Source organism: Tachypleus tridentatus, chromosome 11 (genome assembly GCF_004210375.1).
Source record: "Tachypleus tridentatus isolate NWPU-2018 chromosome 11, ASM421037v1, whole genome shotgun sequence".
Classification (NCBI taxonomy): domain Eukaryota; kingdom Metazoa; phylum Arthropoda; class Merostomata; order Xiphosura; family Limulidae; genus Tachypleus; species Tachypleus tridentatus.
Genome location: NC_134835.1, coordinates 37,669,039 through 37,734,500, shown reverse-complemented (window position 1 = coordinate 37,734,500; position 65,462 = coordinate 37,669,039). Strand labels below are relative to the sequence as shown.

Here is a 65,462-nt window from a genome sequence, read left to right as displayed (position 1 = left end):
ATTTTCATACTACATATACTCAACGTAATGTATCGCTTTACAAAAAGTTTTAATACATAAATTCTCACCGTGTAAGAGTGTACAAGCCATGGTCTGCTGGATACCGATATTTTCAATTGATGGGTATTCTATGCTCACAAGGGCTAAATGGCAAGTCAGAATCACTTAACATTCCTATTTCTAAACAACTGACCAACCACTCATTGCATTAAGAAACTTTAGCCATTTCGTAAAGCCGAATAATGGGACTGACTGTCATTACTATAACGCGAGCACGACCGAAATTACTGACTGTATTTAGTTGCATTGTGGCTCGTATTTTAGACACAGAGAATTGCAATCCTGCACTCTGAAGATCGTTCACTGTTGGCCCGTCTACGTAGAATATAATAAGTATAAATTAATGCTAACTTTTAATCTCTGTGAGGATCTGTTTGAAGAAAGAGTGAATTTTAGATGTGTAAAATGCAACAGTTTTTACATGATTTTGGGGTAATCGATGATTTCTAACTTAAAATACATTTTACAGAAAACATTAAATTGTATTGAGTTTCTTTATCATTCAACTTTGTTGGACTTCTATTTAAAACCATGTCGTGGTTTTTGTTTCTTACTAACATCCGTGGGGCATGACATTAATTAAATGTCTTATCTTTTTAATGCATGCTGGAATAAAAGTAAAACAACAAATGTGCTTTAACATCATTTTTTTTCTCCAAACCATACTCCAGTTGTAACAATACTGAACAGGGAGAAATGGAGAGCTTACCCCTTTCGGATTGCGCGTGTGGTCGTGTCATTGGAATTGACTCGAATGACACACGTGTTGTAAGCGTCCTAAAACCAAAGAACAAGCCCTACGGATTCTTCGTAACAAAGTGGAGATTGAAGAACTGTAAAGGTAAGCAGCTTCTTGTTTGTATCAGAACAGCGTTTCTTTTGTTATTATTATTACAGTAAAAGATGACCTGGAGAGATCACCTGCTTTAACCATTTCCACCACTTTATAGTAGCATGTTGTCTGTCTATAACTTAGTTATAAGACACTGAAATGTTGTCACTTAATGGACGCTTAACATTGCATTTTGTATCACGAGAATAATTATACAATCTATAGGATACAACACAGCATGACGTATGAACTTGAAAAACAAGAAATAAAAATATTTGTTACTATTCATTTTGTTTTTACTTGCTCTTGATACAAATCACGTCAGAGGTCCCTTCGCTAAACATCTAGATTATTAATGTATTTCGTGAGCGCAAACTTAAACAAAGATGAAAGGACTATGTGCTCAATATATTATTTTTAGGTTAATTAGTTATAGGAGAAACAAAATTATCATGGCATAATCCGGTAGAAAATAAAGTGACGGTTAATTTAAAATTACAATAACAACAATTTTGAACTAGTGATGATGATGCATAGTAAAGGTCGATATGATGTAGTTATTAAAGTCATGATTTTCCTACTGTAGAATTTGTTATTGTATTTTGAATTTAATTATTCAGTCTAGCAAGTTTTGCATCGTAACTGAAACAATTTTATCTTAACGTTTTTGAATTTCACTTCAATAGTTTGAGCCCGACATGGCCTGGTGGTTAACGCACTCGACTCGTAATGCCAGGGTCACTAGTTCGAATCCCCGTCACACCAAACTTGTTTGCCCTTTCAACGGTTGGGGCGTTACAACTAACTACCAATCCAACTATTCGTTGGTAAACGACTAGCTCAAGAGTTGGCTGTGGGTGGTGATAACTAGCTGCCTTACCTCTTGTCTTACACTGCTAAATTAGGGTCACCGAGCTTAGATTGCCCTCGTGTAGCTTTGCGCGAATTTCAAAAACAAACAAACTTTATTAGTTTTACATTTTGCGCTGAAAAGGTTTGAAAAATAAAGTTTATAAATAGTTAGGGTGAACATAGTGCAGATAGACCTTTGATAAGATTAAACGCGCACACACACAAATTTACACAGAAGTGTCATGACAGATTGAATAATTTATGTTTTAGCATATTCTTCACTCAAAGCCACCCATGGAATAACTGCGCATAGCAGTTCTAGGTTTTAAACTGATGAATAAGATGGAACTTAATTACTGAATAAGACCATTGTCCTTTTCAGCCTGCTACAGTCCCACAAACTACCCACTTAACAGTTTCAACAAGGAAAAACATAGAAATTATTCAATATGACCTAATATGTTGTCTCCCCACCTGTAGTTAACAGCCAAGAACAAGTTTATAATTTGAGGGACAAGTCAGGTAATAAACATACGAATTGAGCGCAGTCAATAAGGGCCAATTTGTTCAGGGTACGTAGTATTACCAACAGTTACATAACAAAGCCTGGAAACAGAATTGTGTAATTATGTCTACATAGTTGTAAGTCGCCGTTCAGCGAGTCTTTCACCGATTTCTTGTTACTTTAAAGATCGTGTATGTTGTGAAAAGAGAAGAAGAAAACAAAAGCCGTAATGCGTTGTTATTTTTTGTGCCAAAAATAGTTAAACAATATTCAATATAACTGTTGTAATTAATTGTTAGAAACATTGAACTGCCAGTTTAGGAAATACTTACCTATAGAAAATGATAAAGAGTAATAAGAAAAAAAGCAGTTTCACCAATCGCAACTGTCGGATCATCAACGAGAAAAAGATAATTTAATGGAAGAAGGATTTTAATTGGTTAACGCGATCTAAGCCTTCAAGCATTTTGTTTCCTTATATGGACAATATTTTTATCAAGATATTTTGTATTCGTGTCTAACTTCGCTAACATCGTTGAACACAGCAACTTAGCTATTCACAGATGAATTTTATTTTAAGGACAGACGCACTAACATGTAGAAATCACTACAAAGTGTATATTGTATATATATATTGTTTTAATAGGTTCAGAAGTGTTCATGACCAGGATGAAAGATTATGAAGCATTGATTTCGTTCAGAGGTATTCTTGATCCTGGTGAAGAAATCTTAGAAATTAACAACGTTAGTGTGAGCGAGGAAAGCATCGGACAAATCAAGAATTTAAGAGTTGTTACGAAGAATATACGTTTAACAACCGTGTGTCTTTCGAATCCGAAAGACAACTGAATATACAGTCATGTGAAAAAGTTAGGACACCCTATGAAAGCCTGTGGATATTTGTAATATTTTTGGATATATAGATATTTAATCTCAATTTTAACAATACTGAGAGATGATTGGAATATAACTAAACAATTAAAACTGAAGAAAAGACCTTTCAAGATCTTCTGTAAATGTCATGCTACAAATATGCATATTCGAACTGAGGAAAAAGTTAGGACACCCTACCCCCTAATAGCTAGTGTTACCCCCTTTGGCTCAAATAACTGCAGTGAGACGCTTCTTGTAGCCATTTACTCGTTTCTGACATCAGTCTGAAGAAAATTTGCCCCACTTCTCAATGCAGAATTCTGTCAGCTGTAAGATATTTGAGGGGTTTCTTGCATGTACAGCCCGTTTCAAGTCACCCCACAGCATCTCAATGGGATTAAGATCTGGGCTTTGACTCGACCATTCCTGGGCTCTCCATTTCTTAGTTTTCTGTCAGTTCTTGGTGGATTTACTGGTATGTTTTGGTTCATTGTCGTGTTGCAGGGTCCAGTTCCGTTTCAGCTTTAATTTTCTTACACATGGTCTCACATGATCCCCAAGCGCCCTCTGATACACAGTAGAATTCATAGTAGATTCTGTTATTGTGAGCTGTTCAGGTCCTGCTGTAGCAAAGCAGCCCCAAACCATGACACTTCCACCTCCATGCTTTACAGTGGGCATGAGGTTCTTTTCCTGGAACGCTGTATTTGGTTTACGTCAAACATGTCCTCTGTTATGGTGTCAAAATAATTCAATTTTGGACTAATCTGTCCAAAGAACATTATTCTGGAAGTCCTGGTCTTTGTCTACATTCTCTCTGGCATACTTCAGTCTGGCCTTGATGTTTCTCTTAGAGAGCCAAAGGTTTCTTCCTTGCACACCTCCCATGCAAGTTACACTTCTGCAGTCTCTTTGTGATTGTAGAGGCACGCATCTTTACATGAACAGTAGCCAGAGCCTGCTGTAGGTCCCGTGATGACATGTTAGGGTGTTTGAAGACCTCTTTTAGCATCTTGCAGTTACTCTCATGTTGAACTTGCTTGGACGACCGGACCTGGGGATGTTGGCAGTTGTTTTGAAAGCCTTCCACTTGTTGACTATTTTCCGGACAGTTGAATGGCTGATTTCAAACTCTTTTGATATCTTTTTAAATCGGACACTGGTAGATGGCGACAAGAAGTTTCTCACTGCAGTTATTTCAGCCAAAGAGGGTAACACTAACTATTAATGGGTAGGGTTTCCTAACTTTATATGCATTTTTGTAGCATGACATTTACAGAAGGTCTTTTCTTCAGTTTTGTTTAGTTATCTTCCTATAATCTCTCAGTATTGTTAAAATTGAGATTCAATGTCTATATATCCAAAAATGTTACAAATATACACAGGCTTTCATTGAGTGTCCTAACTTTTTCACATTACTGTATGCAAAATACTTCAAATGACATTTATGACATTTTCATTGTGAATAGTAAATTATAAAAAAATTGTAAAAAAATTATCTGTGTACTTATTTATATTACTTTTAATGTTTAGTATTGTAAAATAATAAATTAAGAAAAGTTTAAATTGTATTCGTCATTGTATTAAATGTATTGAAAAAAAATGTGTATTGGATTTTATTAGTAAAAAGGTGAAATAACACCAATAGAATTCAAGACAGACTTGCTATAGAGGAATTAATCTGGATAGAGGTATAATTTATGAGCAAAACTTTACTGAATATAACAGTTTTTCAGACCTGACGGACGGTTTGATTAAAAATGTAACTGTCTTCATGTATGTAAAAACGTCTGGTATGGGAAGAGAAAGCACAATGTAGCGAAATGAACATAGTGTTTTCTCTACCCAAACCAGCCGTTTTTACATATATATTTTTCTCTACACGTGGGTTTTCTCGTCATCACGGATTGTAACTGTCTTTAGATACTCGGTTCAGGTGTCACTAGAATGCATTCATATCGTTGTACAGTTACATCCTTTCCTATCTAGCATCATTATGTCCTAAATTTATATGTCTTGCTTCTGTCACCAGAGGAAGTGTTACCAGATTGCTATGACTGGTGACAAAAATGTCATTGTTCCTCAAATATAAATATACTTAATAAAATCAGTTTAAATTAGTAATCTACCAGTTAATTAACTTTCCTTACCGTTCAATTAAACCATCCTAGAAAAGCATGATACTCTAGAATAATTAAAACGAGCTCTTAGATATTAAATTAACTCAATAATGATTTTCGGTAACATGAATACAATGAAATAATCAGGACATATTTCTTTTTAACAATTTCTTAATTTTCTCACAACATAGATTTTGCAATATGACATGCACACAATGACACGTCTTGTAACATAACATTTTCGAAAAGCATTAGTCAATCTCGGTTGTGCCATCGTCTAAACTAAATTATAATAATTTAAAAAGAATTACAACCAGTTGTTGTCATTCATATACTTATCAAACGTTTTGTCTGAACTCACATTTACTTCTTCTACAACGTCTGAAGATAACCCATCCCAAAGGCAAACCAACCTCTTAAATAATTGAAACTGCTTTAGCTAAAAATGACCCCTACCCTTTCATAAGTTATACCTATGTCCACTAGTTCTACTATTTTCATTGGCAAATATGGAAAAAAAACTATTATGCATCAGCACAATAACAACCCTAATTTGAATCTGAAACAGTTTCATCAGACCAATACAACTCTTCTTTTATGTAGAGAAAACAATTTGATAGATGTCAGCATCTCCACGTATGACAAAACAACATTTTCTTTACTTGTAATGAACTTTTAAAAAGTCATTACTGGTAATTTTTAAATCTACAGCAAACCTTTTCTCATATATCCCTTTTGATATTTTGATTTATTGTTTCACCAAGTTTTTGATCTTATGAATCTGGTGTCATACCAGTCAATTCAAATTTCTTAAATTTATGATGATTTTAATAAATCTTATATCTTAAACTCTGTGTGAACCAACCTGTTTATTGTTTCCTTTCAGCTACCCTTTTCATTGAATACTGAAGAATTTACCTTTAAAAAGTTTACACGTCTGATCAGTTTCACCAAATAACTCAGATGACCAATTCAGAACAGATTATTCTTGTTACATCCTTTCAATTTTTATTTTAAATTATGACTCAAATATCGTTGTTATTTATCTCTATTTGCAACAAAACATTGCACCTAATAGAGCACTTGTCATATCCATCCAGATGTTCTACAATTTTATAATCATTTCTGTATTTGAAATTAGGAATATATTTTATATAGCATTGTTTTAATAGGTTCATTGAGGAATTGCCTACGAAGCTCAACAGTTTCCAAAAGCATTTCTCCCTCATGGTTTGACTTTAATATTACCCAATATATATGTTCCATCATGATTTCATTAAGAGCTGAAATCTTAATCTGATTATATAGATTCTCACTAATTTCATCAGTACTATTGTGGTTTTTAAGAAATTCCCACTAAAAGACCTTTCCATTTATATCCACTAATAAAGACCCAAATGAATTTTATCTCCAAACTAATATCTTTAATTTGAACAGAATGTAACCCATACTTTACATACAAATCCATTCTTCTCTTCTCGCTTTAATATTTCATTCACTTTAAATAGCCAAAAACTCTCTATTTTAGAAAAATTCTATATCAAAAACATTTACGTTCAACCATGTTTCAGTTATTCCAATTATATCAAAATCCTCTATTCCTACCAGTGGCATAAAGTCATCTATTTTATTTGTTTTATCTTTCGAGTATTATAATAATAACAGTTAAGCTTATTAGTAATTATAATTCCTATTTCCTATAATAAACATGTCTCTTGCTTTTAGTTTCTTTCAATTTAATTTCTCCTGGTCCTCATTACTATCTAGATCATTTTTAAATATTCTATTAAAGCCGAGTAAGTAGCCTTTGAAAAAAAGTCAGCTCCTATTCTATTGAAATGTAAACATCTAGTCAATGTGTTCATCCTTACGTACAGATTTCAGCCTAGCACTTAGCCCTAATGACCTATTTATAACTTCATCTTACAGTTAGTTTAGCACAATATCCCTGACAAAATTACTTCATGGCTTTTTTTTCTTTAAATTATTTTATGAACTCACAACGCTTCAGCTAATTCTCTATATTAAATTTTCTGCTTTGTCAGTTACATCCTCCATCATTGATGTAATATAATCTTTTTCCTCCCTATTCACAACATTGATTATTGTCCCCCCTCTTTGGAGTAATCACCTATAGCTGATAACCTACTTATCGTCCACGTCTTTCTCTGACTGTTTGGTTTTCCTTCCATCCAACATTTCCTATTACTAAAACAATACAAACAGTTGTAATGTACACACCTGATTTAACCATTCTTCCTTCCTTCATGAACTGCTGCAATGACAGAAAAGGAAGAATTTATATAAGACATTAAAACAAAGAAAAACAAACCACAACTAAAACTTTCAGTAAACGTGCAACAATTACATTCACATCAGAATATGTAACTCAGTAACGTGTGTAACCCCCACATGCTTCAATAATGTCCGCTAGGTGGCGTAGCATACTCTTCAATAAAAATGAGATAAACCTGGTATGTATTTCAGTTTTATTCAGGAAATATAAACGATACATTAACAGATCATTAGTTTAAAAGTTCTATTCCATTCTTCTTATATAAACACAATTACAGTGTTGTTCCACAGTCTTTACCAATAAAACATTGATTGGTTGGTTGATTTAGTGTTTAATGGCACAAAGCAACTAGGCTATCTGTGCCAAACATCCGGTTAAAAGCTTAAAGTAAATGCAATAAAATTCATAAGAGGAAATGAAGGTAAAACAAAACAGAGTTTAAAAACATAAATATCATAAAACCAATGTTAACATCTAGTCTACAACGTTAAAAGAGAAACTACAGTAAGTGAAGTCATAAAGGACTTTCTGTAGCATAATGGTAATTATAATAACTCACCAGGAAGACTAACAGGTAAGTACAAAAACCACTGTCAATCACCTGAAGTTGGCCTTTCCAATCCTGGTTCGGAGCTATGAGTAGGAAGGGTGAGAGCCATTGCCATTGACACAATGTGGATCTGTTTCACACTCATATGCATCCCGGTCCTTGCCACTACAATGAGCCTTGTCAGGGAACGACGACATGACATCTTCAAGTGACCAAACCTCTGACACTGGAAATATCGGGGAGGGTTTGGAATGTAAGGCTGTACCCTGCAATTAAGATAACCTGCCTTGATGGTGGCAGGTGCAGGTGGTGATGTAAATTTCAGAATGAGGATACTGGTCAGCAGTATAACTCCATCTTTGCGAGTGGAAATATGTCTCACTGCAGAAAACCCCTTGAGTTTTGAAACCAGCGAGAATTTCTGATGTTTCCACCAGTATGTCACCAGATCAAAGTTTCCTTACCGACTTTGGAGAGCCAGCAAGTCCCTCCAGTCCCTTCTGAATAAAAAAAGGGGGACGTTTGCCCTAAAGGTTTCTCTGAAAGATAACGTAGGATAAGAAAGTGAGGTACAGCAGGTGGAACAGATGTAAAAGATTGCTCCTCAGAAACGTCAAGACAGGGTCGTTTACCTATTGGCTGTTTTTTCACTAATTTATTTGAATTTTTGTTTGGAGGATCCATAAGAAAAAAGGAAATTTCGATGCCCTCTGACCCCATCCACCATAGAGCCCTATGAGGAGACGCACTACACTGTCAACCAAGGACACTGCAGAAACACCAGCATCAGACACAATGTACACAACACCTTTTGAGAACTTCCAAAAGCTGGTACTTGGTTGACCCTAGCCCAAGAAGGCCAACCAACTGACCCAAAGGGGACCACCCCAAGGCCACCCATCTACAGGAATTCAAGGCTAAAGTGGTGGTTAGGGTTGGATCCCTCAACCACCAAGATCCTCTCCTCCCCTTCATGGGTTGCCACGCATGGCAAACACGTGAGTAGATGTTTAGATCTCAGAGAAGGTAAACTGAAAGAACAGAAACTTCCCTCGGATGTCCCCTCACCAAGTACAGGTACTGAGGGGTACAAAACATTGACTACAAGTTAAAAACAAACAAACAATGGAGCAGGAAGGCCAATCATGAATATGAATACAGGATACCTGTTGTTTTCATTCCAAAATATATAGAAAAAAGAGACTTGTATGTAAAAAAGAACAAAAATTTACTTAACAATATTTTTGCTAACAGTATTGTTGGTTATAATTAATTTATGTATATTTTGTCTCTACATAAATTAAAACTTCTTTTATTTATTTGTGTTACTTGAATATGATACATTTAACAATAATGTTCAATACTTACAGATTTGAGTTGCATTTGGACCAATTTGATATTTTACTATTACTACTGTCCACTCTTAAAACATAAAAAAGCTTGTATAATGTCTTCTCAAACACTAAAAAATTGTCGTAATTTGTGACCAAATACAATGCTCATGTGAAAAATAAGGTTTCTTTTTTGTCATTGTATAATCTGCATATTGTATTTGAACAGTCTTTGAAACGCATACCTAAAGTTTATGTAAATACTATCACATATATTGCATCTGTTACTTACTTTCACCTACCACAAAATGTTTCTAAATCAGTAATAAAGTATAAAATAAACACATATTTAATAACTGACATCAAATACATAATACTATGTTGAATGGTTCTCTCTAAAATGTCAAAAAACATGATATTTGACATCTACACATACAAATAGGCCTAACATGAAAACATTTACAGGGATGAAGACAATATCTAAAAATACTATAATAAACTTCTAAGACTGTGACCTATGTCGATGTCTTTTAAACTTTCCACTAAATTATGTTGTTCATATGTACAGAAGTTACATTTCAATTACATTATCACAGAAGTATAAATTATTCCTCATTATAACTAAACTTTGCTTTTATTCATTTCCAAAGCTGTTCTCTATTAATAGCTCTTACCCTTTTATGGTCTTGCACCACATGATGAGACTTGAAATGTGTAATAATGAGTCTTCAAATACAAAAACAAACCACAAAAGAAACAAGAGTTGGTCAATTGTATTCTTAATGGATGACAGTTTCTTAACAAAAAAGGACCTATACTTTGGCATAAGCAGAACATTCCTAACATATTGCTAAGTGTAAAATTTTATTGATAAAGGTGCTTTATTCTGTGGAGCTATTATACTCCCAACAAGTTTACTTATGGAATAATATACAACTTAATACTTTAGGAACAGTAAAAAGAGATAAACAGAATTACAGATTTTGAATGTTTAATGTATTCTAATTACATATACCAAAAGTGGAGATTTATAACAAATTACTTGCACTGAGAAAATTAAATGTCAACAGGAAGTCATTGCATAAAACACATTACGTGTATATTTTATCTCCAAATTTTTGGATCACTGCAGTAAGTACTTCAAAGTGAAGGTGATAGAAAAAGTTCATTGCTCATTCAACACAAGACCACCTTGCTTATTTATACTTTAGTAATGTTTTTCTTAGAGAGTGCAAATCACAGTCCAGTCATGATAGAAATGTTTTTTTTAACAAGGTATAACAAATTAGAAATACATAAAATGGAAATCTTCAGTAAAATTGCTCAATATTCAAAATTGTGACAGCAATGTAATACTGTAGTTTGACGTAACAATAAGTACAGATATAATCCTGAAAGATCTTATCTAGTTAATACAATTTTTTGTCATATTTTGTGTGTTAGAGCTTGTTGAGGAGAACAAGATTCAACATGAAGATACCACAGAAAGGAAGCTGCATAAATCTGGATATCGTGTATGGAAACAGAAAAATGTCAGGATGTTTGAGACAAATGTAACAAGTTTAAGGTGATGAAGTCTGAAAATACAGTCATCTGATCCTCATCTGAATAACAAGTAAAAGCAAACTGTTTTAAATGCTGAACAAAATCATCCAAGTTGACAAAATAAGTTACAAAAGCAAGAGGCCACAAGTTCTGGCTCTAAGGTAGAAAATGTAGAACAGAGCCAACCACTTCATGCACAATAACAGTAACACTGCATATAATAAAATAACACAAATCAGGAAACTAATCTTGCATTATATTATTTAAAGCCACAATACCAGATTAACTGCATTAACTTCATGTACCCCCAACCTTCTAAGAACAAACATTAAAAATGTTAAAATTACTTCAGTAAAGACAAAGTTAACACTTCTTTTAGCCATTTTGTATGAAATATTAAGGCATATCATAACACAAACAAGAAACTAATATTCTAATATATGATTTGCAACACTAATATAAGATCAACTGACAGCTATGATCAGGAAATAGTGAAAGCAAAACAAATTTGAAAAATAATTTCACATTATAAAAATATTTAGCTAAGATCTTATTTATATACACACACATATATTTTTCTTCTTTTAACTGTGAAAGAGGTCTTAAGACAGACTTTATATTAGTTTTAGCACTCAATTTTTATTAATTTTATGGGGTTATGAGTAGATGTTAGATATTTTAATAAGTGTCTTTCATAATAATTTTGAAATACTAATATCTGATTCAAAACATCAACAAAATCAACAACTAATAAAACTACTGTAATAGCAGCTAATATAATGCAATTTAACAACCATGTATATACATATAACAAGAGAAAAGAATCATAACCTTCATAAGTAACAAACTTCTAAGTCTTAAAATAAATATGAACCAAGGTGTTATTCAATTTACAACTTGTAATTAAATTATAATAGTTCATGGAATTTTGCCTTTCACTTGTAATGCTGGTCAAGGATAAATACTAAAGAAACAAAGCTAAATATTTTTATCCTTAACTATACATCATACATATGACAATTTTAGTTGTCTCTTTTTCAACCATAGCAAACATGTATTTGTATAAAATTTAAGAAAAATAAGTTTTATCAGAATGATTAGATTTTGATTTTAAAATCTACCTTAGTTTTCATTTTTAATTATAAGGTCTATAACAATTCCTTTCACAGGTTTTCTCTACACTTTTCTGCAAGTTGACCTCCTCATAATGTCAGCATATGTACAAAGACATATTCATTCCACCCCACTCCTACATCACTGACATATATCTTAATCAGCTGACACAAATTTTTATTTCTGTGAAGGTTTACTCAACCATTTTCTACACTGCCAGAAAACCCAAACTATTTCCACAATACTAAACTAAAGAGCATCAAATGCCTTCACATTTGATGTACTGGAATCTCATTTTAACGTAAGCATTTTCCAAGTTAGTTAAATACACTGAAATTGTATCAGTGACAAATAAGTGACTATTCACACACAATTTTCTCATTCAAAAGAATATTGTGACTGTAAGTGTTATGATATGGAATGCTGAATCAGCTTAAACGATCCTTGATCTTCCTTCAAATTCACTTTTGCGTATTCTAAAGTAAATGCTACAGAAGGGGACATAAAGCAGGTATGCTGCCCTCTTTATACATATGTTTTCACTTCCCACTAGCTTCAAGACTTTCACCTAAGCTGATGTTTATACATGACATTGCTGCATGCTAATAAGTACATGAAAATCCTCCACTATACGAAGTGTGACTCATTAATAGCACAGCTCACTTCCTCTGTATTCAACCATCATTATGAAAGCAAGAAATGATGCACTGAAGGAAGGGTGAGAAGTGTGAAAAAAAGTATCTACAAGAAACACATTTCAGTTCATGAAAATGTTACATATTAAATTCTATTCACATACAGATATAATCCAGTGCTGAAGCTGTGAATCGATCACAAAAGCAAAACTTAATTATGTAAATCCCCTTCAGGAAGCACTCAAAATGAACCAATAGCATGAGACATTGTATACAATGGAATAGTATACAGACATACTCGTGGAAGACCACACCTGTTTATAAAGAGTTCCCAGAAAGAGTGAAAATAAGCACAGTTCAGAATCTGAACTGGCTCACACAAGTGCTACATGCATAGTGTAGATAGGTATGTCACACTACACATGGTTGATAAACTCCACTAAAACACAAAGCAACATTGGGAATGTGTCATTCAGGCCACAGTAAAGGGTCCTCATGATCTTCACTTGAAAATCAATGAGGCAGAATGAAAGTCCATCAAACTAAGTGCAACTTAATGTTACACTCTACACTACATATATCTATTGCCTATCAGCATATACCCTGTGCAATTTACACTCAACTATCATATTTTGGAATGAAACCTTTCATTTTATGACTTATAGATAAACTGCTATCGGAGGTTAAAATTTAAAATATATTTTACAATATTCATAGGTGTATTATGTATCACTTTATAAAATGTTATAATATATCACATTTCTATACATTATTATATCCCTAATAAGAGAGTGTATTAATTCTCAGTTGGTAACACTTAATCATACATCCTTTTTTCTGGTCCTTGATTCTACATCCTTTGGCTTTGGTGGTCCATTCCTTCATTCATGATTGAATGAACCACTATCTTTATGCATACCCACCCATCTGTTTCTTTTCCAGAGTTTTGTTTATTATCCAAACCACTCTATCTCTGGTCCTTCTCATTTTCCCATTCTGGCCTGCTCAACTGTAGTTTGTGGTACTTGATTTGTTTCACTCAACACCTCTTTTACCTCCTCTTCTATCCACACCCTTCCTCTGCCAACTTCACACTTGTGTTTCACCCTATCATTCTCACACACTAGCTTCATGTATGGCTTTTGTACAGTCCCTTGTGATGTAGTTTGGACCTTTCACACATGTAGCATCCTTTAATTTCAGTTTGGTCTGTTCTTCTTCCTTGTTGATTTATCAGAGGAAATTGTGAATATTTTGCTATTGATCTCCACAATGAAGTTTCTTTTTTTCCCATCTCAGTATACCTCATCTCTTTGACAGTTTGGCAATGGCTTTGACTGTTAAGGGCCATAGGGCAGCTTTGTTCTCTACCTGCTTTTGCTGGGTGTTTCCATATCTCATTTCCTCCCTCTTCTTTTGATCCTTTTGTCTCCTCAGCCATCTTCTTCCCACACTCTTACAGGATTAAAATGTTAAATGTTGTTCTGTATGTTCTTACTTTTCCATTAGTTGAACCCTTGTTTCCATTTCCCTATACCAACCTCACTTGAAGACTTTTTATCTTTTTCTTAAAGTGTGGTGATTATTAGTCCATGTGTTTGCCCTCAATGTATCTCATGTCCTATAATATAGTACATTTATTTTTGTTTATCCTGATTGCTCCTTCCTCTCCAAGATTCCAAACATATGTGAGGATTATTTTACTTTCAGACTCATTTCCCTACCTTCCATTTTTCCTTTATATTTGCACTGCTATCTATTACATACATAATTCAGTTGTCTCTTAATCAACCAAATTGTGTCTGCCTCTTGTTACAGTTTTGCACTCCTCAGTTTGACTGTGAGTGGATAAGTTTCCTTTTCATTTCTATTTATCTTATAGTCACCATATACTTCAGTTTGGATCCTATCCCATTCTGTAGAAAGTGATGTCTGGCCAAGCATACCCTTTGGTTGATGGCCCCAATCATGCCTACTTCTGGATGTAGACTCCAAGGGATCTTGTTCTAGATTGAGCTGGACCAGCCATCAAATGTGCATTATATCGACTTTCAGGTCCATAATGCCAACCTTGGAGGTGCAGTGTTTTGCAAGACTGCTAGTAGATTCATCCTCACAGTACACTGCATTATAAATATGCACATCCCAGACAACACAGACTCATGGGCTATCATGTATAAAGGAAGAAGGGTATCCCTCTGTTTCTGTTTAATATTTTAGTTTGGGCCTACTTTTCAAAACAGGATTCCAAGGTAACCCATTGCACTTTCTACAATGATGCATCTTTCTTGAATTGTTAATGTACTATTTCTTCTATTCTTGTATTGGAGAAAGGAAATTCTTAACATCTACCAGCTCTTAGCTACTGGGGTGACATATCAAGGAGGATTCCTCAGTTGTAAGTCAGGTGTTTGGGTTCTACCAGTGTATTTGTTATGTACTCTCCTCTTACTGTGGACTTATGTACAATTCCAGATATCATTTGGTTATGGAGTGGATGAATCCACCACATACAGTTTTCGTCTCTGACAAAAACAAGCCCAAAGGAAGAAAAAAAAATTAAATTAAAAATGCTGTATAAATTAAAAGAAGATCCAGGGTAGAGGCCACAATGTGAAATATAAAGTGGCACTTGGTTTTGGAGGTGACTGTAGAATGAACCACACTCTGCTGGAAATACACCATCTATTAGTCTTAACATCCATTTCCCAGTCTCACATGAAGAAATTCATTTAAATGTTCTTTATCATATGTTTTAATCTGTTGTTTTTAATGCAGTCCTTACTGTTTTTGTGTTACTTGGCTATTGAATATTAATATTCTGTACATATATTCCATGAATGTGATTTGTTGCTGACTATGTCACAATTCTCCAGTACATTGTTCAGTCTTTATGCAGGTATGTGTCATTGCCTTAACTAGTAGACAACTGTGTCAACTGTGATTTAGCCCAGCAAGCTGATTATAATAATTATATTTCTTCTAAGATTATAAGTGGTAATGGCAAGTGATATCTCACATGTTGTCCTGGTCCAAATACTTTTCATCCTATTATTGACACAAATCCATTCTGCAAAATAAATAATGTAATTTATCTATTAGCCTGTACTGAATTTAACATGAAATATGTGAATAAAACTTAAAATCCATTACATATATGTATAACCTTAAACAGATTTCAAGTTAAAACCAATTTAATGAAATTCATATAATTAAAGTATTTTAAAATTCATCCTTTTCCTTCTGTTAAACTAACTATATTAAAAATTGTTAATGAATAAACCAATGGACTACAGTGAGAGAACTTCTATTAGTTTGAAATTAAAAACATATTTTTATCGATTGAACTAAGATTTTAATAATTCTCATTTTGTTTGTGCTTAATTTGTTCATATATGTGTGTTTTTCTTCCTCAGATTTATACTAAACGTCTGTAAGCTTCATTACCCACACCAGGTGTAATTATTGTTTCATACTCCCCATATTTTGTTCCCACCTCATCATTTGTCTTCTCATAGGCATTGTTTTGGTTAACAACAATGCCATTTATTTCTTTTGGTTAACAACAATGCCATTTATTTCTTTTCATCCATCTGCCTGACATGCACGTACAGTAATGAACGCAATCATAAAAACTGTTAACTATGCTGAAAAGCTACACCCAATTCCACATCTTACTTTCTGTGAGTTATTAGGAAAGAAAGAGGATTTCAATTTTAGATGTGTATAACAGGCAACACACAATCTCCACAGTCTCCTTTAACAACACCCCCTTCCCCAGAAAAATCATGCTTGTCTTATAATGCATGAACAGTGCTCTTGAACTTTCAATGTTTTCTGCAAGTGGGGATGAAAGTATATGATTTTCAGAATTAGTTATACTTTTCATAAAATATCAGCACTAGGCCTAGCAAACATTTTGCAACACTGCATTCTTTATTCTGACTTTGTGAATTTTATCAAGTAAAATAAGAGTTTATAACAACAACTTAGTATTTTACCCAAACTATAACTGTCATATACATTCCCAACAACATGTTTCATTCATTACAGGACTTATCAGATAACAGTTTATGCCTATCATATTTTTAACATTAAATTCCTTATCCAGTCTCTTGGAAATTTCAAGAATCAGACCACAGGCTGACTGGGACACAAAACATAGAAGTGATGTTTTATGACAATTATAATCATGCTTTACCAGCTTATTGAAGGCATTATAACCATAAGTACATCACATTTTTACACAAACAAAATCCCAATTTTCTCAAAAGGAATGTAACACATACCAGTTAAACACAATTTATGTATTTAATTGAAACTGTACAATTCTGAAACAAGGTTACCAATTATATAAAAGTTACTATCTACGTAAGTTAATTACATAGTCATAAAAAACATTAACTGTGTATTCTTAATATATGATGGGTTAGCATATATACTTGTTCATGTAATTACAATAAATGAAATATAAGGGGCAAGTTATCAAAGTTTCTTTATTTTAGAAACTACAAAACATTTGAAAATTAACTACCTGTCCCATGTTGTGCTGACTTCACATACCAATACCGTACAGTGTAAAACTGATAAGTAAAGACTTGTAAGTCACACACACATACATTTACTGTTTATCATTATAGAATATAACTTTGCAACTAAAATAAACTGTACATCCACTATACATTAACTCTGACAATGCCTTTGCATTGAAATAGGATGCCAGTGGCACAACAGCATGTGTGCAGATTCACACCACAAGAAACCAGGTTAAGATACCTGTGGCAGGCAGAGCACAGATATGCCATTATGTAATTTTATGCTGAATTTCAAAAATGAATTTCATTTAAATATAACACACCATCATATATATAGTCTAACTTCTTGAAGGTGTTATCATTTAGGCAAGTATAGAAATATCTGTATCATCCATCTTACAACTTGGGAAATTTTTATCTAAGGGTCAATGTCCTCTGACAGCATAATAATCTTTGATCTTTACAAATAACACAACTGAAATAAGTTTTTATATTAAATAAAATAATGTGACTAGCAGAGAAGGGAAGCACCTTTACAATATTTTTGTGATGGTTGATATCTTTTGATGGTAAACTAGTGTATTTTTTGCTGATGAAAGAAAAAAAGTTAGGTTTTAGACTAGACAAAAGTAAGAAACAAATACTGAGGTAATTGGATTTTCCCTTCACAGAAACCTAGAAAAGATTTAAATTAAATCTAAACATATGATGACTTTCATAAATTATGACCAAACAAAGTTTATCACTACCAATGGAAGACAATGTCCAATACTTTAGTTCCTTAGTAAAAGTGTCATTCCACTATAAACGTTTTATTCACAATGTATATTGTTCTATAAAGTAAAATTAAAAATGTTGCTTATTGTATGATATTTAACATGATTTAAACATATAGTCATGTACTGTATGCATCAGATTCAGTAATATATGACCCTTTTAGAACAAAGAAATGTAATAATTTCATACTGAAAAATCTTTAATAATTTTATTAAGTACATTTTAATTCTTTTGCAGTCCTTGTAAACCTATACATAGTGAGGAGATTTAATGTTATTTTTAAGAACTCCACCTTCAGGAAACATGAAATAGAGTAATGTGTAAATTGTTTTGTCACAAACCAGTGAAACTTTGTATGATATTACCCTTTTAGGGCTATTAGAACATGCAATCATATGCATCAGATTGATATGGTCCTTTTAGAACAGGAAATGTAACAATTTTAGAACTGAAAATCTTTAATCACTTGATTGAGTAGGTTTTGATTACTGTACTGTCCTTTCATGACTAATTAATGATAAGGAAATGTAATGTCATTTTTAAGACTCCATCTTACAGAAAGTTCAGATAAAGTAACATGTAAATTAATTTATTGTATAAAGCCAAATTAGTAAAACCATTATTGCATAGATACATTTTATTGACAATGTTAAAATGTTGTATTAAAAAAATTGGTAAAAGTATGTTTTAATTATGTTATGACATTGTTATTTTTAGGGTGATTTAAACCTATGTATTTTATGCATTGTAAAAATGTATTTAATTGTGATCATGTTACATTAAATATCAAAATACTTGGTATCTAATTAAAAAATTAAGTTTTAATTGAGATCTCATCCTTTTAGGACTTTACAATTATACGGAAATTTAACTAAATGATAAATTAATGTTAAGCATACTTTTTAGGTTGAATTAATTGTAAGAAATTTAATGAATTAATAATAATTCATTTAATGATTTGATGTTAAATGCCCTTTTAAGGATGATTTAATTATTGACATAATGAGATATGTATTCTTTGAGTCATGGTTGCTTGTCATGGAGGCCTGGAAAACATTCTCTACTTTATGGTATTATTACATAAACACCATTATGGCTCTCTGCCTAGTATCAAATTATAATTTCAACACTCCATCAATCTAGTTGCATACTCTGGCAACAGTTTGTTGAACTATAACGTCACGGTAGTATAACAACATGTCCTTCATGATGCATCCTCTATCATCCCTTCATGTCCCTCCTCACCTTTTGTTGTCTTCATGTGTCATGGTGTGACATCAATTTTGACTCTTTGTTTTGAATTTTGTGCAAAGCTACACGAGGGCTATCTGCACTAGGTGTCTCTAAATTTAGTGCTGTAAGACTAGAAGGAAGGCAGTTAGTCATCATCACCCACCACCAACTCTTGGGACACTCACTTAAAAAGAATAGTGGGATTGACTGTCAAATTATAATGCCCCTATGACTGAAAGGCTGAGCATGTTTGGTGAGAAAGGGATTTGAACACATGCCCTTCAGATTAAGAGTCAAGTGCTTTAACCACCTGGCCATGCCAGGCTGCTTTCAACTGTGAAGTGCCCTCTTAACTAATGATATAGTCCCACTATCCAGCAGCTGTAATAATCGAAATTATGTGAAATTTACTTCCTTTTGTGGCCTGTAATTGTTGGAGACTGAAACCCTAACAGTCTCTAAATACGACAAGTTTTTTTCATGTCGATCATACAGATTAATAAGATTTTCTACACTTATACACAAAATGATCTCATTTACTTTAACAGACACTCAGTGATGAAAACATTACACTTCCTGAGGGGTCAAATGTTCCTCTAGTGAGGTAAAAGAGGACAGTTCAGACTTCATGAGGGGTCAAATGCTCCTTTAAGTGAGGTAAAAGAGGATATTTATGAACACTGACACAGAATTTGCATATGCGAATTTACTTTCTTTTCAAAACTTATTAATGCAATATTGAATTTTTTAACCTTCGAATATAATGCACATGCATTTTATTTTATCCTATAAACATGCTACTAAATATATTTCTATTTCTACACATACATAACTATATTAAATTAAACTTTATGTAATGTACCAAATATCAGCTATAAATAAATATACACAAACAATTCTACCATTTCCTTAAATATTGAACAGTTAAAGGTCTAAATAATTAGATAAATAGTTTTACACAATTTTAAATATAGAAGACATAGTAGCAGGGATGAATCCATTTTTATGAACATTTTGAAACATGATAACAGTACAATCACATGCACAACTTTATTTTTATTTCAGCAAACACATACGACAAGCAATTTTAACTGCAAAAGAAACACAATAAACATATATTGCAGTCAATATCCACTAAAATATACATAGGTCTTTAATTAAAAACACCTGGTATTCCTAAATTTAATAGTTTTATTATGTACAGAACATTCACTATTAACAAACCAATACATAATGAGTCATAATGATATTCTCCTCCCTTATTTTATAACAAAAATCAAATTAACATTTGAAAAAAGTTGAAATAATAAAGTATAAATTTATCAACACTAAACTCAAAGATACACAATATAATAATTCAAAACAAACTCATTACATTTTTAAAAAATAACAAAAAATTGCCCTAAAATTAAAGTATAAATTTATCAACACTAAACTCAAAGATACAATATAATAATTTAAACTCATTACATTTTTAAAAAATAACAAAAAATTACCCTAAAATTAAAGTATAAATTTATCAACACTAAACTCAAAGATACACAATATAATAATTCAAAATAAACTCATTACATTTTTAAAAAATAACAAAAAATTACCCTAAAATTAAAGTATAAATTTATCAACACTAAACTCAAAGATACACAATATAATAATTCAAAACAAACTCATTACATTTTTAAAAAATAACAAAAATTACCCTAAAATTAATTCATTTATATTTAAAACTCACTTTTGCATTTTCCAAACTTCTGAAACCTACCATCTCCATTACAATGATACATACACACACAAATGACAAATTTGCACATGCACTATTTCTACATATACAAGTCAATAAATATAATGCTATTAAATACAGTAATTGTCTACAAGTGATTAAGATCAGTGCTATAAAACAATAATAAATGTAATACAAAAAACAAGAATAATATTATGAGACCAAAATTCAGAATAATTCTTCCATTACAAATCCTCTTAATCATTCTTAAGTCATAATGGATAATGTCTGTGACCATAGCACCCAAATATATTGAGAGTATTCTATATAACAAACAAGATCCAGACCCCAATGTAAAACACACCAGCAACTGAGTTGGGAGTCGATTGCTTGTACCTACAACATCTCCACTCTTACAGTCTTTCGCTGGTTGCAGCCAATTTTGGGAAGGCAGTCAACCTTAATATTTAGAGACAATCTTAAAGTAAAATGAAACCAGTGTAAACTACCAGTCTCCATTCTGTCATTTAATAATTAGTGATGTTAAAAGGAAATAAAAATCCTTTGTAGCTTTTAAACTCCCATTCTACCCCTTTGTTTTGAAAATTTGTTAAAGTATAAACTAGGGAAGCTGAGACGAGCCAGCTACCTAAAATTAGTATTTTCATCCCAGTATTTAAATATTGTTGAACACATATCTAACTATTTTAATGTCAGTAATTTAAACTTGAGTAACTAATGCTCTATAAGTTTTCCACTTGGCAGTTTTCATGTTTGAGAATATTTTTTTTAATATACTTTCATATTTGTTATAAAAAAAGTGTTAATTTTTTTAAATATATTACTCCTTTTAACTATTATTTTTGTATTTGTTTATGAATAATTTAACATCATATATATAGAGATAGAGATATAAGTTGCTACTAAAACAAACATTTGGAAATCTTTTTCAGTGGGAGATAATAATTCCTTTTAACTTATTACAACAATTGGTAGATCAATGATGGATTTGTTTGTTTTGAATTATGTGCAAACCTACATGAAGGCTATCTGTGCTATCAGTCCCAAATTTAGCAATGTAAAACTAGAGAGAAAGTAGTTAGCCATCATAGCCAAATCTCAGGCTACTCTTTTATCAACAAATAGAGGGAGTGACTGTCACATTATAATGCCCCCACAAATGAGAGGGCAAGCATCTTTGGTGTGATGGGGATTCAAACCTGCAATCCTCAGAGTCATTAATGATAGAAAATCAAATTTCTTCTTTGGTCAAAAATAGTCAACTGTACTTTGTCTTCTACAAAATTAACATCTATATTAAAGTTATGTGCATGAATGTCATTACTGTTGCTTTTATAATATTTCACTCTACAAATGTCTCAATTTTTATATCCCTTTGTTGGTGGTCTCAACAATTTCATTTGGCTATTCCATACATGCTGCAGCTTATGGCCTTTCTCCGTGAGTTTCAACGCTTCTCTTAATCATTTGGCCACAAGAGTGACACTGGAACACCTTTCACATTACTCTGGTGGTACTTATTTTTCTATCTCACTTCAGTGTTATTTTGAAGAATTGAGAACAAATAACGCTGAGGTATGGACACACATATACAAGTGTTGCACCTATAAGGCACAAAAGTAAAAGAAATGTATTACACAGAAACTGTAATTACAATGTTTAATATCCCTGGGAGGTTACTACAATAGGATTGTCAAATGCCAATCTTGCTTCTTCATTACAGTGGCCCATGAGTATTCAGTTTGTGGTGGAGATCAGCTGCCTTTGACTAAAATAAAAAAAAACAACAACAAAAACTTCAAAATAAATTTTATACACAAATGCACAAATATAAAAGAAACAAGAGCAATCAGAGATTTCACACCATTGTTCTGCTGCTTCCTTTCAAGATGGCATTCATTTATATTGGATAACATCAAATTTCACTTTTGAAAGCTCAGAAAATCCTTCTCAGATTTGAAATGATCAATGATCTGGATCACTTGCTGTCGTGTGATGAGTTCTCAACTTTAAAGTGCCCATGAAATTTGGTACAAATCCTATCACACTTTAGAAAGTTATTAACTCAAAACTGGAAAAAAAAAGCCTCATCACCCCATTATTAAAAAAACAAACAAAAAAAAACTTCAAAATAATCAGAATCCAGATGGAATTTGGAGGACAGTACGATACTGACTTCTCATCTTTTTAAAAATGTATTCACTTAGAAAGATAGACCCACAAAGACTCAAATGCAATACAACATTACAAAGGTAATATGGCTTTAGTTAATATTTAATAAATGTTATACACTGATTCATGTACTGTAGTTTTCTTCACATGTACAAAGTCATAAATATAAAATATAGTTACTGGTTCTTTATGTTCACCAATACCTTCTTCTGTCTTCTTTACCACTAGCAGCCTTACCTAATGCTTAACCATTGAAAAGGTGGAATATTGTATTGTTCCATGTTCACTAGTATTTATTACACATACCAAAGTTGTCAATAATTTGTCCCAATTATTTGTTTTCTTAATCAGTTTTGCTAAATACTCTCTTAATACTTTGACTTTGGGTGTTGCATGCCTGTTTCCCAACACCTGAAATATGTATTGGTTTATCAGAAAATAAAATTACCCCCCCACACACACACACATGTATTAAAATGAGTTATAACATGTACCAATATCTTTATTATATGCATCTCCATATCTTGTTAATTAGCTTTCCCATGATCTTTAATGATTTTCAATAGAGTATCAGAAAGAGTATAGGGAAAGAGTGGTTTATATGTAAAATGTGAATTACATCCTGTTAAAGTTCAAGATGTTAAAGATAACAGCAAGAAGATTGAATTCACTTGAGGTTTTATATGTGGGTATAAAGGGTCTTAGCAGAAATTTGTAACAAACCACTAAATGACTGATGAAATTAGCAAGAAATTTTACAATAAGATTAAAGTTTCAGCTGTTAATGAAGTCATAATTATGGATGATTTTAATTTAAAGCACAAAAAGAAATTATTAAATATTCAAGGTAAACACACTTCCTATAGAAAGAAAAGGGTAGCTACAAGTAAAAAAAAACCCAAAAAAACCAGATTGGTTCATAAAGAGTTTGAGATAAAATTAAAAGAAAAAAACATCATAAACTTAAGAAATTTAAATTAGCTCATATGACAAAAGACATAGAACAGTGTAGAATATCAAGAAAGTTGGTGAAACAGAAAATTAGAACATCTAAAAGGATGTATGAGGAAAGGTATTATTTCCTTTCGACTTCACTAGAATAATTTAAAGTAACTTTGATATTTAGTCCAAATGTACATTTGATGTTATACTTCAGACAATACATAAAATAACTCACTTGCAGAGTATATCAACCAAATACCTATTAGTTTCAGGTGCTGTCTTATCAAGTGATGGTATAGCAACAACCCATTTGTTCAAGTAATCTGTACAGGTTAAAATGTACCAAGGACCTTTACTTCTCACAGTGTTTAATATAAATGAAAGCTTGTAGCACAGCCATTAACATGATAGAGTGAAGAACCAAAAAAATGAATTTATATTCCTATCACCTGTTAATACAGTATATGGGTATCATAACTGAAGAATACTAATTAAATACTTTTATTTCACATAGAAATTTAAATAATACTATTCTATGTGAATAATTAAACATACCATGTGTAAAATGTCAAATTGTTTAAGTGAGGGTATTTAAAAATAATATAGAAATCTCCCAATCTAAATAAAATACTACAAACTATTTATATCAAGTAATATTTATCGTTTTTTTTCACATCAACTCTAGTATAATTTAACTCTAACCTTGATCAGTTTTCTGTTCTAGATGATTCTGATGAATGGCGTCACCAAAATATATCCTTCTTCACAAGATATTTATCCAACTGCAGTGGCTCAGCTTTTAAATAAAGTCAACTATCCATAACAACAATATAACAAATTACCACCAAGTTTCAAAAGTATTTAATTATATTTCTTCTCTTCACCTTAATATTTATAAATTACACCATTCAGCCATTCGGGCATCTATGAATAGAATAGCAAGCGTCCAATATATTAGTAAAATCATTATAGGTCCCAATAACAAATTATACTAAGTTCAACACATATTTGTAACTGAAGAAGTTAGTTACCCAATAACAACTTGATATGAGTGTTAACAAATAAGTCACACCAACCTGTCAACAAAAACTTGTCTGCTGTCAGTCTTTAACCACATTTGGGTCACGTGTTGACAATTCTTGATTGAAACTGGCTGATTTGAGCCGGTAGAATGTGTTTTAGCCGTCATCCAAATTGCATTCCCCTACGTATACTAGTCTACCGCTGATGACTAAAATTATATCTGTCGTGTTTATTCAACTACTCGAGACACAAATCAATATTTATAATAACTCTCGGAATTGTGAAGTAATCTCAAAATTAAATGAGTGTACATAATGGTAAAGTGGCCGATTTGTGCAGGTAGAATGCGTTTAAGCCACTGTCCGAATTCCATCCTCCCATATATACTATTGCTAGCCTACCGCTTAAGATACGATTGATAGTGCAATTAGTAAAAGTTGGAGTTATCTCTTTCTTTTGAAATAAATTCAAGGAAACGAAACGTTTTTTTTTTTTTTTTTGTTCTGGCACTAACAGACTTCTTGTATCTTTCTAGTTGCACCAAATTTAGGGTAACAACAGCCTCCTGCACTCATTTTAAGCCCGTCGGTAAAGTCGTATGCATGATTTCCACTATGTGGGCTCTGTATGTATATATTGTTACGTTAAGATAATTAAAAAAAGTGTTCAAAATAAGTAAAAACGTACGTCTATAACAAACAACTTTATATTAACTTGGAAAGTTTCTGGCCAAAGCCCTTCGTCAGGCAGTTTTAAATGAAACTATACTTTTTCCCAAAAGGTTCTAAATTTTGTAGTTCTGGTGAAAAAGAGAAATAAATGGTGAATGACACAGATAATTAACCTACTATCAGATTCGCTACGTACCTTGGTCTGTGAACGGCACAACCCTGAAAACCTAGGTTCCATTCCTCAAAATGGAAATAACGCAGAAAGTACATTGTGGAACCCTTATTTAAGAAAAACAACAACAACAGCAGTCGATTTGCTACTTTATCTGCATTAATTTAGTTTCGCCGAATACCAAGTTCATCTTTACTGTTTGGGATTAGGTCTGTAATTCTTTAGTTTATTTTTTCTCCACTGAAATTACACATTTTATTGACGAGGAGAAATATTCATAATTAATTCATTAGTCCATTGAATAATTAATCGTGACGATATAACTCCTTGTTCTTTAAATATCTAAAGTTCTCATTTATACATGCCAATTTGATCTTTATTATTATTTATCCAGCTTTTTCTCAAATTTTGCGGGACAACACTCATTATAACAGACTTAATCCTAATATATATCATTTTAAGTATTGTTAGTTCTCCGCTAGTACAGTGGTATATGTCCGGATTTACGATCCTACAATCAGGGATTCGATTCCCCTCGGTGGGCTCAACAGATAGCCCGATGTGGCTTTGCTATAAGAAAACACACACACATTTAAGTATTGTTACCTCAATATCATTTCCGACAATGACAATATATTTACTAAGAATTCTTCAACAATAATATATTTAGTGTTAATTTCATCAGTGATTTATGCTATCAACATATCTTAGCAACATAAAACCTTCATATAAAAGTAATCCTAAACGTACGCAAATCGAAGAGACAGAGAATTTATACTGAATAATAGATTTATTATTGCGAATTTTATTTGGCTTAGTCATCTTCTTTACAGAAATCCAAACTATAGTGTTTGGAAGAGTTATTTTACCAACTAAGCATGTAAAACCCAAGTACATGTGCATCCGTCAAGGTGAAGATATTGTAGTTCAATGTATCCCACCTGATTACAAACAAAAGCATTTAATCAGCGATGTTGTGAGCTACAAATGGACAAGTAGAACAGGTACAATTGGGTCTGTAGGAAACAAAATCAGAATGGACAAGTATACAGGCGACCTCATAATTAAAGACGTTGAAGCTTTCGATATGGGTGATTACAACTGTAATGTTATTTACTGGAATGAAGACATCAGGCCACAAACCAAACAACAAATCGTTGTGAACCATTATTTAAAAGGTAGATAATTTGTACTGAATAATTATTTACCTTTCACTTAGAAAATAATATCCAGAAATATAATATTCTAATTAACGGGAATTTAGATTTAACGTCAATTTAAATTTATCATGGAAACTAATAACATAACATTTGTGCAATAACAAACGTTGAAGGTTCATGTAGAAATACACGGGTAGTTTGTGGCTGTAAAGCTACCTACATGGGCAAAACTAAGCGCCATTTGAAAGTTAATTTAGGAATATATAGGGATAATGCGCAGATTGTTTGTTTGTTTGAAGTTCTACGTACAAAGCGATACAATGGGCTATGTGTGCTTTGCCCACCACGGGTATCGAAACCCAATTTTTAGCGTTCTAAGTTCACAGGCATACCATTTAGGCCACTCAGGTGCACATAGATCTTTACCACCATAATAGATGGATATTCAGACATTGAAGTAACCATTAAAAGTCTTCTAATTGCGAAAGCGCACACGAATCAAAATATTCAACATTCACCGTTCAAACTGATATTGTTTTAATTAACCCTCTGTAATTCGTGTATTATAAATTGTGATTGATGAGTATGTAGCATTACAATTCTAGTTTATTGTATTGTATGTATAAATATATTTTCCTTAATTTTCATTTCTCAAAAATAATAATAGTGTTTTTTATTGCACCTTCACAAAAATCTACTAAATCACAATGCGACTCTTTATATCCGAGCGCTTTCAAAAGAGGAACATTTCTTTTTCATTGGTAAACTAGAAATGACCGTTTCGCTTTGTTTTTATCTGTCTGTGATCTTTGACGCTGTTTATGCCTTATAGAGTCACCCGTCAAGGAATTTTGGAGAGACGAGGTAAGTAGTCAGGGAAGGGGGGGTATGGAGAGATTTATAAGTGTTAATGAAGCAAAATAATCGTGAGGTATGACTACTGACTAGAGAAAAGGAATACTAATAAGTTGTAATTAAACAATAACCCGAAAATTATCATAAATAGATGGCAATTTATTACATTTTGTAGTACTCTCATATGATTAACAAAAACAAAGATTATTGAACAATAAACTTATGTGGGAACAGATTTCTAAGCTTTAACGTGTCATTTTGAGCCTAACTTTTGTTTATAAAAGACTCAATACTCAAGTAACGGGCCTGGCATGGCCTAGCGCGTTAAGGCGTGCACTTCGTAATCTGAGGGTCGCGGGTTCGCGCCCGAGTCGCGCTAAAACATGCTCGCCCTCCCAGCCGTGGGGGCGTTATAATGTGACGGTCAATCCCACTTTTCGTTGGTAAAAGAGTAGCCCAAGAGTTGGCGGTGGGTGGTGATGACTAGCTGCCTTCCCTCTAGTCTTACACTGCTAAATTAGGGACGGCTAGCACAGATAGCCCTCGAGTAGCTTTGTGCGAAATTCCAAAACAAACAAACAAACAGAAACTCAACTAACTTGGAAGGTATTTTCGAGGGCAGTCTTAGTCACTGTTGAGCTTCGGGGATAATTCAATAAATGGGGACCCCATAATGATGAGAAAAGTCAGAAGAAAATCAACAAGCATAGCATCGAGGACCTTTCCATGTGTGGGGCCCCGGGCAATTGCCGACTTTAGGCAATAGGTAAGACCACCTCTGGGTATTTGGGTTCTAAGATCAAACAAATCTTTATGGGTTTGATAGACAGGCAATTAGGAGCGCTAAGAAAATGTTGTTTCTCTTCGCCCACAGACACACAAACACAGTTTTTTGTGAGGAAAGCTCGAAGCTACTTAAGTGACTTTCAATCATGTCAAAGATTCGCAGTCTTTCTATTAGAGTACTTTCCATAATTTTTTAGACATAGTTTCTAGTCTTATGTATTATTTTTGCTTAAAACTTTGAAACTAATCAAAGATGTTGACTGCAAGTATCATGCCGACATAAGACTCATCGATGTAACCGAGTGGTGATGTGATATAAACATTCCAGTTTGAGATGTTTAACTAACTGATAGTTTACACTTATAAATTTACAAAAAAATTATAAAATCGTTTATAACAGAAAAAAATTAATTAGACAATTTGATATATCGTCATTAAAACTTCATGTTAAAATATACAGAAAAATATACAGATCTTTCAGTAAAATGGTTAACTTGGCACTCTTTAACAGTTTTATATATTTCTTATTTCAGTTTATTTGGCACCAGATAACAAGGTCATCTGTCCATATGGATACATGTTAGAGAAAACAGACTGCTGTAAGTTGTGGATAATGATTTACTTTTGTTTTTATTCTCCTTATTTATTTATGGAAACAAATCTGTTTCATAGCAATATGTGTTTACATTAATGTAAAGATAGAACATGAAGTACATTTGGATTTATCACAACTTAAAAGCTTTTACTGAAAAGTTATAAAGTGTTTTGTTAGTATATTTCTTCGAGTTTATTTTCCACGAGAGGATGATGAAAATTCGGCTTTGAATTTGAATGGACACAATATGTTTTATGTTAATACGTGGAGTAAGCAATGTATGTAATAAAATTTGGGTGACTTTCAGTTAAAACGAAATATTACAAGAGGAAAATACTTGTACTAATTACATCATCACATGAAGGTTTACCAGTTAAGTAAAATTTCTGTGAAACCTACAACTTACTATACGTGATGAAAATGGCAGATGTTTCCTGGTGGACACAGTTGAGGGCTATTATTCAAATAGGCACACGTTAATTTGTTTTCAACTATTCGTTGCATTGTGCTTCAGAATAAGTTTACAAAAATACAAACAATTGTTCACAAATTGTTAACAAAAACATTAAGTGTACTGTGGAAAATATCATACATTAGAAACATTTTTCAAATATTACGTTTTGCTATTGTTGTGAAAAAAAGAAGTTACTTTACGAAAATAGTCTCCAGTGGCACAGTGGTTTGTCTGAAGACTCACACCGCTAGAATTTGTTTGTTTGTTTTGGAATTTTGCACAAAGCTACTCGAGGGCTATCTGTGCTAGCCGTCCCTAATTTAGCAGTGTAAGACTAGAGGGAAGGCAGCTAGTCATCACCACCCACCGCCAACTCTTGGGCTACTCTTTTACCAACGAATAGTGGGATTGACCGTCACGTTATACACCCCCACGGCTGGGAGGGCGAGCATGTTTAGCGCGACGCGGGCGCGAACCCGCGACCCTCAGATTACGAGTCGCACGCCTTACGCGCTTGGCCATGCCAGGCCCACACCGCTAGAAATCTGGTTTCGATACACGTGGTGATCAGAGCACTGACAGTCTAATATGTAGCTTTGTGCTTAATACCGTACAAACAAACTAAATTATGGATATTATTTTATTAATTTGTAAATCGTAAACCGTACTAAATGTTTCATAGCTTAACACAGAGTAAATTTAAAACATATTTAAACCTTTTACATAAAAAATCTTGGAAAATGTTTTCATTTTTAATGAGCTTATCAGAGAGTGCCTTATTGTGGAAACTATTGTTTAAAATACGAAACCAGTACTTTTCGTTTATGTTTGTGTGTGTTTTATATAATATTTTAAGTTAACAAGAATAAATCGAATTAGAATACATGAAAAGTATATTTTTCATATATACATACACGCTATTTCAAGTTGCTCTTCACTATTTTCTTTTATTCGTTCGATGCATCTGATGAATCTTTTTGGAAATATATCAACAAAGCAGCTGTTACAGAAAATTTATAAATACTATAAAATATTTATATATAAAACTAAATGTTTAAGAACTTGTGTTGATTCTGTTACACGGTTTAATTCCCGTGTTTTTAGGAATTTTTTTTGTGTTTAGGATATGGTTAAATACATAAGTTAAAAATTATTCCTTTCTTTGAGTTCCATGCCCTCCTGGACATTTCAGAAGTAAAAAACAGGAAGAATGTGTCCCGTGTCCCAACGACCATTATAGTGATTATTTTGGATCCTACAAATGTTCGGCTTGTCCAGAAAGACGATTTACAAACCCTGGAGCCTCTTCACGGGATGCATGTAAACGTAAGTTTTATCAGATACTTATAATCGTACTATGAACGACTTTATCTCAGTTATATTTAGAAATTCTACTGCTGCAAGTGCTTAACTCTCAAATAACTTTAGAACTTCTAGTTAGTAACATTAACAAGTAATTTGTTAATAAGAAGTTATTATCCACTTTTTGTACAGAGAGTAAACCGATTTATACTATAAACTTAATACCAAGTTCAGACAATTGACATATGACCTTTTTCTATTATTTAGACAAATTTTTTGTTGTAATTTTATTCTTTGACATCCCTAACGATCTGAATTATATGCTCTCACAATACAGAATGTAAAATACAGTAGCGTGTTGTTGTATTTGCAAGGTATGGCACATTAGGCCACAAGTTTAGCATCTTATATCTGAATTATTACAAAAAAAGTTTCGAAATAAAAATATTCTTATATCATGGATGATAACTACGTAGAAGTGAAGACAGTGGTTTAAAAGGTGGCTCAGTTTTCTAATTAACAGAAAAGACTTAAGAATTCGACAAGTTAGGACTATAAAGGGCTCTAATCTATCCTGAGCAACTTCATCATCTATTATGATCAGTGAATAGAAGAAATAAATGAAAAACAACAACAGTATTGTGATGAAGCTGAACACATTGTTTTATTGTTTAAAGAGTAATAAACAATAATTTGAGCTGAAAAAGAATTATAAGCTAACAGTTTACAAATCAGCAACTGTTTTCATTTGAAAAATGTTTGAAGCAGCGGGAATCACAATATATCTTCAAAGTCCACAGTATAACTATACGATGGACATTTATTCATTTAGCCGTTTTAAAATTGGTATTAGGATCCGATATACAGAGAAGAGTCTATGTAAAATTTGAAAAGTGTGACTGGTCAAAAATTGACATAATCAGCGGCTACTAATAATGTTAATGAAACTGAGTACGATCGGAACGAATGGAAGTAATACGACACCGTTCTTGTGTTATTAAAATTAATCTCAACTATTTTGTACACAAGTTTACGAGCAGAAGACGGAAGGAGCAGCCCCTTTAGCTTGTAATACATGCAGTCACTTGGACAGATTTTTAATTTTAATTCGGACAAAATTGAATTAGAAAATATAAACCCAATCGAGTAAATATTGTACAGCTACCCTTTGAAACATATTCCCTACGTCTATGATTTGACATATAACGAACTTTAATAAAACTCCATAAATTAGTATTTATATAAATGTTTGTACAATGATCTGCATACATAGGATGTATTTTTGACACATTTATTTAAAAAACAAAGCTATATAAATCATTTAATAACGACATCTTCTGTAACTTAAATTACGACTAGGTTTATAACAAATTATATCGGTGCTTCATTCTCCTTGTTTGGCTTTAGTTACAAGTAACGAAATTTTTAATGAGTTGAAGTTAAATATTTTTCACATGTTAAATATTACGCAACTGATGCAGTCTCGATATATTTATTGAGAAACAACATCAATGTTAAACAATAATAATATTGTTGTAATTTCAGCATCCATGATAGAAAAGATATTTACGCCTCCACTTGTGTTTGCCACGGTGGGAATATCACTTCTAGTATTTTTATTACAGTAAGCATAATATTTTTGTTGGTTTAACTTGTTTATTGTAAGGTAAAGAGGCATCCAATAGGATCGAATTCCTGACTGTACTGTTATTAATCCTCATGTTTATTGGTTGGGCAAGGTAACATATCAGATATATTTCAATATCTGTATGGTTTATTATCAAGATTTTGAAATTGATATCTCATAAATTAAATTTTAAATGGAACTTACGAGTCTTATACTGATAAAATATTTAATAGGCTTACGATTAAGGGAGCTGTGGTGTAATTAAAGTCGAATTTTTAACTAGTACTTACAATGGGTAAAACAATTTAGATTTAACTGGTAATTGTCAGTATTCGTCAGAGTTATTTACTCACTAGTTAACTTATTTAATATACAATTAATATTTTCATTTTTATTTTTCTCCTAATTTAGAATATAATTTAAAATTGTTCTCTAAGAATGGAACTTTGCGATGTTGGTTAAAGCAATTAAAAATCTTATCGTGAAACGTGTCAATTAATCATTGTACTAATATACTACTGTAATATTTATAATGATGTTGAAGTTAGGCAGATAACGTTAAGATTGCTGCTATTTATCGGTTAGCACATGTTACCTTTGATACAAATATACTGATACTTATAGCTATAGACACGTTTATCAAATTTTTTTTTTTTCAGTATTATAATTCGTAAACGAAGAAGTCTCAAGGTGTCACTGTGTTGTAAAAACAGAAATTCATGGAGAGAAAAAAACTTCAATTATATAAAATATTCACCAGTTGGAGATTCTTGTTTAAAATGCGAGGAAGATGTAGAAAAAGCTACAAGAGGTTCCACAACGAAAATTTATCAGAAATTTGTGACGTGAGTGTTAACAAATTTAGTTCAAGATCCTATTAAGTAATTATGGAATGAGGGCAAAAATGTAGGTTGTTTTGTTTGTTTGTTGTGAAGTATAAATCTACGCGATTCGCTATCTAAATGAAATCCGGTTTTTAGTGTTATGAGCCTTCAGATTCAACACTGAGGTATTGGAGAAAAAAACTTGACTGTATATACAGTCGCGAGATCGAATTTTGTCATCGATCATGACTGTCATTACAACCTTATAGGTATTATACTGTGACGATCAATCTCACTATTCATTAATAACATGCAACCTGTGTTTTGTCTGTCACTTGAAAATTAGGGGATGAATAAGGAAGGTAAGCCTAGGCTTGTACTAAATTCAACAAGAACAAACACAATAACACCTATCTAGCACAACAAAAGCTATCTGTACCCCTCGTCGTTAGATTGAAAGCAGCTAGCCAACACACCAGCCGTCACACATACTTGAACTACTATAATCGAATTATGGGACTTTATCGTCACTCTTGTAACGCACTCATAGACAAAAAATCTAGAGAGTAAATTCGCAGTAACGGAATTCGAACTGTGGGTCCACTCTATCTGCTAAAGCACATTTGACAAGTGATTACATCAAATTGACCTAAACAATAATTTAAATGTGTAACTAATTAAACAATAAATCTACTGATACAAAATATACATTGACAACAGAGTGAATCCCGAAAAAGACGTACTTTATAATTATTGTACTTACACTTGAATAAATATTTAATTTATATTCTAATTTGAATATGCAGACTCAAGACCACTCTCATGGAATGAAAAATCATTGTTCTAAATGAGATTCAAATGTGCTTCAAGTTTGACTTTAAGGAATTAGTTCATCAACATATTTATCTGTGATGTTTAAAAGTGTTTATTAAATTAAGTTAAAGTTTGACTTTACGACCTCAAGGTAGGCCTGACATGGCCAGATGATTAAGGTACTCGACTCGCAATGTGAGAGGCGGGGACTTGAATCCCCGTCTCCTTCTAGCTATCGGGATGTTAAACTTGTTTGTTTGTTTGTTTTGAATTTCGCACAAAGCTACTCGAGGGCTATCTGTGCTAGCCGTCCCTAATTTAGTAGTGTAAGACTAGAGGGAAGGCAACTAGTCATCACCACCCACCGCCAATTCTTGGGCTACTTTTTTACCAACGAATAGTGGGATTGACTGTAACATTATAACACCCACACGGCTGAAAGGGCGAGCATGTTTGGCGCGACGGGGATGCGAACCCGTGACCCTCAGATTGCGAGTCACACGCCTTAACACGCTCGGCCATGCCGGGCCGATATGAACCTTCTGAGATAATGAAATGAAAACCACTTTGCATGTGAAGTATTCAGAATGAGTATATATTAGAACATTAAATAACGAATGGTTTTCATAGATACTAGACAAAAATCAAAATTAAATATCATGTGTTTCTAAAACTACATAATCCTAGGCTCGTTCAAGACAAAACTATTTTATTTTTATCTCAAACTTTCCTGACAGTTACATATGTACTCACAGTGTAAGTACGTCGTGATATAGATTCTATTTAACTGTGTTCTGTAAACAATTAATCTTAATTCTCCTTAGCTTATGAAAGGACTACATACTTATTACGTTTCTCGTGGATATTTTGTCAGTTAAATCACATTCACTGATTAAAATCACGAGCTCATATCGCTTTTTACTGGTCGTGTCGTTTCTAGGGTATGATTTTACTAGTTTAAGTTTAGAAAAATTACGCTTGTTTTTGGATACACTTTGTGCAACTATTAATTACAATTTACGAGCTTTAGCAATCCCTGAGAACATTTTACTTTGGCCTTATGCTGAATGTGTTAGAAGTTTATTAGAATAATGATTATACAACTGTGATGTAATATTCTTTTAATGATTAAGTATTTTGATTCAATGTATTTCAGAATGATGGGAACACATTGAATACTAGACATTTCGTGGTTAATCTCAAATACCGTAGAATCATTTGCTTTTGTAAATTCATATCTGTAATATTCTTCCATTATCAAAACTGTTTGTATGTCTAATGTTATGAATTTTTTCTGAATCAGTTTAAGTTGTTTCTGAAAATTTTTGTATTCATATCCTGCATCAATATCATTTTGTTTAACGTACAATGTTGTTGCCTCAATTAGCCCATTGAGTATTACATAAAGGATCATTTCCATGACATAACTGCAATAATTACATCCAACTTTACTTGTTCTGTAACTTACAGCAACATTTTGGTTTCAATAAAGATGTTCTTTCTGAATACTAAGCTTACAATGAAGTTGGATCCTCAAATACTATTGAAAAGCCTGATGCTTTGGATCATGTTTCTTTGCCAGGAACATTTGTTTCAATAATCTACTGTTACCTAAACTGTAAGTAAACGTTGAGTAGCTGTTTGCTATTCAAGAACAATTCAAGCATTGTCTGGTATGTGATGTTGTCCCAACTCCCGGAATGTTCAAACTAACTGGTAAAACCGATAATAAGACTAGACTATGGGTAAGGAAATTGATTCTATTTTTCAAGTGAAACCTATATGAAACAGCCAGCAAACAGTTATTGAAGTTTTATTTGCACTTTAAATAATTAAACTTTCATTTAACTGTGATATTCGTTTTGCATCTTCGGGAAATTGTTTCTAAGTTTTCAATAATTATAGGCCTGGCATGGCCAAGCGCGTAAGGCGTGCGACTCGTAATCCGAGGGTCACGGGTTCGCGCCCGCGTCGCGCTAAACATGCTCGCCCTCCCAGCCGTGGGGGTGTATAATGTGACGGTCAATCCCACTATTCGTTGGTAAAAGAGTAGCCCAAGAGTAGGCGGTGGGTGGTGATGACTAGCTGCCTTCCCTCTAGTCTTACACTGCTAAATTAGGGACGGCTAGCACAGATAGCCCTCGAGTAGCTTTGTGCGAAATTCCAAAACAAAAAACAAACAAATCAGTAATTATATTATACGCCCCTTTTTTTATCTTTCAGCCGAACTAACATCATGTGCAATGTAATTGCTGCAAAGATGTCTCCGTAGACAAACAAGTTCTTCGTCGATTATCTCACATATTTATCCGGTGATTCTTGACAGGTTATCGCTTTGACGACCATTGCAATCCAAGAGTATTTATTGACTTGAGGATGACCAGAATCCTCCGTCAAGGCGGAATTTTCTTCCAGCACTCTACCTTGACCGACGTCACTTATCTCTGTGAACCTTGGAATACTAACATAAATGTCAGGTGTTCCTCAAGTAAAAGCAAAACTAATCTCTTTTCTGTTTTTATTAAGAGCGTCCACCCTTCCACCTACCATTAGATAGTCAGCATTCTATCGAGACAGCTACCGAATCTAATCTCTATACCACCGGATCCAGGCCAGAATTACAGGCCTCCTCACCCAGTTCATGAAAGTAGTAACCGCCTCGAATCCAGTGGCTAACCACATTCTAGCTAACGCCTGTTTATTTCACTTTGGAGTCCATCGCCCACCATCATCGATCGTCACTATATTTCTTCAAATCCAGCAAGCCTAACTTACAACTACATCTCTCAAGGAGAAGAACGCCGCGCATAGCCTCACCTATCACTAATACAACTTTATTTGTCCCACAGGTTAATAAATCACAGTTTGTTACCTCGTGAGCTATAACCACATAATCAAAGAACTCGCTACTTTACAACAGTCTTGGTCTTCTTCGTCTTCCTTGGAACACTTAGTTACCATTGCCGATTATCTGAACCTTCTTTCCTTTTACACGTTCCGTCCTGGTTCACAGCTCTTCTTATCGTTTATAATGTTAATAGACTTACTCCAACTCCAAGTAATACTGTATTTACCATATCCTGCTAGTATTATCATTACTATTTTAGTAGCACTTATCCTTAATTCAGCGAAGAGAAAGTGACATTTCTGAGCGTCTCTGTTCGTCCCGCAAGTCCCTTCGGAGATTCAGAGATCTAAAATTAAAACTCTGCCAAGATTAATTGAAATTATGTACCCATTATATCTACAGCCCTGATTTTGGAATGAAGAATATTCTTCTTAATGATAACACGAAATCACTTTAACTGTGTTCTGATAGGTGTTGAATTTATTTCTAAATGTTTTTTTTTTTTTATTTTACTTTTAACTGTTGAACCCGGATTATAGCGGCATGTTCATTTCAAACAGTTAGATCACTATTTAGTGGTAAAGTGTAGTCAAATAGTTGGCAATGAGTGGTATTGGCTAGCTACCTTCCTTCTAATTTATTATTTCAAAATTAAAAGCGACCACATTGAGGTAGTCCTTCAATAGGTTTGCGTGAACTAGATAAAATACGTGACAAACACTGATTTACTCACGAACTGTTCAGAAAGTAAAAACGCACCTTTCTTTTCTCCGTACAATATAGAAAACTTTTACCTTACACTAAGTAATTACAGCAAACTATAATACAAATCACTCTGTTCTGCGACTAGTTGAATCTACATCTGTACTGACTGACAACCCAGAAGCACCCAGACGTTTACTTTCTCTGTGTTTTTTTTTTAATTTTTAATCATTTATAACCACGACTGATCTTATCCTTAAAACAAATGTGATCAATATATGGACTGATTACTTATCTTCTTTAAAACCTTAAAATGTGAAACATCTAAACAACTTTACAAAACTTTTATTGTTATAATGAGTTCAGATTTAAAATCTTAAGTAAGCACGTGAGAAAAAGTGTTTATGTAACCTAAGACTCGTTTTGTGTGTCGGTTTATTTTAAAATAAACAAGGCTTAACTATAACAGCTTGAAAGAATAGTAGATAAATATAACCAAATTAATTAAAAGATAAAACAACGACATAATGTAGGTGTTTTAAAAGTTTATCAATTTAATTTTTCTTTACAAATTTGTCAATTATATTAATTGGTGGTTATATATTTTTACCTTATGGGTTTATATTTATCTTTGCATCACAGTTTATAGTGCTTGTCGTTAAAGCCATGTTTTTTAACAAAGTTTACATCTCATACTATAATGGAACTTTTGCTTTAATGATACTGGAAAAACGATTTTATTACGCGATGTGTTACCGCCATCTTCGCGAAATTCTAATTATGTTGCAAGTTGATTCTCAATAGGAGTGACGATTTTCCAGTTTCACTTCTGTTTCCTCTCCTGGAGAATTTTATTTTTCTCCATTCTCAGGCTGAAGATATGACGTAATAAATACATCACACGCAGATCTAATGCACTGGCGCGATATATATAATTATAATAGTGTATGTTTTCTTATAGCAAAGCCACGTCGGGCTATCTGTTGAGCCCACCGAGGGGAATCGAACCCCTGATTCAAGTGTTGTAAATCCATAGACATACCACTGTACTAGTTAGCGGGGGGGGGGCAAAATATAATAGTACTGTCTGTTATTTGTTCACGTAAATACTTCTGGGTTTGAATGGATCTTCAGCAAAAATTGATATGGAGGTTCATTAGGTCCTTGAGGAAATACACAGAAATTGTCAATTTTGTATTTTGCGGGTTTTTTCTCCACTACTTAGCACCTGTTGATGGATCTTCACCAAATTTGGCACAAAGGTTTGTTGCGTCCATGAGTAGATACATTCAAATTTATGGTTTCATAGTTTGATTTTTGCTATTCTTTAAGGTTTTAAGGTTGCTGTTTATCATAAAGATGTGCCCTTATATCTCATGGTACACATTGTATCATAACTATTAGAGTATTGAACACTGTAACATTATCAAGTCTTATAATATTGAAGCCCCACAGTGGCACAGTGGAATGTCTGCGGACTTGCTCACTAAAAACCGGGTTTCGATACCCGTGATGGGTAGAGCACAATTAGCTCATTGTGTAGCTTTGTGCTTAATTCTAAACAAACAAACGAAAAATATAATATTGAATATTGTAGTATTATCAAGTATGAGAATATTGAAGCATCACCAGGTATTACAGTATTGAATATTCCTGCTGTAATCGTGACTAATAACACGATTGTTAATATTAACATTATAAAATAACACTATTAATGTAAAAATGAAGATGTTGCTTTTGTTTATGGTAGTTGTAAATAGTTTTCATTCAGATGTTTCAGTTTTTATGGTATGGAAATCAGAAGGACGACATTTAAAATAAAGATGTTACAATAAGTACCACTGGTGTTTGTTTTTGTGGCAAAGAGAAATATGCTGTTTAAAATAAATAAGTTATATTAGTGTGTTAAACAGATTGTTTGTTTGTTTTGGAATTTCGCACAAAGCAACTCGAGGGCTATCTGTATAGCCGTCCCTAATTTAGCAGTGTAAGACTGAGGCAGCTAGTTATCACCACCCACCGCCAACTCTTGGGCTACTCTTTTACCAACGAATAGTGGGATTGACCGTCACATTATGACGCCCCTACGGCTGGGAGAGCGAGCACGTTTGGCGCGACTCGGGCGCGAACCCACGACCCTCAGATTACGAAGCGCATGCCTTAACGCGCTAGGCCATGCCAGACCCGTGTTAAACAGAATGATGTCGTTTAAAATAAAACTACATAATTGATTCATTTTTTATCGCTTTCAATATTCAGTATTCACCACTGTCTTGTAAATACTTTCCGTTGAATTTTCCTCTCGTTTTTTGTTTTTTTTTGCACTTTTTCGTAAAATCGTACACTTGAACTTCTGTAATCGAATGTTAAGCTTGATCGTCACATGGTAACATTCCCGCAGCTGAAAAGGCGAGTATGTTCAGTGATAACATTTTAACTTGCTACTCGCGGATTACGGATTACTAATTTTATGTAATGTGACACATCCTTGGATTCACAAATTTTTAAAAGTAAAACGAGGGTTTTACAGGTTGGGATTTACATATTAATCAAAACTATTCGCCGCAAACTACAAAACGAAATTTTACTATTCGGCTTAACAAACAAACACTATCAGAACACTACGCCATTATCTTATATTTGTCAGTAAATTAACAATATTTCATATTTTCCTCTAATATTATGAAACTGAACTAACAATATTAACAATTTTCTATTTATTAACCAGTTTCTCTGTATCACAAATAACATTTTTACACAACGTGCACTTATAAATTTTGATCAAACTTCATACCTTAACCACTGAAATGCGAATGTTTAAAGGAAAACGTGAATGTAATTGATACTTGAAAAAAAATACATCATTTATTACGAACACAGTTTCGTTAGTCAAGGCGTCGACAATCCTCGATGGTCGATAACATGGACGTAATAAATGATTTATTTTTCAATCGTATAGCTCTTCTGTTTTGTTTCAGTTAAAAGGTAGATGTATTAACATATTTATTTGATATTTTGATTACAGCTTTATTTTTCCCAATAGTCATAATGGTAATTTTTAGCAAATTCACTTGTATGTATGTCTTATGAAATATACTATTATAAGTAAAATTCAATGAAATAACTTCGGTTTAATTACACACATTCAACCAACATTTGTAGTTTGCTGAAATCGCTGGTAAGCTGCAAAAATAGTAAGTGGTCAAGAAGTCTGCTTATTCCTTGTGGATATGTGACGTCAAATATCGCCTAAAATTACATTCAATAAAACATATCATCAAAATTATTAACAAATTAGGAATTATTGGGCGGAGAATACTGAGATATTACCAGTTTATTGTACTTTGTTTATGATACACCACGCACTGTGAATAATAAAATATAATGTTAGACCTGTTCCCTGTAATTTGATTAAATTGTAGATGCAGGTCGATTTTCTTCTGATTTCCAGGCAGCAATAATCACTCTGTTCTTTTTTATCCATGCTACTATATTATCTTAATTGGAGCCTGACTGGGATTATTTGGACTTCATATATTACTGCTTCATTTCTTTCACGACTATTGTTCTTGGAGATTACATACATGTAGAGGGTACAGACCACATATTTAAGCCGCTGTACAAAGTCTGTGATATATGTATGTACTTTTGTAACACGTTTAACTCCTATAACACTTATTTTTATTTATTGAGAAACACGACCTTCATCCTGTGACAATTGTCACTTTTTTATGTTATACTTTCAAGAGTTTATTTTCACTAAAATGTTAGAAAAAATTATTTGTGGAATGTACAAACAAATAATTTATTCTTGTATAGAAGTTGTAGTTTGGTAAAGTTTATTTCATAGTCCAAACGAGTGTTTAGTGTAAAACTTTTGTTTTTTTGTCCAATTGTTCGTAAAGTTATAAGAGCGCTTACTTCACCACATTCATGACAGATTATACTCGGTTCTGAATCGCTTGTTTTATTTACGCTACACAATTGCTTCAGTAAATAACTTATTAATACGAGTCTTAAAATTTCTTCAAATCGGTAAAATAATTAATGAAAGAAATTTTTTGGAAGTTTTGCAAGTCATGAATTCTCAGACAATGACGTAGAAAACTCAGAACAATTTCAGAGCTGCAGTCATTATACTTACTATGTAGTTTTTATAATACTTGTTGACGTTTCTGAGTCTACTGAGTGTTGATTCTATGAAATGTTCTAAGCGTATTTTACAATGTTTGGTAAACTATCCTTGCAATGTTCCAGTAATTGTGTACTTGTGCTTACTAATATTTCATGTTTCCCATGTTGTATGCAATGTAGAGTTATGCAGTATTACTTTTGTATAATATATTTCTCTTTACTTTTGTATCTTCTTCCAGGTTTGTACAAAAGTTATTTGGACATTTATATTTATTAGAATTGAAAAAACAAACAAACAGATACATTATTTAATTACGATTTTAAATATCCGTCCGAAACTGCTAAACTCTATTCATTTGCACTCACTCATATGAGCGGTTAACAATAGAGTATTTCATTTTCCACTCACTACTATTATCCGATATTAATGCACTTTAATGTTAACTGGAATCCCAAATCGTAATGTTTAAGATCGAACAAAGGCTTAAGGATACATTCATTTTGAGGAACATGTATTTAAATGTAAAACCCATCATTCATAAACTAAAACCAATGAATAATATTTACCAAAGATGACATAAGTAAAAATATCACTACATGGTAATAACCCCATTTGGAATACCAACAGAAATCTAAAATTCTAGTCAAACCCTAATACATATTTTATTCAGATATTATTTAGGTTTCGCGTATTCGATATATAACCAAAGCTTTCCTCGAAAATGTCTGGAAAGAGTGAATTGTTTTGTTTTACCTTGTTGTATTTAATTATCTTTAATTCTGTGCAGAACGTAAAACCCTTTCATTTTTGCCCACCAGTGGCACAGCAGCATGTCTGCGGACTCACACCTGTTAAAAACCGGGTTTCGGTATCCGTAGTAAGCAGAGCACAGGTAGCCTATTGTGTAGTTTTTGCTTAATTCTAAACAAACTAAAGACCTTTCAGTATTAAAATACACCTTGCTATGGTTTGATAATGTAGCTACATATCTTTACTGGTAGTTTTGTCTTCTCTGATACATGAATGAATTATAAAATATTGTATGGAAAACATTATTTCATTTAATATCTACAAACAACTTACAGAAATAAACCAACACAGCGCACTGAAATACATGCTAATAAACATTCAAGCTGCTCAGTAATGACAAAGTATTCGTAGAAAATAATCAGGAAGCAGCAGTTACTCAGTATGTCTGAACGTGACTGGAAATTACATGAGGATTTAAAGATCGCAGGAGACTTTCTAATAACTCATTCGTCATTTATCCCTATCTTTATTTGTTCTTGGCTGAAAGGGCGAGCAACTTTGGTGTGACGAAATTCAAACCCGTGACCATCATATTACATACAACTCGAGCACCCTAACCATCTGGTCATGCTGAACTTTTCTAGGTATTATGCAAGCGGTGAACTGAAGTGTTACTTCAACAGAAGTAACAACATTATCTCGAATTATAACCCAAGAATGATGCATTACCAACTTCAACAAACTCGTCATTTTATTTTAGTTTATATTTTACAGAAAAAAATAAAGGGGTTAAGTGTGTTATACCAAAACGATTTTAAATATGCAGATCAGAAAATCACCTAACAGTCAAATTCAATGTAAATTAGAGGTGGGATAGCATGTTAAGGATTACATTTTGACATTGTTTAACTTTACGTAGATAGTGTATTGTTATCAATAACTAATTACTTTCCGAAAGAATATATACAGTGTTGCTTTCCAACGTAAAATGTTACACTCTTAACATACAGGTGTTTTTCACATTAAAACTCAGAACAACTGCTAAATAAACGAGTTTGAAAAAATTGCTACATTAATTTTGAACTAGTTTAAAAAATTTAGAATATTAAAAAATGATAAGTCTCCTTAGCCAGATCACATTTCTCGAATGGTTTTGAAGGAGTATAAATATTGGATATGTGAGCCATTTCCAACGAGTTCCTGTCAGTTCTTAAGTAGTTGGTAGAAACCAGAGGATTGGAAGTTAGCTAAGGTAAATAGTCTTTTAAAGAGAGGTAATACAACTTGTCTCAGTAAATGTAGACCCATTAGTCTTTTATAGATTGTGGGAAAATATTAGTAAATTATATTAAAACACGCTTTGCAAAGCCGTTTAAGAAAGTTTAGAATTGCATTGTATAGAACCCATGGTTCCACTGAGGAAACTCTTACGTTACAAATCTTTTGATATTCTTTGAAAAGGTTACTGCTTATATAGATCAGAGTAAGGGTGTAGATTAGGTTTATATGGATTTGTCAGAAAGCATTTGTAAAGTTCCACATAAATGGCTGTGAAGAAACGTATCTCTGTTGGTGTAAGAGATAAGTAACTGGATAGAAGAGTGACAGGATGGAAGAGTTAGGTTGTTACAGATGGAGATTATTGAAACCAGACTAATATTGTAACTAGGGTACCTCAGGGATAGGCCTTAGGACCATTGCTCCTTTTGATTTTCATTAATGGTCAGTAAATTACTTAAATTTACTGAAGATGTCAAGTTCTATGGTGCTGCTGGCTGTGAAGAGAATGCTGCTGCTTGACAAAAGGATTTATATCACTTAGTGAGTTGAGACAATAAATGATAGATGCTTTTTCATTGTGAAAAATGAAACATATTCCATGTGGGTTATAATAATTTGAGTTATAAGTACAATTTGGATGGGAATGATTTTATCAGTGTCGTGTAAGAAAAGGATCGTAGTTTAAAGATTGATCAGTCTCTAAAGCAATCTAAGAAGTTGAATGTTACTAGTGATAGGACAAATAATATTTTAAATTTTATCTACAGAAATATTGAATACAAGTCTAAAGAGGTTATGATGTTATTGAATCTGTCACAAGTTAGGGCGGATTTGGAGTATTGTGTTCAGTCTTGGACTCCTTACCTTCAGAAAGACATTATATTGTTTTAAAGGGTTCACAGATGGTTTACTAGAACAGTGCCTGGGATGGAGGGGTTCTCATACAAGGACTGAACTTTTTCAAACTGTGTTTTTTTTTTTTATAAAATAGGAGTTATGGGAGATCTGATTGAGGTGTTTAAGTTCTTAAAGGTAATTGATACTATTAATGCATTATCTTTTTCCATATTTAATAGTGAGAACAGTAGGATTAGGATAGACAAGTATAACTTTTAGCAAAGTAAGAGTCATCTTCTGCTAAGACAGTTTCAGTTTTCTAAAAGTTAGATTGATCTTTGAAATGGATTACCTTCAGATGTTGTAGAAACAGAAAATGTGAGGTTAAGAAAATTGCTTTATAAGTACGTGAATAATAAAGGCTGGCTGTAATTTTTTAAAATTGTTTTAGTTTAGTGTATAGGATGGAACAGCTGAGATGGACAAATAGGTTAGGTATTGTCTCAAAATGTTATGTTAATAGACTTGTCATTTTGTGTATGATACCTCCTTTCAACCTGAGTCTGACACTCATTTAACGGCGTGTTGCGCAAAAGCTGGGACAACTAGTTACACCTATTATATTTTTAATAACTATTACACAACGTTACAAGTTGCATAGAAAAAGTTAAAAAGATAATTGAAATTAGGTCGTACAAAAGTGTTTCTAATGATCAACAGTAACCTATAATTTATAATTTTTACTAAAAGTTAAGTAAAACGTTCCTATATACAATGTTCTTTGTAATTACGAAAGTTACTTATGGGGGATTTATTTCTTATAATGTATTCAGTCTTTATTTTTTTCTGGGATTATTTTGTTTCAGACACTGGTTTACTTTTAAAGTACTACCAACCACGTAAGGCGTGTTGCTAAATATTTATCAATTCAAATCCTCTCTCACTGGCCATAACGCGCATACGTTTTTCGTGAATGAAACTTAAATATTGAGGTTTCTAAAATAACAAGCCCCCGCTAGTACAGCGGTATGTCTCCGGATTTACAACGCTAAAATCAGGGGTTCGATTCCCCTCGGTGAGCTGAGCAGATAGCTCGATGTGGCTTTGCTATAAGAAAAACACACACTCTAAAATAATAACATGGACCTATAACAATACAAATAATACGACGTATCTTTCCTTCGCTTTCTTCAGATAGATTGGGCTAGATGATAAACAAGTTCGCTTTCGTCCGGTGTTATTTTGAACAACGAAAATGGAATTAAAGACGAGAAGAACATAGAATTAAATCTCTTTCTCAATTGATTAATCTATAGATATTCTGCGAGTGTGATTCCGTTTATTTACAAATAAAATTTTGAATAGTACATATACAACAATAAATAATACAATTTAAGTTTATTTTACTTTAGTCGTTTTTACAAAATTAATCTTTAAGTCGTCGCATATGTATCTATACATACAAAGATATTATGATGATAGATGAAATTGCAATTGGAAGACTCAAATAGCGAGTCAATAACGATAGTTAATTTGTCTTTTTGTTTATATAGTGGCAGGATAATCAGTAACATTTTGTTGTTTTTTACTATTAAATCCTTCACTTCTTTGACGTCTTTCCCTTTAACACTAATTCCGTCTACCTCTAAAATTTCGTCACCTGCCTCAACAATCCCACCAAGCAAAATCGATGTTTCTCCGTCTATAATATCGGATTACAAACACTCCTGAAACCATCGAGACAATATATACATTAATAGTGAAATCCTTGTAGTTATTTTTCATTGTTTCGTGTCCTATCTATCCAACTAAAATTCATCCAATAATATCTAACTTGTTTTGTTCGATGATTTTTTGTGAGCATAAATGCGAATAAGAAATAGCTTGAAATAAAAACATTATCCATACACAAAAATAAAATCCTTGAAAATTTAGGTTACGTTGGCCTATTAAAATTCTTTTTCCATCAAATTATCTTATTATCCTTGTTGATTCAACAGTTACGAATGGTAAAAAACTACTGTTTTTTCCAAACACTCTCTAATATTTTCTTTAAGTAAGAATTTCCCAAACTGACAATTCAATGTTTTTAAAAAATGAATCATAACAATGACATTGAATTTTATTCAACTATTTTTTAGGGTAAAAATGATAACAACGTATTATGGGTTTTTTTCTTTTTATCAATACCTGATTATTTCTTAAAGCAACATGAAATCAATGAGAGACATGCAGGACAGTGAGTTACAATTATGTAGGCGTAATTATCTCACTTGTTTTTATGGAGGTTTGTTATATAAGTGTTTGTAATATAACGTGATCTGGAGCAGATGGGTCATTACTGACTATGTTCAAATTCACATCCTTATTCCTTGACTTATCTCTCAAATTACAGATTTATTTTCTCGGCTGTTAACTATTGAAGAGAGACAACATACAAGGTTATATCGAATAATATGTTTTCCCTGTTGAAAGTGTTAGGTGGACAGAGATTGAAATTAGAACTTAAGAAAAAGGACAGTGGACCTGCGTATATTTTAGTTCATGACCTAGTGCCATAAAAAGATGCTTCATTCTTTGAAACTGTGGGTACGCTTTAAGAATGAAAGTCAAGTCACACTTACTGGGCCAGAAAATAACATTCCAAGAGTTTGTTTGTTTGGAATAAAGCACAAAGTTACTCAATGTGTCATTTGTTTTCTGCCCATCAGGAGTATAGAAACCCGATTTGAAGCGATTTCAGTCCGCATAAAATACCGCTGTGGTCTTTGGTGGTTCAAGAGTTGGTGGTGAGTGTTATTTAGTAGCTAATTTCCATCAACGTTAACAGATCAAAATTTGGAACGGCTTTGCCCAGGTATCACATGTGTGGCTTTGAGTAAAAATGTGCTAAAACATAAATTAATTAATCTGTAACGATAATTCGGTGAAAATTTGTGTTTGCACGTTTCTAATCTTAACAAGGGGCTATCTGTGATATGGCCACCATAGCTACTGTATATACTTTATTTGTTAACCTTCTTTCTTTAGCTCAGAGGGTAGAACTAATAAAGGGGACTGTATAACTGTTTTCATACAGTCGTTTCAGTTACAATGTAAAACATTTGATTTGTGTATGATTTAAAAACTAATTAATTATTCAGGCAATTTTTTCTTCCCTGAAATAAAATAAAAAATTCTGATTTCCACAATATTAAATAGCGTCTAAACTGGTTTTGTCTTGATATCTAGTAAGGAATCTGACAGACTAAATAATTAATTTCAAGTTAATCTTCCTCTCAACATTTAGTCTCATAAGTAGCTCTTTTCTATCATTAGTGCCTCGAGAAAGACCATGTTAATAATACTGAGGCCACTTTGTGGATCAGATAATGACTGCTGTATAAAGAACCCTTTTAATTATTAACTTGGCCACTAACAAATTATTGTCATTTCATCAGGTAAAATACAACTAAAGTTTAGGCTTGCGACTCGTAATCTGAGGGTCGCGGGTTCGCATTCCCGTCGCGCCAAACATGCTTGCCCTTTCAGGAGTGGGTGCGTTATAATGTGACGGTCAATCCCACTATTCGTTGGTAAAAGAGTAGTCCAAGAGTTGGCGGTGGGTGTTGATGACTACCTGCCTTCCCTCTAGTCTTACACTGCGAAATTAGGGACGGCTAGCACAGATAGCTCTTGAGTAGCTTTGTGCGAAAATTCAAAACAAACAAACTTAAATCATAAACACCTGGTACTTACGAGTCGTTACGAACAAAGTCCGTCTGGTTGTCAGTATTTCCTTTTGTTTTTCTGAAGCACGTGGAATTCTCAGCCTTTTAATAAAATTATGTGATTTTCTTGACCTGCACAGATTTTGCTGTATTTCTTCTTTAGCAGGAAAATAAACATGTTCTCTGCTAGATATTTCTTGTATAGCGTTCTTGGCATATCTTCTAAAGGCCTGGAGCCGTTTCTTCAGTGACTTTTTTATGAGATCGATTCTTTGTACAGGTCATTGTAATAAAAGCAATAATTACAAATCACGAATTTGTCATTGTGTATTTACACAAAAGTGAATCTTTAAAAAGAAGATATATATATATTTATTCAAAAATAAACAGCTAAAAGCAGCAATATATAATATACATGAAATGTTACACATTATTCTCAAGCCGTTTGAGTCCAGTTTCATTTAGAAAATATTTTAAAATGTCTTCATAGTTTTAAAATATTTACTGAACGCTTCGTTAGATTTAGCAACGTTTTAAACGGTTGGTTTGTTTTGAATTTTGCGCAATGCTGCATGTGGGCTGTCTGCATTAACCGTTCTTTATTTAGCAATTTTAGACTAGAAAGAAAGCATCTAGTCAACACCACCCATGAACAATTGGGTTACACTTTTATCAACAAATAATGAGATTATTCGCATTTTATAACATTCCTCCATGGCAAAAAGGGTGAGTGTATTTGGTGTGACAATAGTTCGAATCTACGTCCCGCAGACTACGAGCAGTGTGCCCTAACAACCACTAAATCTAAGAGTCAGGATTTACTTCAAAATACATAAGTTTGAGTTATAAAAACCTCTGGAGGAACTGGCTGGTCTTGTACGCCACAGATGATGTTATTTTTTTTTACCTTTAATAGATGATTTACTGATTGCACTAGGAAGAGATGAAACGCTAGATTTTATGTTTTTCGTTACATCATGATGATTTGTTCCCACTTGCTTGGTTTTGTCTGATAATGTTTCAGTTAAAGTGTTTTCTTTAATAACGTGGTTCTAGGAAGCTTCTAACTAATATGTTTTATTCCATGTTATACACACACAAATATATTTACATATACGTATATAAGAGGTGAAGTGAACAATTACATTTTGGTTTAGCCCAAAGATCATAGATGGGGTTTTTATTGAAGTTCAGAGCCTACTATACTAACTCTAGCCTTCTGCCGACATCCCATTTTGTGCCAAAATATTTTCATGAAATCACTAGTCTCTTTAATATCTTGAGCAGTGACATTAATAAACACCTTTTTATCTAACCCTAAATAACTCGTGCTAAAGAAATGAAACACACACACACACACACACACACACACATATATATGAAGAAAAACATAAAATATTATGGATAAAAGTTGTCATTGTTGGCTTAATAATGAAGTATTAGAGCCTATGATATTTGTGAACCATTAAAAAATACGAGTAAACAAATACAATAAATTTTGGAACAGATGATGAAGATCCAGCATATTTCCTTGTCAGAATATGTTGAGACTTCTATAAATTTTTGTTTCATCTGTGATAGACTTATTAAACATGTTGAGGGAATGTTAACAAATGTTAGAAGTGTAAGAACTCAACATGATATTTACATTCCCTCATTTTGTCTTTAGCCTCAGATAATCATTAGAAACACGTGAATGTGATTCTCAGTTTGAATGTTCCTTGGTATGTACGTATTTTAAAAGATTGAAGTAAATTATTTGTCTGATGATTTTTACTTTTTTTCAATCCAACTTTACTTGACAGTAATGCTGTAAACCGGTAATCAACTACATCTGCGGAACTGACTTACTGTAATGTGACATTCGATTTTTGATCTATTTGTTCTGTATGTTGTCTATTTCACTAGACAGGTTATTTCGTAATCCATCAGAAGTTGAGGAAGCTCATGCTTAATTAAAATATAGTTAAGTGATTTAGTTTCAACTCTTCTGAAGAAACACATCTGCTAGATTGCGACGATATCCTGAACTAGATTTTCCTTTCGTCTTTAATATTTTTGGCCAATAAGGAACATGTTTTGCACTCTATATTTTGACCCTTTTTAACTATCTTCGGTTTGGGAAAAGCCTTGTTACATCTACCGAATATAAGATATGAGTTAGTTTTCTACTGCTTGGGATTTTCTGATGGTCATACATAACTGTGGCTTGAAATATTAGACGCATTTGGTCTTAATCTGCTCTAATAAGAAAAGTGTTCAGGATGTGTGTTTACCAACTCCACAAGATTAAGTGATTGGTGGTTTTTATCAGATGAATATTCCGAGTATATATTAGGTTTTCGAGCACGAGATTACGTTTTAGAAAGTGAAAGTTTTTGCGTTGAAAGTAGTGTATTTATATGAAATGTTTTCTTTCTACATTTATTTTCTCCATTTTTGAATGGAAATTGCTTAAGAAACATTTCTGTGGTTATTTTGGCGAAGAGAAGTAAATGAAATTTTAATTCTATACTTTCAATGTTTCCACTGAAGATCTACAACTGTGTTAATTTGGGAACTGGGGAGGAAGACGAAGTTTTGTCCTCGGGTCTACAAATGAAATAAACATTCTAGAAAGATTTTCACTGGAACATTAAAGATTTTACAACTAGTTTTAATAAGAAGCAAAGGAAAAATAGAGATATTTTACATTTTTCTTTGGAGATTTTATTGACATTTTAAGGCTTTCAGGTTGGTTCGAAGTTACTGGTTTTGTGGTATTCTAATGAAACAAATATATATACAAATGCAACCAAAACTCTGTTTTATTGATTATTTGTAGTTAAGCCAAAGCTACACAAACGGTTATCCGCGCCTTACCTATCAGGGGTATCGAAATTTGGTTGTAAGTTCGCAGATATGCCATTTCTTTATTAATGTATTTTACTGGTTTCGTAATTTCAAAAGTCACTGTTCAGGAAATAGTCTTACTGAGAATCTTTAACAGGAAAAAATTCAAATACTGCTTTCCAACTGCATATAAATATTTTAAAATACACTCTTGCTCAAAAAGGTTGTTACATGTTCGAAAATGTGATTTTTGGTTATTTATATAATTTTAAAACCAAATTCACTTTGTGTATTGTCCTTAAACTTTCAAGTTTTATTTATCTACTACCATGCATTACTGGAGTTCATTTTGAGTCGGTTTAATCCCTTGAACATGGGAGTGTTCTGAAAATTGTCCCAAATGCAGTTTCTGGGGTGAGGTATAAATGCCAGGGATCTTGGTGTTACTTCTGTACCCTACCTGTTGGCGACGCATTTTCAACTCTGTAAATATTTTATAAATTACGCTAAGTCCTACTAACGTAGGTTTGAGAAATCAGATGGTGGCCTACAACAACGCTGGGTTGAAACAAGACGATATTGCAGGACGACTTGGTGTATCCAGGCAGACCGTCAACAGAGTTCTCAGAAGAAGAGCTGTAACAGAAAGTGTGAGTCCTAGCAGACGTACCACTGCAGCACGCGATGATTGCCGGATCATCCTCAACATTGCTCGTTGAAACTGTACGATGTCCTCCAGGTCTATTGCCTCTGCGTTACGTGCGCAACAACTGATCTGGATTTCATGCCAGACGCTTAATCGACGGCTAGTGCAAGTTAGATACAGAGCAAGACGGATGGTCAAGAAATCTAAACTGACAGTTAGACATCGCAACAACAGACTGCAGTGGGCTCAGCGACACCGTAATCTGACGATCGCACACTGGAATTATGTAGTTTTTGCTGAAGGATCCAATTTTCTTCCTTACCCAACTGATGGACGGATACGAGTGCGCATGCTTCCTGGAAAACAGCTGAATGATGAAAATGTTCAACCCAACGTTGCATGAGGCGGAGGTTCAGTGTAGGTCTGGGGTGTATTCTGTTGTACAATTATCAGCCAGTTGATCATTCTGGTTCAAAACGTCACTGGTGCTGTGTATCAGGATATCCTGGATCACCACTTCCTGCCAGGGTATTTTCCAGGACAATGCACAGGCTCATACTGCTCGCAATGTACAAAAATCCTTGCAACAACGTGGTGTGTTGGTCCTTAAGCAACCACCCGTTAGCCCAGATACCAACCCAATGAAGCATCTCTGGGAGGATCTTGGCCGAACAGTCAGGAAGACGAACAAACCCCTACAACCCTACAGCAGTTACGCCAAGCACTGACTGAAGAGTGCAACAGAATTCCAAATCAAAGACTCGTAACGTTAATTGAGAGTATGCTACGCCACCTAGCGGACATTATTGCAGCAGGTGGGGGTCACACACGTTACTGAGTTACATACGAGGGCTGTTCAAAAAATACGCGGACTGGCGTCATAAAACAAAATGTACTTTATTTAGAAGTTACTGGTCTGGGACTCCTTCAAAGTACTCTCCTCCCCAACGCACACACTTATCCCAACGGTGTTTCTACTTGTTGAAACAGTCCTGGTACGCTTCTTTTGTAATGTCCTCCAGCTCCTTCGTCGCATTTGCCTTAATCTCGGGAATCGTCTCAAATCTTCTTCCTTTCAAGGGTCTTTTGAGTTTGGGGAACAAGAAAAAATCGTAAGGAGCAAGGTCAGGTGAGTAAGGGGGTGGGGAAGAACAGTGATCGAGTGTTTGGCCACAAACTCACGAGTTCTGAGGGCTGAATTTCGCAGCAACGCGGTGCATCTTCAATTTTTCGGTCAAAATCTCGTAACAAAATCCAACTGATATCCCACACTCTTCAGCAAGCTCCCTGACAGTCAGACGTTGACTTGCCCGCATAAGGGTGTTGATTTTGTCGACGTGTGGGTCGTCAGTTGACGTGGAAGGACGTCCAGGACACTCATCATCTTCAATGGACTGTCGACCATCCTTAAAACGTTCATGTTACTTGAAACATGCCGTACGCTTCATAGCAACATCACCGTGTTAAGCATAGCAAAAGTTTCAGTCGCAGATTTTCCAAGTTTAACACAAAATTTCACAGCAAGTCGTTGCTCCTTCAGGTCATTCATTCTGAAATCCGCCAAACGAAAAAATCGCACTTCACTTAAAACCGCGTAGCTAATACACAAATGAAGATATCTGAAATTGGGAAATGGCGTCGTAATCAGATGATCTGTGCGAATCTAGCGACACCAAGCGGATTCCCCTGAAACCAACTGGAGCCGCACAATTCAAACAGTCCGCGTATTTTTTGAACAGCACTCGTATTCTGATGTGAATGTAATTGTTGCACGTTTACTGAAAGTTTTAGTTGTGGTTTGTTTATCTTTGTTTCAATGTCTTATATAAATTATTCCTTTTCTGTCATTGCAGCAGTTCATGAAGGAAGGAAGAATGGTTAAATCAGGTGTGTACATTACAACTGTGTGTATTGTTTTTAGTAATAGGAAATGTTGGATGGAAGGAAAACCAAACAGTCAGAGAAAGACGTGGACGATAAGTAGGTTATCAGCTATAGATGATTACTCCAAAGAGGGGGACAATAATCAATGTTGTGAATAGGGAGGAAAAAGATTATATTACATCAAGGATGGAGGATGTAACTGACAAAGCAGAAAATTTAATATAGAGAATTAGCTGAAGCGTTGTGAGTTCATAAAATAATTTAAAGAAAAAAAAAGCCATGAAGTAATTTTGTCAGGGATATTGTGCAAAACTAACTGTAAGATGAAGTTATAAATAGGTCATTAGGGCTAAGTGCTAGGCTGAAATCTGTACGTAAGGATGAACACATTGACTAGATGTTTACATTTCAATAGGATAGGAGCTGACTTTTTTTTCAAAGGCTACTTACTCGGCTTTAATAGAATATTTAAAAATGATCTAGATAGTAATGAGGACCAGGAGAAATTAAATTGAAAGAAACTAAAAGCAAGAGACATGTTTATTATAGGAAATAGGAATTATAATTACTAATAAGCTTAACTGTTATTGTTATAATACTCGAAATATAAAACAAATAAAATAGATGACTTTATGCCACTGGTAGGAATAGAGGATTTTGATATAATTGGAATAACTGAAACATGGTTAAACGTAAATGTTTTTGATATAGAATTTTTCTAAAATAGAGAGTTTTTGGCTATTTAAAGTGAATAAAATATTAAAGCGAGAAGAGAAGAATGGATTTGTATGTAAAGTATGGGTTACATTCTGGTCAAATTAAAGATATTAGTTTGGAGATAAAATCCATTTGGGTCGTTATTAGTGGATATAAATGGAAAGGCCTTTTAGTGGGAATTTCTTAAAAACCACAATAGTACTGATGAAATTAGTGAGAATCTATATAATCAGATTAAGATTTCAGCTCTTAATGAAATCATGATGGAACATATATATTGGGTAATATTAAAGTCAAACCATGAGGGAGAAATGCTTTTGGAAACTGTTGAGCTTCGTAGGCAATTCCTCAATGAACCTATTAAAACAATGCTATATAAAATATATTCCTAATTTCAAATACAGAAATGATTATAAAATTGTAGAACATCTGGATGGATATGATAAGTGCTCTATTAGGTGCAATGTTTTGTTGCAAATAGAGATAAATAACAACGATATTTGAGTCATAATTTAAAATAAAAATTGAAAGGATGTAACAAGAATAATCTGTTCTGAATTGGTCATCTGAGTTATTTGGTGAAACTGATCAGACCTGTAAACTTTTTAAAGGTAAGTTCTTCAGTATTCAATGAAAAGGGTAGCTGAAAGGAAACAATAAACAGGTTGGTTCACACAGAGTTTAAGATATAAGATTTATTAAAATCATCATAAATTTAAGAAATTTGAATTGACTGGTATGACACCAGATTTAGGCCTGGCATGGCCTAGCGCGTTAAGGCGTGCACTTCGTAATCTGAGGGTCGCGGGTTCGCGCCGAGTCGCGCCAAACATGCTCGCCCTCCCAGCCGTGGGGGCGTTATATGTGACGGTCAATCCCACTATTCGTTGGTAAAGAGTAGCCCAAGAGTAGGCGGTGGGTGGTGATGACTAACTGCCTTCCCTCTGGTCTTACACTGCTAAATTAGGGACGGCTAGCACAGATAGCCCTCGAGTAACTTTGTGCGAAATTACAAAACAAACAAACAAGACACCAGATTCATAAGATCAAAAACTTGGTGAAACAATAAATCAAAATATCAAAAGGGATATATGAGAAAAGGTTTGCTTTAGATTTAAAAATTAACAGTAATGATTTTTTAAAAGTACATTAAAAGTAAAGAAAATGTTGTTTTGTCATACGTGGAGATGCTGACATCTATCAAATTGTTTTCTCTACATAAAAGAAGAGTTGTATTGGTCTGATGAAACTGTTTCAGATTGAAAGTAGGGTTGTTATTTTTCTGATGCATAATAGTTTTTTTCCATATTTGCCAATGAAAATAGTAGAACTAGGGAACATAAGTATAACTTATGAAAGGGTAGGGGTCATTTTTAGCTAAAGCAGTTTCAATTATTTAAGAGGTTGGTTTGCCTTTGGGATGGGTTATCTTCAGACGTTGTAGAAGAAGTAAATGAGAGTTCAGACAAAACGTTTGATAAGTATATGAATGAAAACAACTGGTTGTAATTCTTTTTAAATTATTATAATTTAGTTTAGACGATGGCACTACCGAGATTGACTAATGCTTTCCGAAAATGATATGTTAATAACGTGTCATAGTGTGCATGTCATATTGCAAAATCTATGTTGTGAGAAAATTAAGAAATTGTTAAAAAGAAATATGTCCTGATTATTTCATTGTAATCATGTTACCGAAAATCATTATTGAGTTAATTTAATATCTAAGGGCTCGTTTTAATTATTCTAGAGTATCATGCTTTTCTAGGATGGTTTAATTGAACGGTAAGGAAAGTTAATTAACTGGTAGATTACTAATTTAAACTGATTTTATTAATTAGATTTATATTTGTGGAACAATGACATTTTGTCACCAGTCATAGCAATCTGGTCACACTTCCTCTGGTGACAGAAGCAAGACATATAAATTTAGCACATAATGATGTTAGATAGGAAAGGATATAACTGTACAATGATATGAATGCATTCTAGTGACACCTGAACCAAGTATCTAAAGACAGTTACAATCCGTGATGACGAGAAAACCCACGTGTAGAGAAAAATATATATGTAAAAACGGCAGATATGGGTAGAGAAAACACTATGTTCATTTCGCTACATTGTGCTTTCTCTTCCCATACCAGACGTTTTTACATACATGAAGACAGTTACATTTTTAATCAAACCGTCCGTCAGGTCTGAAAAACTGTTATATTCAGTAATGCTTTGTTCATAAATTATACCTTTATCCAGATTAATTCCTCTATAGCAAGTCTGTCTTGAATTCTGTTGGTGTTATTTCACCTTTTTACTAATAAAATCCAATACACATTTTTTTGCAATACATTTAATACAATGACGAATACAATTTAAGCTTTTCTTAATTTATTATTTTACAATACTAAACATTAAAAGTGATATAAATAAGTATAAATAAACAATTAAAACTGAAGAAAAGACTTTCTGTAAATGTCATGCTACAAAATGCATATTCGGACTGAGGAAAAAGTTAGGAAAACCTACCCCCTAATAGCTCGTGTTACCCCCTTTATAGATATTATCATTGCAGTTAAAATCAGTTTATTTATAATACATATAGGTATATATATATATATATAACAAGCTTACACTTAGTTGTAATGTTATTTGTAAAAATTATTCTGCAGTATTTGTTGTGCTTATTTCTGTAGCTTAATATAAAGAAACAACAACATTTAAGCAAATGTTAAACATTTCCATAATTACTTGTTTTGCATTGCAATTATTCCAGTTACATTTATTTTAGTATAAAAAATAAAATGTTTGATACTCAAGAGAACCTTGTTTTCTACAGTAATATAGAGTAAGCTAGTCTTGGTTTTATTAGCACTGACAACTGTGTTTTAATGGTAAAATACCAATATTGTTTTGCAAACATAGACCTTATAATTAAGTATAAACATAAGGTAGATTTTAAAATCAAAATCTAATCATTCTGATAAAACTTATTCTTAAGTTTTATACAAATACATTTGCTGTGGCTGAAAAAGAGACAACTAAAAATGTCATATGTATAATGTGTAGTTAAGGATAAAAATATTTAGCTTTGTTACTTTAGTATTTGTTCTTGACCAGCATTACAAGTGAAAGGCAAAATTCCATGAACTATTATAATTTAATGACAAGTAGTAAATTGAATGACACCTTGGTTCATATTTATTTTAAGACTTAGAAGTTTGTTACTTATGAAGGTTATGATTCTTTTCTTTTGTTATATGTATATACATGGTTGTTATGAAATAAATAATGTTATATTAGCTGCTATTGCAGTAGTTTTAATAGTTGTTGATGTTTTGAATCAGATATTAGTATTTCAAAATTATTATGAAAGAAGCTTATTAAAATATCTAACATCTAATCATAACCCCATAAAATTAATAAAAAATTGAGTTCTAAAACTAGTGTAAGGTCTGTTTTAAGACCTCTCTCACAGTTAAAAAAAGAAAAATATATGTGTGTGTATATAAATAAGATCTAGGTTAAATATTTTCACAAAATATTTTTATAATGTGAAATTATTTTTGAAATTTTGTTTTAATTTGACAGTTTCCTGCTCATAGCTGTCAGTTGATCTTATATTGGTGTTACAAATCAAATCATATACTATAAAATTAGTTTCTTTTTTGTGTTAGGATGTGCCTTAATATTTCATGTTAAATCTTAAAAAAAGTGTTAACTTTGTCTTTACTGAAGTAATTTTAACATTTTTAATGTTTGTTCTTAGAAGGTTGGGGGGGTACATGAAGTTAATGCAGTTGAACTGGTATTGTGGCTTTAAATAATATAATGCAAAATTAGTTTCCTGTTTGTGTTAATTTGTTATATGCAGTGTTACTGTTATTGTGCATAACGTGGTTGGCTCTGTTCTACATTTTCTACCTTAGAGCCAGGACTTATGGCCTCTTGCTTTTGTAACTTATTTTCTCAACTTGGATGATTTTGTTCAGCATTTCCAACAGTTTGCTTTTACTTGTTATTCAGATGAGGATCAGATGACTGTATCTTCAGACTTCATCACCTTAAACTTGTTACATTTTTCTCAAACATCCTGACATTTTTCTGTTTCCACACACGATATCCAGATTTATGCAGCTTCCTTTCTGTAGTATCTTCATGTTGAACCTTGTTCTCCTCAACAACAATCTGTATCAATAAAATCACATTTACATAAAATATGACAAAAATTGTATTAACTAGATAAGATCTTTCAGGATTATATCTGTACTTATTGTTACGTCAAACTGCAGTATTACATTGCTGTCACAATTTTGAATATTGAGCAATTTTACTGAAGATATCCATTTTATATACTTCTAATTTGTTATACCTTGTTAAAAAAACATTTCTATCGTGACTGGACTTTGACTCTGTAAGAAAAACTCCTGAAGTATAAATAATCAAGGTGGTCTTGTGTTGAGTGAGCAATGAACTTCTTTTATCACCTTCACTTCAAAGCACTTGCTGTGGTGACCCAAAAAAATTGGTAGATAAAATACACAATGTGTTTTACACAGTAACTTCTTGTTCATATTTTTCTCACCGCAAATAATTTTTTATAAATCTTCACTTTTAGTGTATGTAATTAGAATATATTAAACAGTCAAAATTTGTAATTCTGTTTATTTCTCTTTACTGTTGTCACAGTGTTAAGTTGTATATTCTTCAATGAGCAAATTTCTGGGGGGGGTATAATAGTTCCACAGGATAAAGCACGTTTCTCAATAAAATTCTACACTGGTCAATATGTCAGGAATTGTTTTCTCATCTCAAAGGATAGGTTCTTATTTGTTAAGAAACTGTCATCCATTAAGAATACAATTCACCAGTTCATCTTTCTTTTATGGTTTGTTTTTGTATTTGAAGACTCATTATTACAAATTACAAGTCTCATCATGTGGTGCAAGACCATAAAAGGGTAACAGCAACTAACAGAGAACAGCTTTGCAGATTAATAAAAGCAAAGTTTAGTTATTACTGGATAAATACTATCTACTTGTTACATGAGGAATATTATATACTTCCGTTATAATGTGATTTAAATGTAAATTCTATATCAATGAACAACATAATTTAGTGGAAAGTTTAAAAGACATCAATATAAGTCATAGCCTTAGAAGTTTATTATAGTATTTTTAGATATTGTCTTCACTCCTCTAAATGTTTTCAATCTAGTACTCTCCAAAATTAAACAACCCATTTGTTCACATCCTCAATCACTGGAACGTATGTCTACAAACTCTGACCTGCCTACTCTATCCAATGCAGGATCACTAGAAAGTAACTGACCCACATACCACAAAAAAAAAAAAAAAGTACAGTGGCAAGCAGAAGGTCTCTGTGCCATATTCTCCTCCAAAATAAAGGAAAATGGCCACACTAATCCAATGGAACTGTCAAGGTTTTCAATCAAATGTGAATTACATCAAAGATTTGATTGATTTTTAATCATCTCAAATGTCTTTCTTCACAGGCAACATTTTTAAAACCTACTAATATAGTAAAAATTCAACAATACTCCTTATACTGAAATGACAGGCCATGTGTAGGATAAGGACATGGGGGTGTAGCACTCCTTGTCTTTGAATATGCCCTTGGAGGCTGTAGCCATCCATATCTCCTTGGGTTGTACCATCACTGTTTGCTCTCTGTACCTTACCCCTGGAAAATATTATCATCCCTCAGACCTTGATGCCTTGATTGAGTAACTGCCAACCCCCTTTTTAATTTTGGGGGATCATAATGGACATAATCACCCCTCTGGGGTGGTTCTAGTGTTGATGTGAGGGGTCGTGCTCTAGAGCATATGCTCCTGAATCACAACCTGTCTCTCTTCAATACTAGCTCCTACACTTATTTTCATGCACCCAGTCAGTCATTTATTGCTATAGATCTTTGTATCTGCTCCCTTTGCTTTTCACTTGCTTTTCATGGTAGGTTGACATCAATCCACGGGGTAGTGATCATTTTCCTGTCATATTAAGAGAGATTGGTCAGTGCCACCTGACCCGTGTGCCTCAATGGAAGTTGGACTAGACCAACTGGCTCTCATTCACTGCTCTCTCAGAACTTGATTCTGCCATCTTATGTAAATCATCGATAGATGATTGTGTAGCAGCTGTAACTAACTGTATTGTCCAAGCAGCTGCTCAGTGCATTTCCAAAACCTCAATATCTTTCCCATGGTATCCCTGCCCTTGGTGGAATTCTGCTTGTTCTATAACAAAAAGATCATAATAAATTTCATAGATATCCCACGCTTATAAACTGCATTGTATTTCAGCAAGCCTGTGCATAGGCTTGCCGAGTTAGACGTCAAAGCCAGAAGGAATTTTGGATTAAATATACCTCCAGCATTTCTTCAACCACCAGTTCAAAAGTCAATGGGACAAGATCTGAAAGGTGAGTGGGTGGCATACTTCTACCCCCTCTCTATCTTAATATTCAATGGCCATGAAGTTGCTGATGCTCAGAGCATTGCCAATACTTTTGGTGAATACTTTTTCATGTATCTAGCTCTTCAAACTCATCCTTTTCCTTATTAGCTATTAAAATACGAGTTGAGTATCTGCCTCTTTTCATTTCGACTGATTATCGCTATGACTACAATGGTCCCTTACAATGGTGGAGCACAAACTTGTGCTTCATCGATCTGACAATATATCAGTTGGACCTGATGATATACCTTATGAGATGTTAGGCCACCTTTCTTCTGCCTCTCTTATTATTCTCCTGGCTGTTTTTAACCAGATATGGCAGGATAATGTCTTTCCTGATTCTTTGCACCAAACTATAGTACTTCCTATTCTTAAACCTGGAAAGGATCCAAAGATTCCTTCGAATTACTGTCCCATTGCTTTGACGAGTTGAAAATGTCGAAATTCACTTTCTTCCAGCCAATAGAACATCTCCACTGCAACCAATGGATCAAGGTGTCATTGCGACGTTTAAAGCTTATTATTTGAAGCGAACTTTTTCTGAAGCAGTGAAGGCTACAACTGAAGAAGCTGCACTATCTTTAACTGAATTCTGGAAATGTTACAACATCAGAAATTCTATCGAAAGCATCAACGAAGCGTGGCTCCAAGTTAACATGAGTAACACGAGAGCGGCGTGGAAGAACGTTTTGTCTGATTGCGCAAGCCATTCCTGCCGCTTTGTGTCCGAAATTAGGGATGTTTCGCAAGACGTCGTCAAAATTGAACACAATATTCAATTCGAGTCTTAGGAAGTGGATAATGTTCGAGAGTGCATTTACGCACATTCTGAAGCTCTCGACAATTATACGCTCCTTAATTTAGACCAAGATTGGGCATATCATGACGAAGAAAAAAGTCCAGAGTGTAACGAAAGTACTAGTGATGAGCAGGATGAATAATTTCTCTTACAGGAACTTGAAACAATGTTTCGGGCAGTGGAAACTGATACAGACTTAATTATGAATCATGATCCAGAACACTACAAAGAAATGAAGAAAAAGAAAACGATACAACTAAGTTTTGATAGATTTTCATTAAACAGTAAATTTTTACACTTTTCATTTTTTCAAAATAAATTCATTGTTTTAATTTTTCAAAATAAAGGTTATCAATTAATATCGTTTTTATTTTACCTCATAACTATTTGTGTTTTTCTAACTGATGAAACTTAATTATGTTTACTATGAAGAAATTCCTTATGGTATCCACGTATCATTATTTTTCCTACTTAAACTATTTTCCCCATTCGGTGCTGATTCAATCAATGCGATAGTTTTTCCAACGCATTAACCGCACTGTACGAGGTATTCTCGTGTATTCCATTCTGTAATTTTGTACCTATCAAGAATAAGAATAATCACGTGACTTGTTAGTTTACCGTTAGAAGCGTATAAATGCTTTTGTTTGTTTGTTTGTTTTGGAATTTCGCACAAAGCTACTCGAGGGCTATCTGTGCTAGCCGTCCCTAATTTAACAGTGTAAGACTAGAGGGAAGGCAGCTAGTCATCACCACCCACCGCCAACTCTTGGGCTACTTTTTTACCAACGAATAGTGGGATTGACCGTCACATTATAACGCCCCCACGGCTGAAAGGGCGAGCATGTTTGGCGCGACTCGGGCGCGAACCCGCGACCCTCAGATTACGAAGCGCACGCCTTAACGCGTTAGGCCATGCCAGGCCCTACGTATAAATGCAGAGAAGAAGTGATATCAATGGATCTGTCAGTTGGTAGATATCCGTCCAATAGGTACTCCGTATAGAAAGTTCGTGAAGGCAGCATACATAACAACCTACGAATTCAAATAAATTATACCTATGTTGATGAATGAGGAGTTGAGGAATTGCGTGTATTAGTTTGGGAAATTGCTACCTGGATTATCTCCGGATGTTGTCATTAACATAGTTTAATTAGAACACGCATACCTTTTCTCCTGCTAATAGTCACAATTCTGAAATCATCATCACTCTCTATTAGATGCGCCATGAAGAGCTCACAGGGGCGCCGCCGAATATTTCAAATTTTCGAGGGAAACACAATGATGTCGGCATCTGTCGGACACAGATCGAATTACTAACTCGAAGTAGTTCACAGTTTTAACGTTATATCGCGCTACATTTCTTCTAATGACGTTCTCGAATGTTTGAGATATGTTTTTGTTTACTTGTACTTTCGGCTACGCTAGTAACTTCTCGAACATTCTCGTTTCTTAGATTTTGTATATAAATACCTGTCGACTCTCCGGGTCCGTCATCAGTTGAAATAACTGAAGGATGTTGTAATCAAATGTCTGCGATGTCTATCGAAGGTGGCCCGGCATGGCCAAGCGTGTTAAGGCGTGCGACTCGTTATCTGAGGGTCGCGGTTTCGCATCCCGGTCGCGCCAAACATGCACGCCCTATCAGCCGTGGGGGCGTTATAATGTGACGGTCAATCCCACTATTCGTTGGTAAAAGAGTAGCCCAAAAGTTGGCGGTGAGTGGTGATGACTAGCTGCCTTCCCTCTAGTCTTACACTGCTAAATTAGGGACGGCTAGCACAGATAGCCCTCGAGTAACTTTGTGCGAAGTTCAAAATAAACCAAATCAATGTTTTAATAGAATCTCTGCGCAAAACCTCTGAAAAGGGTATGTGAAATTGGTACTATTTATAATATAAGTGGTCGAGGTAAAAACTGAAACTCTCGAAAGATTAGTGATGTTAATTATCTCAGGGTAATATGAAGTTGAGGTGAGAAAGTGACCAGTCTTTGGTCAGTCTCTAGATAATAATGGGATTAAATTTCACTAAATCATTATAAAATGATTCTAGTGAGCGAGTATCAGTCGCCTTTGTAAGTTCAGGTAGTATAGAAATTCCACATTGTTATGAAACCTTATGATCTAATATACAAGAAAGAGGTACAACATCAGAAAGTGGGTTTGAGAAACAAATGTAACAGACAGTATTTCAACGAAAGAAAAGGGAAAAAAGACATAAGGTAGATGTTGATTGACGTAAGCAGGAATAGCAAAAGGAGAAAATAGTTTCACTGTGACAAAGTCGTATGAGAAGTGAAGTTCTTCGAGTTGTTAGAACAAATGAAGAGTTTGAAGTTGGAACCACGTCAACAAAACCTGAGAAGGAAAGAAAACTGAATGGAGTAATGTGCTAGCTTTCACAGGGGTTCTGTTAATTCTTACTCAATATTATTGAACGGTTCATTGTTGAAGGGTGACGAATTAACACTAGCGTGAATGATAATGAGAAATCACTCGTAAATAAATGTAGAGAATTCATAATGATGAATAGTAGCAACTGGAAAAAAAGACGAGATATGTAAAGTTTTAACTGAGGTCGCGAATCGCACTAGAAGATTTTCCTTATCTTGAGCTTAATAAAAAAAAGAGAGGAGTGAGTGTGTGTGTGTTTTCATACAAAAAGCCACATCAAGCTATCTGCTGAGCCCACCGACGGGAATCGAGCCCCTGAGTTTAGTGTTGTAAATCCGTAGACTTACCGCTGTACAAGCGGAGGACAAAAAAAGAGACCTTCAAGTGGTATTCGCTAAGGTTATCATAGTAACGATTTAGAACCTCCTGAGAAGGAATTAAAAATGAAAGACTTGGATAATAAACGCTCCGAAGGCCCCGGCATGGCCAGGTGGGTTAAGGCGTTCGACTCGTAATATGAGGGTTGCAGGTTCGAATCCCAGTTGAACCAAACATGTTCGCCCTTTCAGTCGTGGGGACGTTATAATGTGGCGGTCAATCCCACTTTTCGTTGGTAAAAGAGTAGCCCAAGAGTTGGCGGTGATTGGTGATGACTAGCTGCCTTCCCTCTAGTCTTACACTGCTAAATTAGGGACGGCTAGCACAGATAGCCCTCGAGTAGCTTTGTGCCAAATTCCAAAACAAACAAACTATCGAAGGTCAGTGAATTATTTTGTTGATTTTTAGTCCTTTTGCATAAAAATGGTAAGATTTTTGAACATTAATGGGAAGTGTAGGAGTCAGGAATGGCGAACCACAGAGCAGTGGAAAAATTGTGAAGAATCGGAAATATGACGATAGTTATCTGGATTTTTCTTTTACTTCGGTAAATGTCAGTTATGAAGACTGTCCAAAGTTTTTATTAGGTCAAACAGTTTTAGCTCCAGATTGAATGTTTCCAAGTAAACTAAAACCTGACTCCAAGGTTTCAGAAGCTGTGCAGCGCTCAACAAGCGCATA

The 65,462-nt window shown here is 33.6% G+C and overlaps 1 long non-coding RNA gene across 4 annotated transcripts; it reads right to left on the bottom strand.

Annotated features, from left to right (window-relative positions):
• Positions 1 to 7,701: 7,701 nt before the first annotated feature.
• Positions 7,702 to 26,187, bottom strand: LOC143231949 (uncharacterized). 4 transcript variants are annotated; one of them, XR_013017308.1, is made up of 4 exons: positions 25,189 to 25,987; positions 24,815 to 24,925; positions 22,682 to 22,766; positions 7,702 to 15,782 (listed from the first exon to the last, which is right to left on the bottom strand). It is a non-coding gene; the product is annotated as an uncharacterized LOC143231949 (long non-coding RNA). The 4 variants fall into 4 exon arrangements; XR_013017307.1 differs by lacking the exon at positions 7,702 to 15,782 and adding an exon at positions 26,003 to 26,187 and having other exon boundaries at positions 20,751 to 22,766; positions 25,189 to 25,343; XR_013017306.1 differs by lacking the exon at positions 7,702 to 15,782 and adding an exon at positions 20,751 to 21,436.
• Between the last annotated feature and the right edge of the window lie 39,275 nt (positions 26,188 to 65,462).